The sequence below is a fragment of the Oryctolagus cuniculus genome, chromosome 18, assembly GCF_964237555.1.
Source record: "Oryctolagus cuniculus chromosome 18, mOryCun1.1, whole genome shotgun sequence".
Taxonomy (NCBI): domain Eukaryota; kingdom Metazoa; phylum Chordata; class Mammalia; order Lagomorpha; family Leporidae; genus Oryctolagus; species Oryctolagus cuniculus.
In genome coordinates this window covers 12,180,887-12,247,576 of record NC_091449.1, presented here as the reverse complement: position 1 = coordinate 12,247,576, position 66,690 = coordinate 12,180,887, and the positions used below count along the sequence as shown (strand labels likewise).

At 62.7% G+C, this 66,690-nt stretch overlaps 4 protein-coding genes and 1 long non-coding RNA gene across 9 annotated transcripts; 2 read left to right on the top strand and 3 right to left on the bottom strand.

The window, feature by feature from the left end:
- The first annotated feature begins 9,526 nt into the window (after positions 1-9,526).
- On the top strand, positions 9,527-13,216 carry IRGC (immunity related GTPase cinema). Its single transcript, XM_070062135.1, has 2 exons — positions 9,527-9,656; positions 11,654-13,216. Exon 2 carries the CDS (start codon positions 11,744-11,746, stop codon positions 13,136-13,138), a length of 1,395 nt encoding a protein of 464 aa, XP_069918236.1. The 5' UTR covers positions 9,527-9,656; positions 11,654-11,743; the 3' UTR covers positions 13,139-13,216.
- Positions 13,217-18,231: 5,015 nt separating this feature from the next.
- Positions 18,232-33,001, bottom strand: SMG9 (SMG9 nonsense mediated mRNA decay factor). Of its 2 annotated transcripts, none has more exons than XM_002723100.5 (14): positions 32,689-33,001; positions 29,890-30,045; positions 27,994-28,068; positions 27,650-27,914; positions 27,463-27,560; positions 26,122-26,234; positions 23,704-23,815; positions 22,486-22,581; positions 22,213-22,298; positions 20,564-20,670; positions 20,019-20,126; positions 19,819-19,947; positions 19,448-19,592; positions 18,232-18,711 (listed from the first exon to the last, which is right to left on the bottom strand). In XM_002723100.5, the coding sequence occupies exons 2-14, from the start codon at positions 30,037-30,039 to the stop codon at positions 18,633-18,635; spliced, it is 1,563 nt and encodes a 520-aa protein (XP_002723146.1). In that variant the 5' UTR covers positions 30,040-30,045; positions 32,689-33,001; the 3' UTR covers positions 18,232-18,632. The 2 variants fall into 2 exon arrangements, with proteins under 2 accessions (XP_002723146.1, XP_051695056.1); XM_051839096.2 differs by lacking the exon at positions 32,689-33,001 and adding an exon at positions 30,731-31,109.
- On the top strand, positions 32,691-39,541 carry LOC127488740 (uncharacterized). Its single transcript, XR_007916526.2, has 2 exons — positions 32,691-32,924; positions 39,284-39,541. It is a non-coding gene; the product is annotated as an uncharacterized lncRNA (long non-coding RNA).
- Positions 39,542-39,903: 362 nt separating this feature from the next.
- Positions 39,904-50,596, bottom strand: KCNN4 (potassium calcium-activated channel subfamily N member 4). Of its 4 annotated transcripts, none has more exons than XM_051839097.2 (9): positions 50,124-50,582; positions 47,343-47,438; positions 46,088-46,500; positions 43,748-43,883; positions 42,340-42,450; positions 42,141-42,259; positions 41,831-41,900; positions 40,698-40,865; positions 39,904-40,365 (listed from the first exon to the last, which is right to left on the bottom strand). In XM_051839097.2, exons 1-8 carry the CDS (start codon positions 50,280-50,282, stop codon positions 40,701-40,703), a joined length of 1,269 nt encoding a protein of 422 aa, XP_051695057.1. In that variant the 5' UTR covers positions 50,283-50,582; the 3' UTR covers positions 39,904-40,365; positions 40,698-40,700. The 4 variants fall into 4 exon arrangements, 3 of the variants coding, with proteins under 3 accessions (XP_051695057.1, XP_069918238.1, XP_069918237.1); XM_070062137.1 differs by lacking the exon at positions 50,124-50,582 and adding an exon at positions 48,499-48,520; XM_070062136.1 differs by lacking the exon at positions 47,343-47,438 and having other exon boundaries at positions 50,124-50,584.
- An 8,866-nt stretch (positions 50,597-59,462) lies between these two features.
- LYPD5 (LY6/PLAUR domain containing 5) lies at positions 59,463-63,515 on the bottom strand. Its single transcript, XM_070063547.1, has 5 exons — positions 63,329-63,515; positions 61,345-61,473; positions 60,936-61,112; positions 60,678-60,824; positions 59,463-60,129 (listed from the first exon to the last, which is right to left on the bottom strand). The coding sequence occupies exons 1-5, from the start codon at positions 63,501-63,503 to the stop codon at positions 59,870-59,872; spliced, it is 888 nt and encodes a 295-aa protein (XP_069919648.1). The 5' UTR covers positions 63,504-63,515; the 3' UTR covers positions 59,463-59,869.
- Between the last annotated feature and the right edge of the window lie 3,175 nt (positions 63,516-66,690).

Here is a 66,690-nt window from a genome sequence, read left to right as displayed (position 1 = left end):
TGGATGGGAGAGATCTCTCCCCGCCCCCTGCTTTGTAAATAAATATTTTTAAAAGATAAATAAAAAGCAACCAGTTTAATAAAGCCTTTAGCCTACTCTGATAATGTCCACTCCTGCCTAGCCTTTGTTTTGAAGCAAATTCAGATACTGTATCACTTCATTAGTATTTCCATGTACTAGCAGTGCATACACACACACACAGCTGGGCCTGTTCAACACAACCAAAAGTCTGGAGAAAGGGGGTCTCCAGGGGTCGTGGGGGAGGTGGGATTCGAAGCAGGGCAAGGAAGCTGCAGCATCACTGGTTCGATGTTGGAGGGAGGGCAGCCTGTGCAGAGGACCGAGAGTGCCCTCTAGGGGCCAAGAGTGACCCAGCAGGACGGCGGGGACTCAGTCGCTGATGGTGCTGCAACCTGGGTGAGCCTGGAGTGGGATCCCTGCCCCGCCCCCGCGGAAGCACCCAGTCTGCCCGACACCTTGCTCTTGGCCTTGAGAGATCCTTAGCAGAGTGAGCGCAGTGGGCTTTTTTCTTCTTCTATGATTTATTTATTTGAAAGGCAGAGTTACAGAGAGGCAGAGAGAGAGAGAGAGAGAGAGAGAGAGAGAGAGAGAAAACGCCGGCGCCGCGGCTCACTAGGTTAATCCTCCACCTTGCAGCGCTGGCACCCCGGGTTCTAGTCCCGGTCGGGGCGCCGGATTCTGTCCCGGTTGCCCCTCTTCCAGGCCAGCCCTCTGCTGTGGCCAGGGAGTGCAGTGGAGGATGGCCCAGGTGCTTGGGTCCTGCACCCCATGGGAGACCAGGATAAGTACCTGGCTCCTGGTTTCGGATCAGCGTGGTGCGCCGGCCGCAGTGCGCCGGCCGCGGTGGCCATTGGAGGGTGAACCAACAGCAAAGGAAGACCTTTCTGTCTGTCTGTCTCTCTCACTGTCCACTCTGCCTGTCAAAAAAAAAAAAAAAAAAAAAAAAGGGAGGGGGGTGGAGATCTTCCATCCGCTGGTTCACTCCCCAGATGGCCACAATGGCCGGACTGAGCCAATCCGAAGCCAGGAGCCAGGAGGTTCTTCCGGGTCTCCCACGTGGGTGCAGGGGCCCAAGGACTTGGGCCATCTTCCATCGCCTTCCCAGGCCACAGCAGGGAGCCCCTCAGTGGGCTTTTGCAAGACAAAACAATGCCATAATAAATGCACAGCTTTTAAAAAAATTATTAAAGTTTTCAATTGTAAAATACAGATAACATAAAATTTGGCATCTTAACCATTCCTCACTGGCCAGGGGGTCGAAGTTGGGTGCAGGAGTTCACCCCAGGCCTCCCAGGTGAGTGGCAGGAACCTCACCGCTGGGGCCAGCGCCTCCCAGGGTCCGCATTGGCAGTTAGCCGGAGCCGGAATCAAACCCGGAGGTGCCCCGGTCTGCTACGCAGGCATCCTAACCAGCGGCTTACCCGTCTGGCCAAAAACCAGCCCCTCCCTCCTTTGTGGAGCTGCGTGAGGTCCCGCGGAGTGGCTGACGCACACCCTGTGGGCTGTCCATCTGGTGGACACGTGGGCACCTCTCGGCGAGAGTGCATAGCGCTGGAGGACGGGGGTCCGTCCATCCTCACCTCTCTGCTGCTACACATTTCTGATTTGAGGGCAGACGTCTGAGCACGTTATTCAGGGGTTAGAAATGTTTTGTAAATGCTTCAAACCACACATTGTGTGGTGCACTGTGGCACCGTGCGTTAAGATCCCAAATCAGGGTGCCTGCTTTGAGGACTTGGAGCCAGGCACTCTGATGAGGGGTGCAGACAAAAATCCTCCTGATTTTTCAGATCAAAAATAATCCCATATAGGGGCCAGTGTTGTGGCATCGTGGGCCAAGCCTCCACCTATGATGCCGGTATGCCATATGACCGCTAGTTCGAGTCCCGGCTGCTCCACTTCCAATCCGGCTCCCTGCTAATGAACCTGGAAAAGCAGTGGAACATGGTCCAAGCGCTTGGGCCCCTGCCACCTACATGGGAGACTCGGATGAAGCTCCTGGCTCCTGGCTCCAGCCTGGTCCAACCCCAGCCATTTGTGGCCATTTGGGGAATGAACCAGTGAATGGAAGATTTCTCTCCGTCCCTGTCTTGTCCTGTCTCTCTGTAACTCTGCCTTTCAAACAAACAAAATAAATAAACATTTCCTGTCTATTCATTTGGTACCGGTATAGATAAACACAGAGAGTGGGAGATGCATGGATATTAACGCCCCAGCGCTCTGCATTGGCTTGGCCACGCTCCTGGGAATCTTCTGGCCGCGTGCCTGCCTTGTAGCGCTGCACAGCCTGGTTCCCAGGGCCGCGGCTGGCCGGGCCGGTGCTGCCCGCCCCCCGACCTCCTGCCCCCCCCCCCCACCGCCCACGGGGAGCGCGGGGCGGAAACGCCCTGCGGAGGATGGCAGCGCGTCCTGCCTTGCGTTCTCCACGCCCTCAGTGATCTCTGATAGATGTCAGCAGCTCGCCTGGCGTCTCCCTTCCGCGCGTTTACAGAAAACCCCACAGTGTGTAGCGGAACGGCTCGCAGAGGCCGTGCAGAGCGAAAGGCGCGACCTCGTGACGTCAGGAAGGGCCGCAGGCATCAGCTTCGCGGCTCAAACCCCGCGCATTTCGTGACTTTTCGGGTGCACTTGAGCGTCTCCTCAGTTGACCCCTGCCTGTCACCCTTGCCCGTCTGCCTGCTCAGGGGTGGTCCTTTTGCTTCGTATTTTTTATTTAGTGGGCATTAGGCTTTTGACCATAATGTAAATTAAAAATACATCATCTCCGGCCCGACACCGGGACACAGTGGGTAAAACCACTGCCTGCAAAGCTGGAATCCCCTGTGGGTGCTGGTTCAAGTCCCAGCTGCTCTATTTCCCATCAGCTCCCTGCTAATGCTCCTGGGAAGGCAGTGGAAGATGGCCCAAATGCTTGGGCCCCTGCACCTGCGTGGGAGACCTGGAAGAAGCTCCTGGCTCCTGACTTCGGCCTGGTCCAACCCTGGCCTTTCAACCATTTGGGAAGTGAACCAGCAGATGGAAGACCTCTCTCTCTGTCTCTCCCTCTCTGTCTCTGTAACTCTGTCTTGCTTAAAATCATCTCAAAATAGCAAATAAAATGGTAAGTTGAAAATATAAATAAAAATTGAAAAAAAAAACCTGATGACAGGGCCCCCACCTCCCCAGGTGCCCCCCCCCCCAAGCCGAGGGCCCCTGGACATTCTTTCCTCCCTGCAGACCCGGGGGCGGGGGGGCAGCCGACGGCATCACCTGAGACCAGCGAGAGGGTCTCGGGCAGGCGGCCCGAGGGCGGGGCGGAGAATGGTGCACCTGATTCGTGGATTGGGGGGGGTTTCCTCGGGAGCCCCTCTTCCTGGGATTGAAGTGACACCTTGATGGCAGGGACTCCATTTTGGAGCACCTGCGACTCCATTCTGGGAAGGTGCCCCCCCTCCCCCACACACCGTGAGACTGGTCTGAAACTGTGATCCAAAACAGTCGGACGATAGCAGTCCACTCCATCACTCTTGGCAGAGCACAGAAACCCCCAGCATGATCGCTCTAGCCTGGAAGTGGATAGGCTGCACCTGGGTTAAAGATACAAATGTAATTTGTCTATGTCCTACACATGATTAAAACCAACACCTGGATTAACGTCAGGATTATAATTAGGATTGTTACGATTGTAACTGGTATTGTCAAGATTGTAACTGATACTAGTTTCACAAAGGTTTGATTTTGCGGTTTTGCCTTTACAAACCCTGTTGCTTTGGGCTTCAGGGTGGAGAGTTCTTTTGGGCGTGAGCCCACTCTCCACCACTGGCAATAAAGGACCATCAGCTTTTTTTTTTTTTTTTTTTTTTTTTTTTTTTTTTTTTTGACAGGCAGAGTGGACAGAGAGAGAGAGAGAGAAACTGAGAGAAAGGTCTTCCTTTGCCGTTGGTTCACCCTCCAATGGCGGCCGCGGCCAGCGCACCACGCTGATCCAAAGCCAGGAGCCAGGTGCTTCTCCTGGTCTCCCATGGGGTGCAGGGCCCAAGCACTTGGGCCATCCTCCACTGCACTCCCTGGCCACAGCAGAGAGCTGGCCTGGAAGAGGGGCAACCGGGACAGAATCCGGCGCCCCGACCGGGACTAGAACCCGGTGTGCCGGCGCTGCAAGGTGGAGGATTGGCCTAGTGAGCTGCGGCGCCGGCCAGGACCATCAGCTTTTATCACCGTGTGGTGCTCCTTTGTTCACACTCGCTCAGGTACAACAGGACCACCTGTTTCTCTCTGTCAGGCACAGCCCGACCTCCCAGAACCTCTCCAGTGCCTACACCCCACCCTGCTGCCCTGAAACTTTGGGCACAGCAGCGTGGGGTTCTGACCACAGCAACATTCAGCCCGATGCACAAGGCCCAGAGGAAGATGCTTCAGAAAGTTCCTGGGAGAGGAAACTGAAAGATGGGTCAGGAGCAGCCTTTGGCCCAGCAGTCAAACATGGACTGGGTGCAAGTGCCGGCTCTGCTCCCGCCTCGGGCTTCCGGCCAGTGTGCACCCTGGGGGGCGGCAGGCGATGGCTGCCACCCACGCGGGAGACCCGGTTGGAGTTCCCAGCTGCCCAGGTCGATCTGCTGCAGCCATGGCTGTTGTGGGCATTTGGGGCATGAAATACTATATGGAAGATCTCTGTCTGTCTCTGCCTTTCAAACAAATAAGAATGAATCAAGTTTAAAAATATGAGTTTATTTTGTTGCAAAATTCCATGCAGTTTTCATAATTATGATGCATTTTGCATTTGCATTTTCTTCTTAAAAAACATTTATTTAGGCTGGCACCATGGCTCACTTGGCTGATCCTCCGCCTGCAGTGCTGGCACCCCAGGTTCTAGTCCCAGTTGGGGCGCCAGATTCTGTCCTGGTTGCTCCTTTTCCAGTCCATCTCTCTGCTGTGGCCCGGGAGTGCAGTGGAGGATGGCCCAGGTCCTTGGGCCCTGCACCTGCATGGGAGACCAGGAGGAAGCACCTGGCTCCTGGCTTTGGATCAGCGCGGTGCGCCGGCTGCACCCACTTGTGGGGTGAACCAACAGAAGAACATCCTTTCTCTCTGTCTCTGTCTCTCACTGTCTAACTCTGCCTGTCAAAAAAAAAAAAGACATTTATTTATTATTTATTTGAAAGGCTGAGTTACAGAGAGAGCGGGAAAGACAGACAGAGAGACACATCTCTTATCTTCTGGTTCACTCCCCAAATGGCTGCAATGGCTGGGGCTGGACTAAGCTGAAGCCAGGAGCCTGGAGCTTCTTCCAGATCTCTCACATGTGTGTCAGGGGCCCAGGTACTTGGGCCATCTTCTGCTGCTGTCCCAGGCTCATTAACAGGGAGCTGGTTTGGAAGTGGAGCAGCCACAACTCCAACCAGTGCCCATATGGGATTCCATCTCTCAGGTGGCCTAACTCACTGCATCCCAATACCAGCCCCTTTGTATTTCTTTAATGGCTAATTTTCCCCCCAGAACATTAGTTGACAACATGCTGAACACTTATAAAGCGGGTGTATCCAAAGACATTATTTCGAGTCAAAACAATGAGTCGGTTTAAGTAGAAACTATTGAACACCCACAGTTGGTTGGGAGAAGCTGTGGAGCACGGGGATACTCTCCACTGAGATAAGCCAGGGAGTTGACTCTGGAGACATCCCCAGCGAGCTATGTCCCTCAAAGCTGTGTGCCTCCCAAGGCCAGTGCCTCCCTCACTAACCCCAGTTCTGACTAAACCATGTCACTGAGCGCAGGAGGGTCGTCAGCTCACTCCTGCCTTCTCGCTCAGAGTCTGTGGGCTGGCTGGGCTCAGCAGGGCGGTTCTTCTACTCCCACGTGGCGCGGCCTTGGCTGGGGACACTCCTGCAGATGCGTTCAGCTTGAGCCCAGCTGTGGTTGGAATGTTCCAGAGGGCTTCAGCTCACCTCCACGTGGCCACTGTCCCTACCCAGGGTCTCTCCAGCAGTGCAGCAAGACCCCTTGACGTGGCCACTTGGAGCCCTAAGAAGGAGGAAGCTGAAGCCGTTGCCTCTTAAAGCCTGGGCTTTCAAGTCCCTGCCTGTCACTTCTGCTGTGGGTCCCAAGGCTGACTCGGAGACTCCACCTCCTGCTGGGAAGAGCAGCACTGTTGGGGGATGGAGGAGCCGCTGCGGGGGCCCCCAAGCATTCCCAGGCCTTCTCCACTTCCCCAGCCTCCTTCCCCTCCCCCTGAGGTCTCTTTCTTCTTTTTTTCTGATTGCTACTTGTCACCATCTTGATAATGTCATTCAAGAAATACAAGTTCCCGAGAGCAAGGGCCATGTAGGTCTAGCTCACCGCTCCATCCGTGCCTGCAACTGCGCCCGGCACCCGGAATCAGGCGCTGACTTAAAGCAGCGAGTGAGCCCTGGGAACCGACTTCAGGTTTCCCTGGGGTCGCAGGGAGTGGAGAGAAGCGAAGGCCTCGGTGTGCAGCCATCCCTGGGGAGGCACAGAGAACATGGACAGGGCAGGAAGGAGACAGACGAGGAGCGGGCGGTTGGCACGGCAAGAAGAAGAAAGGCAGAGGGTGGGGCGCTTTCTGAGCAGTGGTCCCCGGACTGTCCTGGTCACTGTCCCATCTCCAGGCCCAAGCAGCCGGGGCCTGGCACACAGCAGATGTCCAGGAAGCATGGGCAAGAATGCTTGGAAACCACTGCCTGCCGTTGAATTTGCTTCCCTCCGAGCCAGGGTGCGCATTTTTCTTTTAGCGGCAGACGCCACATGGCTTGGCACCGCACTGGTCTTTATTTAAAATTTGGATATTTTGCTCATCAAAATATTATGGAATTTTTTTGCATTAATTTTGATTTTTTTTTCAAATAAGATATTAACATCTTTTTCTTATTACTGCGTTTTCTGGCACTTTCTTCAATTTTACACCAAGGCCGGAGCCTTCCTCATTCCCGGGCCCTGATTCTGACCAAACCGTGTCATTGATCGCGGGCGGGTCCCACCGCATTCCTGGCTTGTTTCTCACAAGCATGTGGGTTGGCTGGGCTCCGCAGGATGAGCGAACTTTCTCCAAGGCTTTCACTGACCGCCCCCCACCCTGCCTCCGCCCGCCGTGCTCACCCCCCAGGCTCCCCCACCCTCCTCACCGCCGTGAGTCATCACGGGCTGGGCTGGGGACTCTGAGTCCCATGGGGCCAGGCTTGGGGCTACCGCCACGTGGCCTGCTAAGTGCAGGTTGCATCAGCTTCCTCCCCCCCGCCCCACTCTGCCGCGACCCACCCTGGCCGCCCGGCCGGATGCACAGCGGACACTCAGGAAGTACCTGCCCGGAGTCTATGACATGCTTCGTTGTCCTTTCTTCCCCCACGTTTTGACAATCTGAGAGCAGGAAGGGCCGCAGTCGATGGCACCCACAATCGCTGCGACTCAGCTGTCACGGCCTGGAAGTGGCCCTGGGAGCGTCCCCCTGGGAGGGGGAGGAGGCCGGGGACGGAAGAAGCCGGCGTTCTGGGGCCAGCTGGGTCGACAGATTTCCCTGGTGGTTTCCACTGATAACATGAGCGCCAGAGTGACGGAGGAGAAAAACCTATGCTTTTTTTTTTCTTAAGGGTTTTTATTTATTTATTTGAGAGGTAGAGCTACAGACAGAGAGAGGGAGAGACAGAGAGAGAGAGAGAGATCTTCCATCTCCTGGTTCACTCCCCAAATGGCTGCAACGGCCAGAGCCAGGCCCATCCAAAGCCAGGAGCTTGTTCCGGGTCTCCCACGCGGGTGCAGGGGCCCAAGCACTTGGACTACCTTCTGCAGCTTTTCCCGGGCCACAGCAGGGAGCAGGATCGGAAGTGGCGCAGCCGGGACTCGAACCTGAGCCCATATGGGATGCTGGCACTGCAAGTGGAGGTTTAAGCCCACTACGCCACCTCTCTAGCTCCCAAAACCTGTGCTTTTTAATACGTTTACAAAGAGCTCTTCCAGCAATTAGAAAATAAACTCCAGGTGTGGGTGTTTGCTGACGCAGCTCCGGCGCTGCCTGGGACGCCCGCACCGCCCCCATCCGAGTCCCTGGGCTTCAGGCTGGCTCCACGTCTGATTCCGGCTTCCGGCTCCCTGCTCATGTGCACCCTGGGAGGCAGCAGGCGACGCTCTAGCCCCTGGCTGGAGTTCCCAGGTCCTGGACTCAGCCTGGCCCAGCCCTGGCTGTCGCAGGCATTTGGGAAGTGAACCAGCAGATGGAAGCACGCACTCTCTCTGTCTTTGTCTCTCTCTCTGCCTTTTAAATAAGACGGAGCTGGGACCGGCACTGTGGCACAGGAGGTTAACGCCCTGGTCTGCAATGTCAGCTTCCCATATGGGCACCGGTTCGAGCCCTGGCTGCTCCACTTCCAATCCAGCTCTCTGCTGTGGCTGGGAAAGCAGTGGAGGATGGCCCAAGTGCTTGGGCCCTGCACCCGCATGGGAGACCAGGAGAAGCACCTGGCTCCTGGCTTTGGATTGGCGCAGCTCCAGCCATTGCAGCCATCTGGGGAGTGAACCAGCGGATGACAGACCTCTCTCTCTCTCTCTCTCTCTCTCTCTCTCTCTGCCTCTCATCTCTCTGTGTAACTCTGCCTATCAGATAAATAAATGAATCTTTAAAAAATAATAAAAAAAGAGAGGGAGCTGCCAGAGTCTGGGTGTCCCCGGGGCCGGGCTTCGGGCGTCCTGGGCTCTGGACCTCCTGCTGCCCGCCTGCGCCTGCGCGAGTCTCAGCTTCCCTCTTTCTGGCTCTGGACCTGCTGGTCCCATGGGCTGCACCCCGGGCTCTCTGCCTCCTGCCTGCCTTTCCCTTCTCTACCCTACCCCGCCCTCCTCAGGGCCTCTCCCTGCCTCCCTCTCCTTCAGGGCTCTCCATTTCCATTTCCCTCTTTGTCATCAACACTTTTTTTTTTTCTTTTTAGTGTTATTATTTTTTAATTTGAGAGAACTTCCAGCACCTGCTTCACTCTCCAAATGTCTCCCAGGTGTGTGCAGGAGCCCAGTTCTCCGAGCCACCGGTGCTGGGGATGGCAGGAAGGTCACGTTCCCCGGAGGGAAGAGGTCAGAGCACAGGGCATCTGGACAGCGCTTCAGGCTCGGGGCTGTCACCGTGGGCCTCGAGCCCTGGCCAGGGCCAAACAAGGGAGTGTGAGGGTGGCTTCGAAGCCAGTCTCTCCTTCCGTGTCCTCTCGCCCCCGCCAGCGGGGGCCAGCCCACACGCGACCCTCCAAGCAAGTGCAATGTCGTGGGAGGTGGGTCAGGAGGGGACAGGGCAGGGAACTGAGGGTCCCCCGGCGGGGGTGGAGTGGCGAGCAGGGCAGGCCCTCGGGTGCCAGGCTGTGGAAGCCTGGGCTTGGTCCTGGGGTGAAGGTCATGGAGGGTTTTGCACTCAGACGTATTCAGGGCCTCCTAGGGGCCCAGGGAGAGCCAACCGTGGCCCCAGGAGCAGCTGGGGGGGAGGTCCCCGCCCCCTGGGGGCCCCACCCCCTGACATCACCGTCCCATTGTTGCACCAGGCCCGGCTGACCAATAAGCTGCTGCTTGCTACGATAATGGGTCCTAGCAACAGGGTCTGAGCTTGGGCTATCAGGAACAGAGACCCCACCAGCAGGGAGAGTGTGAGGGGAGAGGAAGAGCCTGCAGGGCAGGTGAGCCCCCTCCCCTTCCCGCACAGCCCTCCCGCGGAACCCTGGGGTGGGGGTGCAGAGGCAGTGGCTTCCAATCCCAATCCGGAGCCCCTCGGCCCTAATCCCACCTTCAAGGTCATGGACTTGTCTGCCCCTTGCTCCCAACCGCCCCAGGCTCCCACCCTCTGTTCCTGAGGATATCTTGTAAGATGGGTGGGGGAGGGGGACTGGGAAGGAGCAGGGCTCGCATGGGACTGGTGGGGGATGAGGGCAAAGGTCAGCAGAGAGTGGGTAGGAGGGGAGGAGGAGGGGCAGGGCGGCCCAGGGAGGCGGGGACGTTTGGCACGGCTCTTCAGTACGGTGAAGGAGCCCAGGGCCGTGGGTCTGAGATGTCGCCTGTCTCTTATGAGCTTGGGGGAGGGGGGGTTTGGGCAGAGATTCCAGCCATGCATGCCTCTCTCCCAGGGCTGTCTGCAGGGTCTGGAGAATTCTTGAAGCAGCGGGCCAGGCCTGAGAGGAGGGAGGGCCAGGGAGCTCTGGGGTGGGGTGAGGAGGGAGGGAGGGATCTGTGCCAAGGCCATCAGGACTGGGGCTCCAGGAGATAGGAGGGGAAACTGAGGCTGGGGGTGGGGCCAGGGCAAGGGCCTGGCAAATGCTCCATGCCCCGGTGAACCTGACAAAGTCTTCCCATTGACCTTGGGTTCTATGGGCTGGGGGCAGGTTCTTCCCAGTGACCCAGGGGCTTGGGGCAGGGGGCGGGGCGGGAAGGGGTGATCCTGCTCCCCCAGCAGCCCTGCCAGGTGCACAGGTTATCCAGCAGGTAGGAGGAGGCCGCGGGGCTCAGAGAGGGCAGGGAGGTGCTCAGAGGCGCCCAGCTTGGGCTACTGGGGACGCTCGGGGCCGGGCACTGTGCCAAGCACGCTCTCAGGGCTGAGCATCCCGGGTGGTTCGCTGCTGTTAGGAGTGAGTTTCTTTCTTTCTTTCTTTCTTTCTTTCTTTCTTTCTTTCTTTCTTTCTTTCTTTCTTTCTTTCTTTCTCTCTCTCTCTCTCTCTCTCTCTCTCTCTCTCTCTCTCTTTCTTTCTCTCTCTCTCTCTCTCTCTCTCTCTCTTTCTTTCCTCCTCTCCTCCCCTCCCCTCCCCTCCCCTCCCCTCCCCTCCCCTCCCCTCCCCTCCCCTCCCCTCTCCTCTCCTCTCCTTTCCTTTCCTATTTACTTGAAACACAGCTACAGAGAGACAGAGAGAGAGGTCTTCCATCCGCTGGTTCACTCCCGAAATGCCTGCAACTTCTGGGGTGGGCCAGGCCAAAGCCAGCAGCTTCTTCTGGGTCTCCCACGCGGGTGCAGGGCCCCAGCACTTGGGCCATCCTCCACTGCTTTCCCAGGCGCATTAGCAGCGAGCTGGACGGGAAGCGGAGCAGCCGGGACTTGAACCGGCGCTCACATGGGTGGCAACTTCACTCGCTACGCCACAGCCACAGCGCCGGCCCCTGCTGCTGTTAGAGCCCCTGTCCTTTGTCCACTGTCCTCGCTGTAGAGAGTGGGAAGTCGAGGCAGAGATAAGGGACTCAGCGAGTGCGGAGGAGCCGGGGTGTGACCCCAGGCCCCCTTCCCTGCCCCTTGGCATAACCTACATAACAGCACCCCGGTCCTGCGCAGGCTTGCGTCTGTCATGGGCAGGGCCCCTGCTCCAGACACTGCAGAGTTTCAGGGTCAGCACGAAGGGCGTGCAGCCCACACGATGAGCCCCCCCCCAATTCACCCCCAGGACCCTAACAGCGCCTCCCCTGGGGGGGTGCAGCTCCCTCATCATACCCACTGCCCAGAGAGGTGCTTTATTTGGCTTGGGTCACACAGCGCGTTGGTGGCAGAGATGGGATGCGAATGAGACCCCTGCCTGGTACCCAAAATGCACCCCGGGGTCCTTGAGGAAGAGAGAGCTGCCGGGGTGGCAAGGGCCTGGCCTCACCCCGTTCTCTCTCTCTCCCCCACCCCACCCCCCTGCCCCTGCCCCGCGCCAAGGCCCAGGAGCTGTGAACGGCTCCCCGTCTCCTCTGCAGACGCCCAGGACACGGGTCCCCCCTGCTGCCACGCTCTGAACCAGCCGGCACCATGGCCGCTTCCAAGTTGCCCGCGGTGGCTGGGGAGGAGGAGACCACCATCCTCATGGCCAAGGAAGAGCTGGAGGCCCTGAGGACAGCCTTCGAGTCGGGCGACATCCCGCAGGCCGCCTCGCGCCTCCGGGAGCTGCTGGCCTCCTCGGAGAGCACGCGCCTGGAGGTGGGCGTCACGGGCGAGTCCGGGGCCGGCAAGTCCTCCCTCATCAACGCCCTGCGCGGCCTGGGGGCCGAGGACCCCGGCGCGGCGCTCACGGGCGTCGTGGAGACCACGATGCAGCCGTCCCCTTACCCGCACCCACAGTTTCCCGACGTGACCCTGTGGGACCTGCCGGGGGCCGGCTCTCCGGGCTGCCCGGCCGACAAGTACCTGAAGCAGGTGGACTTCGGCCGCTACGACTTCTTCCTGCTGGTCTCGCCCCGCCGCTGCGGGGCCGTGGAGACCCGCCTGGCCGCCGAGATCCTGCGCCAGGGCAAGAAGTTCTACTTCGTGCGCACCAAGGTGGACGAGGACCTGGCGGCCACGCGCACGCAGCGGCCCTCGGGCTTCAGCGAGGTGGCCGTCCTGCAGGAGATCCGAGAGCACTGCGCCGAGCGGCTGCGCGCCTCCGGCATCAGCGACCCGCGCATCTTCCTCGTGTCCAACCTGTCGCCCACGCGCTACGACTTCCCGATGCTCGTGTCCACCTGGGAGCACGACCTGCCCGCCCACCGGCGCCATGCGGGGCTGCTGTCGCTGCCGGACATCTCGCTGGAGGCCCTGCAGAAGAAGAAGGACATGCTGCAGGAGCAGGTGCTCAAGACGGCGCTGGTGTCCGGCGTCATCCAGGCCCTGCCCGTGCCCGGGCTGGCGGCCGCCTACGACGACGCCCTGCTCGTGCGCTCGCTGCGTGGCTACCACCGCAGCTTCGGCCTGGACGACGACTCGCTGGCCAAGCTGGCCGAGCAGGTGGGCAAGCAGGCGGGCGACCTGCGCTCGGTCATCCGCTCCCCGCTGGCCAACGAGGTCTCGCCCGAGACGGTGCTGCGGCTCTACTCGCAGTCGTCGGACGGCGCCATGCGCGTGGCCCGCGCCTTTGAGAAGGGCATCCCGGTGTTCGGCACGCTGGTGGCCGGCGGCATCAGCTTCGGCACCGTCTACACCATGCTGCAGGGCTGTCTCAACGAGATGGCCGAGGACGCGCAGCGCGTGCGCATCAAGGCCCTGGAGGAGGACGAGCCGCAGGCCGAGGTCAGCCTGGAGGCGGCGGGCGACAGCGGCGTGGAGAAGAGGGGCTCCGGGGAGGGGGGCTGCGAGGAAGCCCCGCTCTCCACCCGCCGCAAGCTGGGCCTCCTGCTCAAGTACATCCTGGACAGCTGGAAGAAGCGCGATTTGTCAGAGGAGAAGTAGAAGTGCGGCCCCGCCCCCACTCACCCACAAACCGAGCCTTAGCGCAAGCGGCAAACAAAAAAGGCCGATGTGGTTAAACCAGAGCTGCAGTTGCTGGGGCCCCAGGGTGCGTCCGGTGTGGAGGGAGGCAGGTGGGCCCGCAGGGAGGGGCCATCCCGAGAGGGGAGGGGAGTTGGCCCCCCGGGGAAAGGGGCCCAGGGCTCCTTGGGGGGGTGTCCCTTGTCCCAGTGGCCGAGGGGGCACAGCCTGGACATGACAGGAGCCACCGGTCAGGCTCCGTGGGTGGCAGACGCAGCTTCAGTCTCACGTCCCTTCCTGAGAACCCAGTGTCCCCAAAGGTCACCTCTGGAGAGGCAGTTAGCCGGCACCTGCGATTGGCACAGTGGCACCCCGGCAATGAGTTAGGTGGGGGAGAGCAGGCCACCCAGGCCAGCCCCACTGCCTGGGAGGGGCGGCAGGGAGTGGGGGGATCGGCCGGCTCTGGGGAGGGTGGGGAAGCAGAGTGGGAGTGGCGTGGGGAGAGGGCAAACGGAGGGGGTTCACAGTGTCGGGAGGGGAGGGGCTGGGGGTTCCACTCCCTGGCCTAGAGCGAGTCTCGGGGCAGAAGCCGGGGGTGTCTGCTGAGTAGGGACGTGTGCAGCGGAGAGATTTCTGGGGTGCCCACGATTGCGATGCCGGTGCCTAAGCCCGAGAGCTGTTGGCTGAGTCTGTGTGTGGCCAGTCAGGTGCACCTGTGTGAGTGCTAGGACTATGTGGGACACACAGCCGGGGGTGGAGTGTCTGAGGGAGGGCAACCGTGTGTCAGGGTCGCCGAGTGTCGCTGGTGGCTGTGGGTGACAGGCTGCATGTGGGCACCCCGAAGGGCGAGGGTTCTGTCCAGGGCAGAACACAGAACATGTGCTTGGCTCTGGAGGCAGGAGGTGGCCAAAGCCATTCTGATGCCCTCATGCCTGTCCCAAAGCAAACTCCCACCTGTGGAGTCAAGGGTCACCAGTGGTTTGAAGATTAAAGGACCCCCAGGCTGGGGTGGGGGCACAGGGGCCGTCCGAGGGCTCGAGTGGACTTGGATCGGGGCGGGCGGGCTGCATCTTGGTGCAGGGAAGTGGGTGCAGGTTGGAGCGCAGTCTGCGCCATAGGATTGGGCACAGGGTGCAGAATGGGGCTGGGGGTGCCGGGAGCCAGGGCACCGCCTGGGTGGTGGATGCAGAAGCTGCCACGAGACCCAGATCTGGGGGCCCGGAGACTGGAGCTTCCCTGACGCTTGGAGGCCACAGGAAGGAAGCCGATTCCCTGACGGGCCGGGCAGACGGCCGAGAGAGAGTGGAGAAGGCCAGGCGTGGTGGCACAGCGAGTTGAACCACCGCCTGGGACACCCGCATGCCCCATCGGAGCGCCCGTTCCAGTCCCGACTGCCCTGCTGTGGATCCAGCTCCCTGCTCAAGCACCTGGGGAGGCAGCGGGTGAGGGTTCCAGTGCTTGGGCTCACGGGAGAGCCGGATGGAGTTCCAGTCTGGCAGCAATCCAGCGGATGGAAGATCTCTTTTTGTCTGTTGCTCTGCCTCTCAAATAAACATTTAAAAAATAAGAGTGGGGACCTTCCTCCGAGTACGGGTTCTGGGGCAGCCTGAACTTGGCAGTGTGAGGTGGACGGGGTCGGAGCTACTGGCCAGAGATGGGGACGGGGTGCAGAGCGCTCACCTTCCAGCTCCGGCAGCCAGGGGGCAGTCACTGGACCTGGGCCTCCCTTTGGAGGCTCCCTGCTGGTGGACTGCAGGTCTGGGACGAGGGCAGAATGCCCTGCTGACCTTGCTGTGTCTCCTGGGGGGGGGGGGGGCTGGGGTCCCTATGCTGGAGAAAATTTCCAAGGCTCATGAAGGCGGCAGGTGGGTGGCAGAGGGGGACGCTGGGGCAAGGAGCTGATCTCCCACCCCCCACTCGGGCCGCAACCACCCTGCCTCTAGAAAACAGCTCCCAACAGAAGGGGCCTGCGTGACCTGGAGGGCTGAGAGGAGCTGGGCCCCTTTGCTGAGGGTTCTGCTGTGCTGGGGGTCCCCCCAGGCTCTGCCAGGACCCCTCGGGTTCACTGTGCCCCTCTGCACAAAGTGGGGGTGGCATCAGCCCGCCCACTGCCAGGAGACCCCTCCCAGGGCTCAAACCTGTGGCTGCTCAGAGTAGCTGTCCAGCCTGAGGCCCAGGCCCGCCCTGCGCTGGCCTCCGCCTGCCACCCGGCCAGCAATCAAACCCCGAGACCTCCTAACACAGAACCCAGGGGAGCCGCCTGAGCATCTCAGGGTCAGAACTCACCGCCCTGTCCTGCCCCTCCCTTCCAGAGGGGGACTCAGACTGTGGCAGGGACACAGCTGCCTGTGTCACCAGGCAAGCCTCGGGGGCAGCGGGGACCAGGTGCCCGCGCACCTCAGAGCCCCGGGGCTGACGCCGCCACGGCAGAGGCGGACTGGGGCTTGCCCTGGTGTGCGCCGTGAGCGAGCGAGCACACTGAGAAGCCAGGCAGCGAGGGTGGGCACCACAGCCACAGACGCGCGACCTGCTGGGCCTCTCCCTCCAGGTGCGGGACCGCAGCACCCAGAGGCAGCAGGGCACGGGGGGTGCCCCGCTGGGCAGGGCTCGGGGGGGTCTGTGTGGCCGAGGATCAGAGGAGCTGGCCCCTCGCCTGGCTCTGGACAGGCTGGTAGTGGCTGACTTCTACCTCCCTTCCTGCTCCGTAAAATGGAGACCCGGGGGCTGCACGGGGTTAGAACCGTGGCTGGACCAGTCAATGTTAACTGTTAGGTCCCAGCTCTTAATCACATCCTGATCCTGCTGCTCACAGGGCCCGATGCATGCTAAATACTAAAAAATCAACTCCAGGACAGAAGACCCCAGTCCCATTCCCCAAGTGCAGTGTACGAGCAGGGGGCCTTGGGCGTTACCTACCACCCCTCCCCAGTGTGCAGAGTGAGCTTCTCCCGTTCTAGGCTGGTAGGGGCCAGGGGCTCCCAGCAAAGAACTCATCAGCTACCCCCCTCCCCCCAAAACACCCGAGACGAAGCTACTTGGGCAGGAGGAGGTGATGGGAGGACGCAGGCTTTGGCAAAGGTTCCTTGGCAGGTGGCGGGCCCGCGTGGAGCCAGGAGGCAGAGCGTGGCTGGGTCCGCGCCCGCGCTGTCCTCACATCCGCCTTCTGGGGGCCCCTCCCCAGGGCCCCCCTCCTGGAAGTGCCACGGTGCCCCAGCAGCACCTCTGGGGACCTCGCTCCCACCGGCCTGCACCGGTACGTGAGGACGACGCCCCCACCTGGGGCCTCAGGCGGACTCCGTGGGCGCGGTCTGTGCGCTTCGACTCAGCCATCCTCACGGCAGAGCCAGGGTCTGCGGCAGGCAGCGTGGACCCCGCTGCTGCCCGGCACCCCCCCAGGGCTGGGTGAGCCTGTCTCCCAGCTCAGGCCCCGCAGCCTAACGAGGTTCCAGCTGCCACGTCCAACACTCACTGCCGGCTTGGGTGAAGGGAACCCGGTTCCCGAATGCACCCGCGGGTGGGAGGCTACAGCTGGCATCCCAAGGGTTTGCCACACGATGGCGCCACTTGGTGACCAGCACAACCCCCAGGCGCTGGGCACCGCCGGCAGACAGAAGCCGGCAGAAGCATAGGGGGCCTGGGGCTACGCGGGCGGCTGACTCCAGGGCCACCATCCTCAGGCTCGGAGCGGCGCTGGGGCAGGGGGTGCAGCTGCCAGGACCCCATGGCTGCTGCAGTGTGGAAATGGACCACGGGGCGCCCTGCTTCCTGGAGTCGGGGCGTGGAGAGGCCACGTTCTCCGTGCTCGCGGGGGGTAAGGGTGGAGATGGAGAGCTGCAGGCAAAGCCGGCAGCCACACCCAGCCCCTCGCACAGCGGCCGGCGGCCTCAGTGCCACGCCAGGTGCACAGGGGGCGCTGGGCACCCTGTACACACTCACTCTCTCCCTGGAGGGCTGGCTGAGCTGACAGGGCAGCTTCTACACCCTGCCAAGCCTCTGCACCAAGGTCACCGCAGAAACGCCAGGCCAGGGCCCCAGAGGCGCCTCTGCTGTCACCCACCTGGGCACCCTGGGCACCACACCACCTCCTAACCCCCTAGGCCAACAGCAGACTCAGCCCTGGGCAGGGGGGAGGGCCATGGCCATGCTGCAGGGGCAGGCGGGCCGCGGGCACATCTGGAGGCACTTCTGCAGGAGCCGGGGGGCCAGAGGGAGGGAACAAGTGGCAGCGCCACGGCCCGCCCCAGGTCCTGTGCCTCCCAGACCTCGGCTGCGCTCTGCCTGGACGCACTCTGGCCCGCCCTCCTCTGCGCCCAGAGCTCTCTTCAACGCTCCCTCACTGCCAGCCGAACCTTTTCTCAAAGGCCCAGGACCCCCTGAGGAGGACAGTAGGGCCCTACGGGGGGGGGGCCAAGAGCAGAAGTGGGCGGGGGCAGAGCAGACAGCCGGCAGCAGGCGGCTTCACAGAGCAGTGGACGGCCACATCACCTGCACGGACTGACCTGGGTGACCCCGCGCACCGGGGGACACGTAACTGCGATGCAGCGCAGACAGGGCGGGCTGTACCAGACTGTACGCTGTGTTTACCCCGGGCCGGTCCTGGCCTTAATTAGAGGTAGCGACGGCTGTGTGCAAGCAGGGGCAGCTGGGGGTCACAGGGAAGGGCGCCAGCACCTTCGCCGGCAGCAGGGGCAGCTGGGGGCGGGGTCTGGTCCCCGACCTGAGGGCGAGGAGGCAGCCGAGCGCAGGACGGGCTCTTTTCCGAACCAGAGGCAGGCGTGGTCTTGAGCCAGGCGGGCACTGTCCTGACGTGGCCTCTCTATTTCGCCCACCAGAGTGTGTTCTGATGCAAACGCGCGCGTGGAGGCCCGAGGCCAGCTCTTTCCCGGCATCCTCCTCGGCAGGCGGAGCTATCTGCTCGACGACTCCATGACCCTGCGGCTGTGTCTCTGGGGACTCCCACTCAGGCTTCGTGGGCGGCCAAGGACACCCTCCCAAGGGCAGCTCCTGCATCTGCCCCCCTCCCAGGACAGCCTGCTGGGGGGAGGGGGCTGGGGAGGGCAAGCGGGACACAGGACCAGGCTCCCACGACTGTGTTTATTGGAGCCACCAGCTCGAACCCAGTGATAGCTCTGTGGGCCTGCCTTGCCTCCCAGGAGGGCCGAGGCAGGCCAGAGGGGCCTGCTGCTCCTGTCCCTGCACAGGGAGCTGCGCACGGAGCCTGGGCCCCCACTGCGACCTACCAGACTCCTCCCACTGCCTGTCTCCACAGGGGACTTAGGATGGGCGCCCCATCCCAGGGCGGGGTGGGGCCTCTCAGAGTCACCCCTCAACGGCCCCCAGTGGAGGCTGGGGGCCCGGCCCTGGACACCTCGTGTCTCGTCCGCCAGGCCTGCTGCCGCTCTCCACTCGCCGGGGACGCGCGTGCTCCCTGCTGTGCCTGGGGCCCGGGGGCTCCTCGCATGGACTCCTCCCGGGCTCAGGCCAGCAGGCGGCTGTACTCTGCCAGGGCCGAGGACTTTTTCACCCCGTCCCAGATCCGGGCAGCATAGTGGAACCTGCAGGAGAAGGTCGACATTCAGGGCTGTCCTGTGGGGAAACTGAGGCTCACGTATGACCGGGCACGCGGACGCTGAGCAGGGAGCCACTCCTTGACTGGGACACGGGGAGGACAGCCACACGGACGGGACGTGGCCATTCTGGTGCCCACCAGGCCCTGGCTCAGACCCGCGGAGGAGCAGAGCTGGGACGGACGGCCGTCGGGCCCGAGGAGCTCCTGCTGCCTGCTGTGTATGGTCCTGGCCCTGCGGCCACAGCCAGCTGCAGGCGGACGGCTGGTAACGTGAGAGGCCGCGTGGGCCACTGCTTCCTTCAGACCCGGAGCCCTGGGGAGCGGGGCCGGCAGGCGCAGCAGGGCACGTGCGTGAGCGCCTGTGGCTCCCACCGGCTTGTTTCCCGCCTCCTGTGAGGCTACACCTCCGGGCCTGACACCTCCCGAAGCCTAAGCCAGCTCACTGGTCCTCTTCCTGGCAGCCAGGTGGACCCAGCCCCAGGTGTGCCCTGGCTACGTTGACACTGCTTCCCTCTGGGCCTAAATCTCCCCCCAGTGAACTCAGTGCCAAGGCTGATGCCCCAGGCCTCAGGTCACGGGAACACCTGCCGCGAGCGGCTCCCAGAGCCCCAGGAACGGCGCCGGGGGCTGGGGAGGAGCTTCACGAGGCCACATGGTTCCTTGGGGTCCCTTCTGCCCCGCCCAGTGCACCCCTCACCGGCCCCTCCTGCACACACTCTTACCAGTTCTTCTCGGTGAGGATCGTGTGGGACAGCTGCGGCCGGGCCATGGACATCACCTGGCTCCGGAGCTTGCTCACCAAGGACTGGAAGCTGGGGTGGCCGCGGTACCCGGGCAGCAGGGAGAAGAGTGGGCTGGAACCCGGCCCTGGGGTGTCGGGGAGGGAGGGTGAGGGACAGACGCCTGGAGGGTCCTCCCAGCCTCACAGCATCCCGGCTTCAAGGAGCCTGCAGAGCCCAGCCCCGGCCCCAGCTTCCTGAAACCTGCTCCCAACGGAGGGGCCAGGCTTCGTCTTCTCTCAGACCAGCTGGGCCCGCGTCACCCCCAGGCCTGAGCTCAGACCACACCCCTGTGCGGGGGGGGGGGGGCACACCTGCTCTGGGCGGGGTCTCGCTCTCCGCTTCGCTGTCCATGAAGGGCACCAGGAACAAGTTGACCTCCGAGTCCAGGAAGTCAGGCGGCAGCCCCGGGAAGACGTTGCACTGCAGCATGGACAGGGTCCCTGTGGGGGCGCACACGTCAGCCTGGAGGCGCGCGCCAGGGAGGAGCCTGGCGCGGGGTCGCGGCACTCACCCTTGTAGCGCAGGTGCGAGTGGGCCATGAGCTGGTCGATCACCAGGTGCATCTGCCGCAGCCTGCGGGGACAGAAGTCCTCCCGGCGGGCCTTGTTCTGCAGGAAGACTGCGGCCGGCCCGGTGGTGAGGCAGAGCGCACGGCCGCAGCACGGCCCCTCCCCCCAGCCCGGTCCCGGCCCTCGTCCCAAAGACCGCTGGGAAACAGTCACACTGCTGCACCAGGCCCGGCCCCAGAGGGAGACAGATGAGGAGAGGCCCGCGGGCCAGGGTGGGAGGGGAGGCAGGAGGGGCTCAGGGAGGCCACAGGTCGGAGGCTCTGCCTGCAGAGGGGGTCCGAGACGAGCCCGAGCCCTTGGCTGAGCCGCAGGGGAGGAGGGGCCCCGCGGGCAAGGGCCCGGAACGGTTTCCTGACGGCCCTGCTGAGAGGTGCCAGGGACCCAGCTCCCACAGCCAGGCCTGGGTTTAGGGGCAGCCGGGGTGGGGGGCTACCCCATGTGGCCTCCTCGTGACACCCCCCCTCGCCTCCCACGTCCCGCCTCTCACCCAGGTGGGGGTAGTACTCGGTGCCCTCCTCGGAGCCCGATGAGCTGCTGGACTCGTGGCTGGGGGACGGCGTGGAGGGCTTCACCATCTCCGCGGTCTGCAGGAACCTGGGCGGGGAGGAGGTGGCTGTGACGGCTCTGAGGTGCGCGGACAGGCCCGGCCGCACCGGGGAGGCCAAGCGCCCGTGCTTCTCACACAGCCGGGACGGCGCCCCACGCCCGCGCCGCCTCCTCCACACCCAGCCCCCACTCTGCTCTCGGGAGCAGCGTCCCTCTTCAGAGCGCTTCCGGGGTCGCAGCAACACCAGGAGCTCCAGTGCACCTGCCGCCCCGTCCCGGGCTTGGAGAATCTCTAGGGAGCGGCACCCACTATGGCCACGCACAGCAGGCACCGCCGCTGCCCTCTTGCTCCGTGCCCTGCCACCTTCCCCCCGCGGAGTGTCCGCCGTCTCCGCAGCCTCCCCGGGATGAGCCCCCTGTGTGGCTTCGCTCACTCAGCAGCACGCGCTTCGGGTTGCCCCGCGTCTCGACGCCCTGAGGGAGCCCCAGCGCCCCGCAGCCCCCAGCTGTGTGCTGTCACCCAGCGGGGGCACCTGGGCTGCTGCCAGCTTAGGCAGGTGACTGACGCCCTCGGGCACCTGCGGGAAGCTTTCTGTGTGGACAGCAGCTGTCTCTACAAGGTTTTCCCAAGCACGTAGGTTACTGACGTAAGCGGAGTGGGGCCTGACCCTCCTGGACCTCTGCTCACACAGACCCACCGGCCACAGCTGCAGGGCTCCGTCCCCTGCCCGTCCCTGCCCAAGCCCACGCCCTACAGCGGAAACGCCACAGCCGAGTCCAGTCTGTCCGTTTGCTTCGAGCCTGTAGCCTGGGGCCAGCGCACACAGCTGTCCAATCTACCTGCCGTGTGGACGCAGCCCGGCCCATGGCAGGAGGAGGGGCGTCCCAGGCCATCACTGAGATGGGCCACAGTAACCAGCTCCCCACACCTCTTTTCTGCGGGTGGCCAGGCCCACAGCTCTGCCCACACCCAGGGTGTTCCGCAAACAGCGACTCGGCCTGTCGGCTGCTCTCTGTGCCCAGGGCCTGGCGAAAGCTTCACCCTTCTCCCGGCCGCACTCGCAGCTCCTGACACAGCGTCAGGAATGGCAGCCCCGGCCCCTAGGGCTGCAAGTCATACCCGGGCTACCTGCCGCGGCTTCCCCGCCCTCGCTCCTGCCTGGGCCCTGGGCACTCCCACCCGACAGCTGTTTCCTGAGGCCACGAGGGACCTTCACGCCCCAGGCACGGAGCCAGTCTCGTCCGGGGGCGTTTCTAGAACGCGTAGGCAACTCCTTCCAGCTCTACTCTTCTGGCTGCCAGGGCAGCGACGGGACGGCTGCAGCTCGCGCCACGCTCGGCCCGGCACCCGCCTCCCGGGGGCTCGCGTCCCAACAGGCAGAGCCGGCCCTGAGGTCTGGGGAGCGAGGGCGGAGGCCCCGAGCTGCAGGAGGAGGGCCCTGAGGCCAGCAAGGGGTCGCGCCTGGGACGCCGCAGGTGGAGTCAGCGCAGGGCCCCGCCGGCACCTGTCACAGAAGCGTCCCTCGGGCCGCTGTGAGACCCCGAGAGCCCTGGGCCGGGCTGCCCCTTGTCCCCCCGCCCGCTCCTCACCTGTACAGACTCAGGTCTGTGAACCAGTCCTGGACCACGATCACCACGTGGCAGACCGTGAAGAGGAAGGCGGCAATCTGCAGGGACTGAGGGCCGGGAGAGCAGTGCTGAGGGCCGCGGCCGCAGGGCCCTCCAGCAGCGCCGGGCGTCTCACCCGGGGGGATATGGGCCGGAGCCACACCTGCCTCCCACTGCGGCCCTCTCCCGACAACCCGAGGGGCGCCAGGGCAGCGGCCGGCAGCCAGCCTCCCCGACGCGCCGCGCGGCCCCCACCTGCATCTCCACGTAGGTGTGCGGAAGGTTGTACTCCGGAGGCAGCTTGCGGTCGTTATTGATGAGGTGGTCCAAGATGGAGGGGCTGAGGATGGGCTACGGCGAGAAAGGCGGGGCGTGTCCGGCTGGGCGCACACAGCGCCCGTGGGAGGCCAACACAGGGCAGACACGGCGCGGGGCCGGGGCGTGGGCGGCGGGAAAGCCGCTGCCTGCAACTCCTGCATCGCAGAGCGGAGTGCCCGGTTCTAGTCCCGGCTACTCGGTTTCTAAGCCGGCCCTCTGCTAACGAGTCTGGGAAGCCATCTGGGGGGTGAACCAGTGGACAAAGACCTCCGTCTCTCCCTCCCTTTCAAATAAAAAAATCAACCTTAAATGCAAACAACGATTTCTAATTAGCAGGTGCTAGAACGAGGCGTGCGTGCGGGGGGGGGGGGCTGACGAGGAACATTCCAGAGCCCCTCCTTCCCCCACTGTTATGAATCACCTGCTCTCCAGTGCCCGTGCCCAGAGAGAAGAAACCTGGCGCTGATCAAGGCAACATTTACGTGAATGAGTCACCCCCTTGGGGGTGCTTCCTGTTGTCGGCTGTTTCGTTTGCCTTCAAACCCTGACTAAGATAATTACTTAGGTCAAAAAACAAGGAGTGCTGTGACAGCCGGCGAGGGCGCACACATCACCTCGTGAGCGTGCAAGACCCGTGGGCAGCTCCCCAGCTTCATCCTTGAGGAGCACCGAAGTGCACAGTGCAAGAGCTGTCACCCGGAGCACAGCCCTCTGCCCGCCCTGAGCGCCAGGCGCTTCGGAACGGGTCTCACAGCGGCTCGCCCCGCACCCCGGCCCCTTCACGCAATGCCGGGCAGGCACAGGACCGGCCCCTCCGAAGGGCAGGCCGGGAAGCTGGACTGTGCCTGGGGACGAGCCAGCGGCGACGGCACCCAGCTTGGCCACACGCCCTGCCTGACGCGCCACGGAACGCTCCCACCTCACTCACCTACAGGGTGCCGAGGTCGGCGGAGTCAGAGCTTAAAGCCAGGCAGGGGGTGAGAATGGCACAGGCAGACGCCAGGGCCAGGCTTCTAAACCCCGCCAGGCTGCGGGCAAGGGCACAGCAGGAGCGCAGCGCTCAACAGGCGGCCCAGGGCCCAGGCGTGGCCGCAAGTGCGTGGCCCCCACGCTGCGCTCGGCGGCAGACACTGGGAACGCGGGCGGGGTGGGCACCTGTGTGTCCAGGAACACAATCCGCTCCTGGGTGATGAAGAAGTCGATGCCGCTCGTCTGGTTGCCCCCGCGCTCCTTCATCTCGGCGCTCTGGGCCCGGAACACGTACGCCCTGGAGGGGAGGGGCAGGGCTGTGTGAAGGTCTGGTTCACAGTGGGGCACGCCTCTGGAGCCCGCGGAGCCTCCGTCTCGGCCCGTGTGCTCCGGCGCCCGCCTGCCCGCGGAGCCTCCGTCTCGGCCCACGCCCTTGAGGCCACGCTTTGTGCACAGGGCACTCCTGCCGCTGTTCCATTCATGAAGCCAGGAGCCCACGTGCTTAGCGGCAGAGATCCAAGGACCAGCTCGGCCTCTTCCCGCTGCGTGGCCCTGGGCAAGTTCCTCAGCTTTCCTCCTCCTCATCTGTTGAATGAGGATGACAACCGCACCGAAACGGTGAGATGAGCGTGAGGCTAGCACAGGCAATGCCGCAGAGCAGGGCCCGACGCGCAGCCGCTGTTAACTCAGCTACGACTTACCAAGTGCACCTGCCACACGCCGGGTGCGGGCACACAGCTATGGATGCCTCCACCACCGGCGAGGGGCCCTCTCGGTCCTGGTTCCCAGTTCCCCATGGCCAGGAGGTCGCCCTCGTTCCTACTTGTGCCAGGTGCAGGGGTCTGAGAGCAAACAGGTCGAGGGAACCTCGCCCTCAGCCCATAGAGTGCAACCCAGCGACACCGTGACTTAAAGTGACTTTCTCCGCCCCAACCAGTAAAATCAGGGTGACGACTGCTGCCTCCCAGACACTGGCTAACTCAGAGCAGGCGTCCTCCCACGGGACACCCGCTCTGCGGAGACCGCCTGTCTGCGGAGAGCAGCATGGACTGGGGGGTGCGGCCTCGGCTCCGGGAGCTTCCGCACGGGACTCGCCTCCCGTGGCCTCTGTGACGGCTGGGAAGGGCCGCCCTGGAGGAATGAAGGAGGGGAGTTCCCAGGGAAAATCGGTGGGATTTCACGACAACAGCTGGTGCCAAAGCCCACCACCCCACGGCAGACACGACTCACAAGGACACAGTGTGACGACAGGGTTCTCGTGAGCTCGGGCATCGGAACCGAGAGGCCCGGGGAGGTTCTGCTGGTCGTGGGGTGAGGCAGAAGGAGTGCTGTCCCAAAGAGGAGCCACACTGGGCCAAAGTCCCAAGTGACCACAGAGGCGCTGGGAGGCACGGAGAGAGGCAGAGGGATGGTCCAGCCTGGCTCCAGGGGAGGCAAAGGCTCCCCAACAGTGACGGGTAAGCTTCCCGGGGTCTCCAGCCGTCCCCCGGCATCTGGGGGCTACCACGGCCCCTCTCCCTGGCGCACAGCCCGACTGCGGGTCTGTATGAGACTCTGCATGGGGCAGATGCTGGCTCAGCGGGGGAGACCCCAGTGAGGAGGCACGCATGCCCAGGGCTTCCTGGCTCTGCCCCCACTCCGGCTCCTGCTGGCGTGCACCCTCGGCAGGCAGCAGGGACGGCCGTGGGAGACCCGGTGGAATTCCCGGCCCCCAGCTCTGGCCTGGCCCAAGCCGGGCTGGTGCAGGTATGTGGGGGAGTGGACCAACGGATGGGAGCTCTCTGTCTCTCAAATAAACAACTTTTAGAAAGACTGGAAGGGGAAAAAAAACCCTGCTGCCCACTCATGGAGTCCAGGCTGTGGTCAGCTGCTTCGTAAGACCCAGAGCCTGCTTTTAAAGGTGACCTGAACGAGGCTGCTCCTCACGTCCCAGCCAGCTCCGCTCCCTTCTCTCCCCCACTGCTTTCTTCTCCAGTGACGTGGTGAAGCTGCCCGGCCCCTAACCCCGCCTTCTCCGCTCCTGGTCCCAGCTCCATTTCTTAAGCTCCCACCTGCCGGCAACCTGCTCCCGCCTGGGACCTCACCCTTGACCTTTAGCACACGCGTCACTGTTGCTCAAGAATGTCTGGTCAAGGACTCTTCCACCCGAGTGGCTCTCCCTGGCCCAGAAAGGTAGAGCCACTCTCCCAGGGGAGCACAGCAGGACGGAGGCTGGTGCGGAACCCACTTCCTGCATCCAGACCCCTACTTACTCTCTGCCAGGGGCAGGTTAACTTCTGCGTTCCTGATCTCATTCAGCTTCCAGAAACCCACTAGGCACACCGGGAGGCGACGTGACGAGCCCAGGGCCACCCAGCAGCTAAGCAGCAGGGCTCACCAAGCCTTTGTGACCGTCATCCACTCCCCTCGCAAGGCGGGGGCTGACAGCCCTGGCGCCCGTGACCACCTCGGACGAGGGAGTGAGGCCTGGCGAGGGGACGCGGCTTCCCAGAGCCCTGCAGCAACACCACCTGCGACACCCGAGCCCCCCCTGCCCCCGCCCCTGCCCCAGGGAGGTGCCCCCTCCTTCCCGGCATCCTTCACCCCTACCTGAGGTCTCCTCACCTCTGGTCCTCCTCTGGAGTGTTGGCCGACAGCAACGACATGACCATGGACTTGCCTGTGCCCTGGAGGCCCAAGACACCAACCACCAACACGTCGGTCTGATCCAACAGGTACTGTGGGAAGACGCAGGAACCAGACCCTCACAAGCCCGCCTCAGCCCTCTTGCCCACCCCTCCTCGGCTGTGAGGAGAGCAGGCGCGGCCTCCAAACCCTCTCCTGGGCGAGGGGCCTGTGCTGGCCTCTGCCGCGGTGGGGCTATGGGGGGTGCTCTGGGCACAAGGACAGCAGCTGCGAGAGCTGAGCAGCCAAAGCCTGGCGTGGTGTAGAAGCTGCAGGGGAGGCGGGGGGCAGCAAACCCTGGGAAGGGGTGAGGGGCCGAGAGCAGGGCAGCTGGCGAGGACAGGACCCCGGGCGCCGCTGCAGCTGACTCTCCGGCTCCAGCTGGCCTGAGGAAGCCCAGGACAGAGGAAGGAGTGGCACTGGGAAGGGACAGCAGGCATCCAGGCCTCGTGGGCGGCATCTAAGAGCCTCCCGGGCCCTCCAGTGACCTTCACCTCTGGGCTGCTGCCTCTGCTGTTTGACCACCAGGGGGCGCAAGAGACCGTCCTCAAGGATAGCAGCTCTGGCCTGCACTGGGGCTGGGGCTCCCAGCGACCCCAGCAGAGTTCACCGGGCCCAAGCACAACTCAGTGAGCTGGCACCCCCTGGGCTGCCCTGCGGCCTCCAGCAGGCACCGGGCACAGGTGACCGGCGACAACTACGCGGCACCAACAATTCCGTTCTTTAGTCAACCAACCGCGGGTCAAGTGCTGAACGGCCGCTGTGGGGACAGGGCGCTGCCGCGCCAAGTTCTGCCTGGTCGCGCAGCAGGGGACGGCCTGGACACGGGCTCCCCAGTGACCTCCAGCATCAAGGTGGCCGAGAGGCAGAAGGGCCCGGTTCCAGGTGTGCCTGTCACAGTGAGCCCAGGTGCTGGGGCGGGACAAGGACATTCCGGGAGATGTGCAGTGCGAGCCAGCACGGCCTGCAGAGGGCAAAGCAGCGTGGGAGGGCGTGGGTCCTGGGAGCTGCGGGCAGGGAGGCCGGCCGGGGGACCTGGGGTCGGCCGAGGGCACGGGGGAGGGAGCCAGAGGGACGTGCTGACAGGGGCCACGGGGTCGGCACGGCTTCCGGCTGCTCAGGGAGGACGCGGGAGCAGAAGCCCCCGGCTGCAGAAGGGGGCAGGGGACACCTCTCTACCACACGAGCAGAGCACCCAGCCGCGGCCCTGGCCCGGCGAGAGCTGGCCGCCCGCACCGCGGTCACCGCTGCGGCTGGGGGGGGCGCCGGGGGCCGCGGTACCTCGATGGCGCTGTCGCACCAGTTCATCTGGTCATCCACCAGCTTGATGCTGTGCTTCATGCGCTCCGGGGGCAGCAGCTTGGCCTGGCCCACCACGGCTGGAGAGAAGCGGCAGAGGGCGTGGTGAGGGTCTGCAGGAGGGGCGCCGCCCCCTGCCTGCCCGCCCGCCCGCCCCGCCCCCACTCACGGTCCATGGCTGCCGGGGCGGCGGGGCCCATGCCCCGGTTCTGGATCTGGTACACGGGCTGTGTGGGCCTCTGGCCCTCCTTCTCCCCCTTGGGAGGCGCGGGGGCCGCCGGGGGTGGCGGCGCGGCCCCCTCAGGGGTGGAGGCCCCGGCCCCGGCCGCCGGCCCCTTCCCCTCCTCGCGCGGCTTCATGAGGACGATGGGCTTCTCCAGAGGCGCGGGTGCAGGCGGCGCGGCGGGAGCGGCCGGGGGCGGCGGCTGCTTGGACTGCGGGGGTGGGGGGGCCGGTCAGTGCAGCCCAGCCCTCCCCAGGCGCTCCCCCCCCTCCCGGGCTCTGCCCCCTCACCCGCTCCGCGGGCGGTTTGGACAGGATGATGGGCGTCTTCTGCATGACCGAGCCGCTCGGCTCCTCGCTGCCGTCCTGTGGGGAGGGAGGGCAGTGGCTCGGGGGTCGGCGCCGAGGGCCTTCGTGCCGGGCACTCGCTCCGAGTGCTTCGCTGCGGGAACTCCTCTATCCCCCAGCAGCCCTGTGAGACAGGCGCCGTACCCCGCTCTGCAGCTTAGATAACTGGGCTTGCCCACGGTCACACAGCCAGGACAAGGGCGGTGAGCCGACCAGGGCAGCCAGGTCCCAGCACAGAGTGCACCCTCCGACCAGCTGCCTCCGCAGGCAACACGTCCAGCTGGACAGGAGCCGGGCGCGAGTCGGACCTTCCCGGGCCGATGCTGCTGGCTGTGAGAGCCCAGACAAGGCTGACCCTCCCTTGTCCCTCAGTCTTCTCACCCGCCAAGTGGGGGCAGGAACTCCTTCCTCACAGGACTACCACGAGGTGGACAGAGTCACGGACCGCCCGGCCTGGCTTCGCATGTGACAGGCGCACCTGCCATCCTCACCCCGCCCGGCGCCTCGCCCCTGCTCCGGCCACGCCGGGGACCGATGCCCACGCCACATTCTCCCGTGCCTCTCCTGACTCACCCACACAGGGCGAGGAGACCCGCGTTTGGGCCCTGCGCCTCCTCTGCTCGGCTGAGGCACCGCAGGGGAGCCCAGAGCCCTCGCTGGGTGGCTGCTTCACCCCACCCGGAGGATGCTCGTTTAAACCCTGCTTAGGGCGCTGGCTTACGGTGAAACCCAACGGCAGAGCGGCGTGAGTGAGCGTGGCTTTGCAAACAAGAAAAGCTTCCGGGGCGGGCCACGGAGCAGTGGTGTGGTAGCACGGATGACGCCCGCGAGGGAGGCTGTCGGGTGCGGGAGAGGATGGACAGATCTGCTTCGGGGGCCGGGAGGCCCAGCGCGGGTGCCTGTCAGCACGGACCAGCGGGCGCCCAGCAGGAGGCCCAGGGGCTGCCACTGGCCCGGGGACGGACATGGAGGAGAAGCGGGGCAGGAGGCTGGGCCATGGAGGACGAGAGTTCATGAGCCAGGCGGAAGGCCGGGCTGGGCAGCAGAGTCCGCGACAAAGATGACCTTCGGTGCTGCTTGTTCAGGGACTAAGGCGGGAGGGGGGGGCAGCGGGTGAAGCCGCCCCTGCAGCGCCCGCATCCCACATGGGCGCTGGCTCAAGTCCCCGCTGCCCCACTTCCGACCCAGCTCTCTGCTGTGGCCCGGGACAGCAGTGGAAGATGGGCCAAGTCCTTGGGCCCCTGCACCCGCGTGGGAAACCCAGAAGAAGCTCCTGGCTCCTGGCTTCGGATAGGCTCAGCTCTGGCCATTGTGGCCATTTGGGGAGTGAACCAGTGGATGGAAGACCTCTCTCTCTCCCCCCAACTCTGCCTTTCAAATAAATTAAAAAAAAAAAAAAAAAAAAACAAGCCAAGGCGTAGCGGGCGGGCACCTTCTCCTGCAGGAAGTGTGCGTGGTACATGGTGGCCCTGACGCGGGAGCCCGCACTCTTCACGGCTGCCCACCTCCAGACAGGCTGCGGCAGAGCAGGCCACCGGGCGACGCGAGGCCTCCTGACTCCCGCCCAGGTCCTCCCTGGGGCGGGTGGTGTGGCAGAGCCCGAGACTGGGCAGGCCCTGCCCCGGGTGCGAGCCCTCCTCGGTGAGACGGGGCCCACCACGGGGCCGCGCTCTGCGGCTGCTCTGATCACACACCCAGACCCTCGCGGGCCGAGTTCACAGAGACCCCAGCACGGCGCTCCTTCTGCGGCCTCCCAGGCCCCAGTCACCTCCTTGGCCCCCCTTCCCACCACCCTGCCTCCTTCCTACCCACTCCCGCCGGGGTCAGCACCCCACTCACCCGCCTCTCGCGCTCCCACGGGGCGACGTACTCCCGCTCCCGGCCTCCAGGCCCAGAGAGGCTCTGGGGGCCGCCGGGGCCCGGCTCCTTCCACCGGCGCCGGCGCTCTATGCCGTAGAGCCCGGGCTGACTGTGGCCGGACTCAGACATGGCGGCCTGCGGGGGAAGGGAGAGGAGCTGGGGCCCAGAGGCTCCTGCCGCCCGCCCCGCGCCACAGGAGGCGGCTCCCTCCAGACAGCTCTGCGGCCCCCACGATCCAGGCTTCGCTTCTCCCCCAAGGGCAAACCCCTCAGTTCTCAGGGAGCTCCGGGCTCACCAGCGCGCACTTAACCTGGGCAGCGATCCACTGTAGCCAGTGGCCCGTAAGTTTCACCAAGCACTTCCAAGTCTGAGGCAGGACACCCTAAGTGCGGTTTATCAGCTCTGCCAACACCCCAGTCACAGATCCTACCACACGCCTCTCGCCCCTTCCTCCTCCTGGCTGGATGGAATGTGGGTGCGGAGTTTGGAGCTGAAGCAATTATCTTGGGCTGTGAGGCAACCTATTGGAAGGCATTTTCGGGGGCCGAGGGGAGGCCTCATGTTAGGCTTGAATGCCCACCTCTGCAGGCAGTGAGGAACTCACTGCTCCTGAAATCAAAACTACTCCCAAATACTGAGACGCTCCCACATCAATACAAGTCTTAGGGGCAGATCCACACAGAAACAGAATCATCTCCCCAGACTTAGGAATCAGCGCAGGATCCTGAGCGGGACAGCGGCCAGGAGGGCGCGGCGGGCTGCGGCAGCACTGAGGGGTTCCATTCCCCCGCCCCGGGCCACCCCCCTGCAGCCTGCTCACCTCAGGCCTCCGCACTGCTCAATCTAGCGCCAAGCGCACCACCCCGCCCCCACCACGGACACTCCGCTCCGGGTCTCTGGGGCGAGTACCCCGAGACGCGTCCACGTTCTAGGGGGCCTTGGAGCGCCCCCCTGGTGGCTGGACTCTGCGGGGACACCCGCACTAGCGCAGGGCCGCCTTGCGCTTTGGTGACGACCGAGTCTTCTGGGCCCAGCCACCGCCCCTGTCTTGCACTCCAGCGCTGTCCACAGCTGCCGGCCGGGCAGAGGTGAGGAGTGGAGGTGGGGGCACGGCCCGTCCAGCCGGAAGCGACTTCCCCTAATCAGCCTCCAACCCTGCTGGGCTCTAAGTGCCTGCTCCACGCCCCCAGCCCAGGGCACCGAGACATAAACAGGCCCCTGGGAGAGACACTCCCCAGAACTGTTTACAGGACGCGGGGTCACTCTGCTAGCCGGCCAGGGCCTGGCCAATCCCGCTGGCTGCTCCCTGACCGTGCGGCCAGCCCATGCAGACAGGAGGCAGGGCCCGTCTCCGCCAGCCAGGCGAAGGCCTCCTTTAGCGCTAAATGACTGTTTACAGGCCCCCACGGAGCCGCCCAGAGCCTGGGGCCCCCTCCCCCGCAACTCAACTGCTGCCTGCCCATTACTCTGCACCCCCCCCCCCATGCTCCTGTGTCTCGGCGGGGATTCGGCCCCGGCACCCAAGTCTTTCCTCACATAGCAAGGAGGGCCCCCTTCCCAGGAAACCCAGTGTCCACTGTGTGCCCACTTAACAGTGCCTTGCGGAGCGCCCCAGAATTGAAGAGCCCCACACATGCGGTCAGGGACCCCCTCCCATTGCTGTCGCCCCCTGGGGGTCCTCCAACATTCTCAGGCCAGGTTACTGCAGTGTCTTGACCAACCTCCCTGGAAACCAGCCCAATGCACACACTCGGGGGTGGGGGTGGGGCGGCCACAGAACCCAGCGCCTCACAGCCCCTTGGGCGAGCTCCCAGCCCCTACGCACCCACTGGCAAATCATTTATGGGCTGCATCCCACCTGAGTGCCAGCTGGCGCACCTGGGAGGGAAGACAGCCCGAGGGCCCTGCGCCCACGTGGGAGACCCGGATGCAGCTCCAGGCTCCTCCGGGGGAGTGACCCAGTGCAAGCAAGACCGCTGTTCCTCCCTCTTCCTGTATAACTGCTTTTCAAATTATTTTCAAAAATTTATTTATTTGAAAGGCAGAGTTAGGGAGAGACAGAGATCTTCCAACTGCTGGTTCAGTCGCCAAATGGTTGCAACGGCCGGAGCTGGGTCGATCCGAAGCCAGGAGCCAGGAGCTTCTTCCGGGTCTCCCCTGTGGGTGCAGGGGCCCAAGCACTTGGGCCAGCCTCCACTGCTTTCCCAGGTGCATTAGCAGGGAGCTGGATCGGAAGAGGAGCAGCCGGGACTCGAACTGGCGCCCCTAAGGGATGCCGGTGCCGCAGGCGAGGGCTTAGCCTACTCCGCCACAGCGCCGGCCCCTCAAATAAACGAATCTTAAGTATCTGTGGGAGGCCCAATGCCCCCCAACTCAGTCCATTCACACGTTGGGGTCCTGCGTGGAGCCTCCCACCCCCACGGTCACGAGGGTCGGGTTCACGATGCAGCGGAGGGGACCCCACAACTTGGGCTTTGATTGACACATCCCCTGGTATCCGCGGGCTGGAACGCGGCCACTGCCACGAGGGAACTTTTTCACACATCGCCGCAGGGGACGCCCCTAGGTCATCACGGGGAGCTCACGGGCTCGACCCGAACCGATTTCTATCGGTACTTCCGGGCCCGCAGCCACGCCCGCCCCTCGCCTCGGGACCCGGCTCCCCACCCCTCCGCCCCGACCGCGGAGCTATTTAACTGCAGCCAAGGGGGCGGGGCGCGCCGCAGGCTCCGCCCAGCACCGGCGCGCGCACCTCGCGCAGGCTCGCGGGCCCCTTACCTAACGCAGCTGCTGATTGGCTCCCGCGGCGCGGCGCGCGCTCTCCCGTGAACAGAGTGGGGTGGGGGCGGGGAAGTTCCACCGCACAGCACTCGCCTGTAAATGGCGTCTGGGGGCCCGGAGTGTGGGAGAGAGGAAGAGGACGAGAAAGTAAGACGCCGGCCACTCTGAAGCCGGCCTTTGTGTCCCGGAAGCGGCCCCTGGGGAAGGCTGGCCCGAAGGAGGAAGAGGAGGAGGTATCGCGATGCAAGGCTGAACCCCTGGTCCCGCGGGCGGCCGACACTGCGCGTGCGCAGTGGCTGCACACAGGCGCGCGCGCGAGTGCGCCACAAGCGCGCCGGGCTGAGCATGCGTTGAGGGAGGAGCTTGGCCTCAGCGCGCATGCGGATCACGGAGCGGCGGTGGGAGGGCGCCGCGGGTCTCAGTGCGCGTGCGCGTCCGTGCGCGCCAGTCTATGGGTGGGTGGTTCTGAAGACTGCGGGTTCGAGTCCCGCCTCCTCAGTGATGGGAGCGGGTTGCGGTGGGGTGGGGCAGCGGGGAGGCATTTCAGTATCCTGGGCCGAGTGAGCGCCGAGGCCACAGGAATGAATCAGACCTGTGAGAGTCTGGTCTGTGGCTACGGGATCTGATCGCTTAGGGAGGGGCCTGGGTGGGCCGAGCAAGTGCAGGCTGGCTGAGACTCGGGGTCACCAGCACCCTCAGGACCTGGAGATGGGCTCGCAGGGGTGGGCAGGTGCGGTCTTGAAGGGCCACCCAGGGCGGGCTTGATCGGGAGCGCCCCGAGGAGGGGGGGGCTTGTCTGCAGAGATGCGGGCGGGGGTTTGTGGCCCCAGGGGAGCCCACGCTGGTGGGCCCGTGGTGGCCAAGTGGGAAGGAGGCAGGCTAGGAGTGAGTGGGAAATGCCCGTTTTAATGTGAGATCTGTTTTTTTTTTTTTTAAAGATTTATTTATTTATTTTGAAAGCGTTACACAGAAAGAGGAGAGGCAGAGAAAGAGAGAGAGAGAGAGAGAGGTCTTCCATCCGCTGGTTCACTCCCCAATTGGTTGCAACGGCCAGAGCTTTGTCGATCTGAAGCCAGGAGCCAGGAGCTTCCTTAGGGTCTCCCATGCAGGTACAGGGGCCCAAGGACTTGGGTCATCTTCCACTGTTTTCCCAGGCCACAGCAGAGAGCTGGATCAGAAGAGGAGCAGCTGGGTCTTGAACCGGCGCCCATATGGGATGCTGGTGCTTCAGGCCAGGGCATTAACCCACTACACCACAGCGCCGGCCTCTTACGTGAAATCTTATTTATTTAAAGTGGTGACATGTACATATCAGCAAAAATGCAGGCAGCCAAAGGGATGCACAGAGACAGCTTCTAGGCTGAGTGTTTCCCGGCCCCCCGACCGACAGGTTGTAGGTGTTTAACGGACACCACAGCTGCGCCAGGCCTGTGTTTTTCTTAGTTGAATTTCGCCACCTGGGTTGACAGTTTCACATCTGGGCAACTCCATCCCCCACCCCGCCCTGGCAGAAATGACTTTAAGGGGGTGGGGGGAGAATAGGGCTGACCTTGACCTGGGGCTCACTGTGCCCCTGCCCCCACCCCCACCCCCACCCGATGCAGGAAAATGAGACTGAAAGACTGAAGGGCCGGTAGCTGGGCAGCCGCAGGGCCTGGGTTCAACCCACGCCTGTGTCCCTGCGGGAGGAGCCCACGGCGCCCCGCCCCAGGCAGGCTGCGTGGCGGTGAGTCAGCGCTGGGGTGCAGGGAGCTGCCCTGTCCGTTAGCCCACGGTACACTGCTGTGTAGAGCGAGCACCCCGGGTCTGGATCGGCGTCCCTAGGAGTGCCTGTTCCGGAGCTTGTGTGGCCTCTGCGTGTCTGTCAGGCCTCAGGTGCAGCTGCCGAGTCAGGGTGTGTGCTGGCCTGGGCATCCGAAGATCCTGATTCCCCTTTATTTCACTCAGTCCCCTGTCGAGTGAGTGACGGCTGCAGCCATCTGCCGGGAGGGGCTGTCGGCTGGAGACGCCGCCCGGGCAGGATAGTGGCAGGCGTCCGTGGGCCAGGGGACACCAGACCAGAGATCAGAAGGATACCCGAGCGAGTGTGTGGAGCCGGGGACAGGACAGGGAGATGTGGATCGAAGACAGAAAACCAGAGTGTGGGGCGGGGGGGGGGGAATAAGGTGCCGACGTCCCTCCCTGTCCTGTACTTGGAAGTTGCGAGAATAGATTTGAAGTGCACCCATCCCGAAAAAGCCAGTACGGGAGACGATGCGTGTTAATTGGCTCCACCCAGCCATTCTGCCATGTGTGCAGGGATCACAAGGTCGTGTTGGGAGCTGGAGGCGGGACTCGTGGGTTAAGCTGCAGCCTGTGACCCCGGCACCCCGCTACTCCGCTTCAGAGTCAGCTCACTGCTAACGCGCCGGGGAAAGCAGTGGAGGACGGCCTGCGCACTTGGGCCCCTTCCGCCCACATAGGAGAGCAGGATGGGGTCTTGGCTCCTAGCTTTGGCCTGGCCCAGACCTGGCTCTTGGAGCCATTTGGAGAGTGAACCAGTGGGTGGAAGATCTCTTTGTATTCTCCATGTATCTCACTGTGTCATTCTGCCTTTCAAATAAATAAACAAATAATTCAAATTCCTTCTTTTTTAAAGATGTGTTTATTTATTTGGAAGTCAGAGTTACAGAGAAAGAGAGAGACAGAGAGATCTCCCATCTGCTGGTTCACTCCTCAGGTGGCTGTAAGTCAGGGCTGGGCCAAACTGAAGTCAGGAGCCAGGAGTTTCATCCGGTCTCCCGTGTGGGTAGCCGTGCCCAAACACTTGGGCCATCCTGTACGGCTTTTCCCAGGCCGTCAGCAGGGAGCTGGACCAGAAGTGACGCAGCAGGGACACAAGCTGGTGCCCAGATGGGATGCCGGCATCACGGGCAGCGGCTTCACCTGCTGCGCCACAACACTGGCCCCACATAGGAAAAACTTGTAAAAAAAATAAAATAGCAGATAGGCGTGGGTACTTGAGGCAGCAGCATTCCACATCAGAGAACCGGGTTTGAACCCCGGCTCTGCCGTACAACCCAGCTTCTGGCTCCTGGGCGGCGGCAGGCGATGGCTCAGGTAGGCACGGCCTTCGTGTGGGAGATCCGGATTGAGCTCCCAGCTCAGGGCTTCGGCCTGGCCCAGCCTCGGCCGTCACAGGCATTGGGAATCAGAGGATCGGGGCTCTCTGCCCTCACTGTCTCTCTGCCTTTCAAATAAGGAAAATAAGAAAAACATCAGGGTGAAGGCATTGGGAGAGACAGAGGTCACAGAGGGTGACAGGCGGGCAGGGGAGGCGATGAGGGCACATCTGTGCAGAGGCCTGCAAGACAGGAAGGAAGTGAGCCGCAGGCAGGTGAGAGACAGGTGGGCGTGGGCCTGTGGGGGAAACAGACGGTTTCAGTTGCTGCCTCCGGCCCCTCGCTGTGCTCTGACGGCTCGGGGCGCGGGCTTTCCCCACCCACAGGCACCCGTCAGCTGTGCCGGGGACACCAGCGGGGCGTCCTGGCCCTCAGGTTGCTGGTGACACTACCTTGTGACCGCAACAGCCAGAGCTGGGCCTGGCTGAAGCCGAGAGCCTGGGTGGTGAGGACACAAGCGCTTGAGCTGTGGTCTTGAGAGCTGGGTGGGCAGTGGAGCAGCTGGGACTCGAAGCTTGCGGTGCCACGTGGCCGTGGTGGCCCTGAGGAGTGGGCGTGGCGGGAAATTGACAAGCTTTGACATCTTTACTTCGAGGACGAGCTCTGAAGCTGTTGGAGTTGGGGGTAAGATGGGCTCGGAGATAGAGAATTCTTTCTTACTCTCCCTTGCAGAATTCAAAAAGCGTGCACTAAGGTGCCGTGGGATAAGGAGTTCCGGCACCGCTGTCGCCGTGCCCACAGGCGGCGCCTGTTGTCTCCCTCCAGGTGTGAGCACGCTGTTGCCTGCTTGCTTTAAGCAAAGCACAGCTGTTGTGTCATTTTCTGAACTGTACAGGTCTGCCCGAGTGCACCCAGCCCAGCTCCTGAGAGAGCAGTCGGGCCTCCCTGGGGAGGGGTCAGAGGAAGGAGGGTGTCCTGGGGAGGGGCTGAGTGGGAGCATGGCCTGGAGCCCAGGGAACTGGGGACGTTTGTAAAAGTTCTTTGAGGGGCCGGCGCTGTGGCATGGTGGGCTAAGCCTCTGCCTGTGGCGCCAGCATCCCATATGGGCACTGGTTCAAGTCCCGGCTGCTCCACTTCCGATCCAGCTCTCTGCTGTGGCCTGGGAAAGCAGTGGAAGATGGCCCAAGTCCTTGGGCCCCTGCACCCACGTTGGAGACCCAGAAGAGGCTCCTGGCTCCTGGCTTCGGATTGGCCCAGCTCCAGCCATTGCGGCCAACTGAGGGGTGAACCAGTATGGAAGACCTCTCTCTCTCTCTCTCTCTCTCTCTCTCTCTCTATTCTGCCTTTCAGATAAATAAATAAATCTTTTTTTTTTTTAAAGAAACAAATCAGAAACTGATCATACAGCTTTGTTTTCCTCAAGATTGTTTAAAAAATGTTTTGAGCTCCCATTTAAAATGTGTGTGCTGCTTGGTAATCAAGAAAGAGCTGGCGGCCGGCGCCGCGGCTCAATAGGCTAATCCTCCGCCTAGCGGCGCCGGCACACCGGGTTCTAGTCCCGGTCGGGGCGCCGGATTCTGTCCCGGTTGCCCCTCTTCCAGGCCAGCCCTCTGCTGTGGCCAGGGAGTGCAGTGGAGGATGGCCCAGGTGCTTGGGCCCTGCACCCCATGGGAGACCAGGAAAAGCACCTGGCTCCTGGCTCCTGCCGTCGGATCAGCGCGGTGTGCAGGCCGCAGCGCGCCGGCCGCGGCGGCCATTGGAGGGTGAACCAACGGCAAAGGAAGACCTTTCTCTCTGTCTCTCTCTCTCACTATCCACTCTGCCTGTCAAAAATAAAATAAAAAAAAAAAATTAAAAAAAAAAAAAAAAGAAAGAGCTGGGCCTTGGTGGGAGGCCGGCAGGAGCCGTGGAAGGCCCAGCTGGCATGGGTGTCAGGAAGGGCCTGGGGCAGCGTGGGGGAGCACGAGGAAGCGGCTGGGCCAGCTGCTGGCCCCCGGACCCGGGCCAGCGCTCGCCCAGTTCCCGTATGGGCTGGAGGCAGGACGGAGGCAGGAGAGGGAAGTAGCCGGAGATGGCTATGCGCTGACCCCTGGGGGAGGGAGCCCTGTGACGCACACCTGCAGCCCCGCTCCGGCTGAGGGCTCAGGAAGTGTTGGTCCAGTGAGGGGGTGTCGGGACCTGAGCCCTGCTGGGGAGAACGAGGCACACGGGACAGGGCAGACCCACGATGAGACAGGACACGGAAGCTCTGTCCTGACCTTGTCTTGCCTGGCACCGGCGTAGGAGGTTGGTGTCTGGGAGGGTGAGGGCCTCAGGCCGCCCCGGGGGTCCCGGGCGTGCACTCAGTGACACTGCAGCCCCTGGCGTGAAGACGCGACAGTGAGCCAAGCTGAGCGGCGGTAAGGCTCCGGCATCTGGGTGGGCCGGGGCCTGGGGTCGCTGCCTCCCCACCTCTGCTGTGGCTTTGGGCAGGTTTCTTTTCCGTGACTCAGTTTCCTCATCTGTGGAATGGGACCAACAGGGCCCACTTTTGCTCCCTTTGCGAGCTCATTCACACAAAGGGCTTAGCACGGCGGCTGCTCTCACGTGTTGTCCTGGCTGTCGTTCGCTGCGGGGGCTGTGGGAGCTCCAGAGGGCTTCCTGGTGGAGTGGACATGTAGGCCGAGGCCATCGGAACGCCCCTTGCCAGCGGGAGGGGAGTTGGCGGGAAAGAGTGGTCCCAGGGAATGAGGGAGGCAGGGCTCTGGTGGCTCTGCTGGGAGGGCGCTGGCAGTGACTTTCGGGGTCTCGTTCCTTTCTTGGCCCCCACCGCTGCTCGCTAGGAGGGCCGGCGTCCAGAGGCCCCAGCGTAGCTGCCAAGGCTGAGGGGCCGGCCGACCGTGGGCTTTTAGGGAAATCCAAAGATAGCTCAGCACCGGATGAGTCGCAGTCGGGCTTCCCCCGGGAGCAGGGATGCCAGGATGAATCAGAGAGCCGGCGCTGCGGGGGTCGGCCCCGGCCACTCAGCCCTGACTCAGCTCGGGCAGGGCCGGCCAGGGCCGGGGCTCAGTGTCTGTGTCTGCGCACTGGGGCCTCTGAGTGCCGGCCCCTTCCCTGTCCCTCCCAGATGGCTCGTGACCAGAGGTGGGAGGGGGACTTAGGAAGTCCCCCGAAAAGTCTTAACTGAAAAGGAAGCTTCCCTTGGCGTGAAAGAGTCTGAGGCCCCCGTCGCTTTTTCATCATGCGCGTTTCCAGGAACTTCTCGAACCCCTGCGAGTGTGGGAGGGGTGGGGCCCCGTCCTCCCTGGACGGGCGAGTTGTGCTCCAGTGAGGCTCCAGTCGGGGGCTCGGGGGCAGGGGGCAGCGCAGAAACAGGGCAGCCACACACTGCATGTGAAAACAGCCGTCATAGGGGCCCGCGCTGTGGCCCAGCGGGTTAACGCCCCGGCCTGCAGCGCCGGCATCCCATGTCGGCGCTGGTTCCCGACCCGGCTGCTCCACTTCCGATCCAGCTCTCTGCTGTGGCCTGGGAAAGCAGTAGAAGACGGCCCGAGTGCCTGGGCCCCTGCACCTGCATGGGAGACCCCGAGGAAGCTCCTGGCTTCGGATTGGCACAGCTCCAGCTGTTTCAGCCAACTGGGGAGTGAACCATCTGGTAGAAGACCTCTCTCTCTCTCTCTCTCTCTCTCTGCCTCTCCCCTCTGTGTAACTGACTTTCAAGTAAATAAATAAATAAATAAATGAATTTTTAAACAAAAGAAAAGAGAAAATGGCCGTCACGAGCTGAGTGCTTCTTTGTCGGTTCTTCCTCAGCCCCTGGCCCTCCCTGCTGCTACTGGTCTTCGTCTTCACCGCGGTTCGTGGAGAGGTAGAACGCTCAGAGAGGGAGAGCCACTTGCGCAGGGTCACACAGCAGGGAGACGGCAGAGCCAGCCTCGGACCGCGAGCTCTGTGATGGCCAGGCCCTCGCTCTTGGCCCCAGACCCAGGCGGGCGGTTGTTGAGGACGGCCCAGCCAGAGCCGGGAGCGCGTTGCAGGGAGCAGGGCGGTGGGCGCTGAGTCCCGGACAGGGCAGGGGTCTTCCACTGGCTGCCTCGGCGCTTTGGAGGTGTGGAAAGAAGCAGTCACTTCCTCTGGCTTTGTTTAGGGTTTATTGCAGACCAAGAGCAGACACTGGTGAGCTGCTCTCCCTCCTCCCCACCAGGTCCTCCCTGCAGCTTTGGAAAACGTGTCCGCCTTGCTGTCCCACCAGGGGGCGCCGCGTCCGGCCCCGCCCGGGCCTCAGACCCAGCTCCTGCGGTTCCGCCACCCAGCCGAGGCTGAAGCTGCCCGGCAGCTCCACTTCTAACCGAAGCCGAGGTCCTGTCCAGTGGGAAGCTGGGTGGTGGTGGCCACGTTCCCACCTGGGACCTCGGGTGGGCCCAGGCGTGCCCCCTTCAGCCAGGTCCACTGGGGCAGCCATCACCCAGTCAGCCCACCCTGGGGCGGGGCCCTCGGGGTCTCGCGCTTTTCTCTCTGTGCCGGGGCAGGAGTGGCGGGAGGACGTCCTGACCCCGGTCCTAGGGAAAGTAGCCTGGATCTTCCTCCGTGGGTCCTGGGGAGACAGAGAGGCGGATGGACGGGCAGGCGGGGCCGCGGAGGGAGAGGAGGACAGAAGCCAAGGGTAGGTGGGGGGGGCACCAGGAGGCCAAGGTGCAGACAAACATTTGGACAGAGGCATAGGATGGACAGAAAGAGAACAAGCCCAGAGAGGGAGAGGGCAGTGAGGGTCGGTGAGGGGAGAAGGAACTTCCGGCCCTGCCAGCCTGGCCTGGACCGCCCGGCCCACCCGGGCCTTTCTCCCAGACAGACAGAGCCTCGTCTCCAGGGCGCCGGGCGCACACACCCTTCCCCCGCGCTGTCCCCTGGCCCATCCCAGCCCCTCACCCGCTACGTGGCCTCCTGGCTGGGTGCTGGCCGCTGCTGTGGCCCCAGGGCGGCGCCGAGCAGCTCCGCGAGGGCGTCCAGCTTCCCGGCCAGCGCGTCGATCCTCTTCTCCAGAGCCTGGTGTGAGCTGCTGAGGCCCAGCTGCAGGTCACTCAGGATCATGTGCATCTGCGCGGCAGAGGCGGGCTCAGCCCGGGGTCGTCCCCCGTCACAGCCGTCCGCGTCTGCCGACCACCTGCCACGTCCCAGCCACCGGGCCCGGCGCTTTCCCCGGATGGTTTAAAATCCTACCAGCCAGGGGGTGGCAGTCCTGTTCCCACCTGACGGCTAAGGAAACTGAGGCACAGAGCAGCTCAGCGATGGGCCTGCATGCAGCAGGTGCTCACTAGATGCAGAGCCACTCTGACGGCTCTCCCCAGCGGCTAGGTGACCTTCCCGCTTGGGCAGCTCTGGGCCACCACCTCCACAGAGCCAAGGTGACCCGCCGTGCAGCTCCAGGGCCTGCGTCCGTGACCGTATTTACCATGGCACGGGCACCACGGGCCACTGTTTGAACTGTCGCGGGCTAATGAGAAAAAGCAAAGGCCGCCGGATGAAGGAACGGCACTGTCGCCGGGCCAGCCGGGAGCGGTGGCTGATGGCGCTGACCGTAACCCGGGGGCATCAGCTGGTCCGAGCCGGAGGCAGGGGGCGCGGCAGCAGCCGAGGCCGAGTGACCGCAACGGTGTCCCCTGCTCCGCGCCGGGTCACAGATTTGAGTTTTATTGCTTTGCCCTCTCTGTTTGAACTTGGTTTGTAAATTTGCTTTGGTTTTATTGTATAAGAGTCACAGTTGGAAAGAGTTTTATATCCGTCCACACGTAAGTAACCAGACAATAAAGATAATTCGAAGCCAAACACTGGGCTTCTTTGTACAATCTCTTCTTTTAATTTAAAGGGGACCTGTGCCTTGCGTAAGCGTGAAAAGGCTCTGGATTGCCTCATTCTTTCCCTCCTTCTTCCTGCCTTCAGCCGTAGGCACCTGCCGCGTACCTCCGCGTGCCAGGCCCCAGCCTGGCTCCCTGTTTCAGGGCCAGATTTCCAGCGACCCCAGCTCCGCCCTGCTCCCCCACCTCTGGCCAAGGGCCCGGTACCTTGGAGATGTCCACCATGGAGTTCACCTGTTCCCTGAGCTTCCGGTGTTTTAGCCGCACCTGGCGGAACCTGTGGGGGGAAGTCGCTTGCTTTCCCCTGTAAGCCCCCAGCGGGGGTGGGGGGCGGGGGGGGGTCAGGGCAGGGAGAGACCACCGCAGACGCGAGGAGGGCAGTTCCCTAGGAGACCCCCAGGTGCCCCTAGACCATGCACAGAACACCGCAGGCCGATATCTGGGCATCGGGAGGCGAGGCATACCGAGCGCCACGCGGGGGTCGGCGGGGGGACGGGGACGCACGGGCGGCTCTCACGTGTGGATGGCGGCCAGCAGCCTGCGCTGGTGCCGGCGGGTGGCCCCCGACTCCTTCCTGCGCGTGTGCTTGTAGTACATCCAGGCCTCCTGCAGCACGCGGGCCGCCGACTCCTTCATCTGGGAGGGCGGGCGCAGCGTCAGCAGAGCCCCGCCCCCGCCGGCTCCTGCTCCCGCCCCCCGCCGGCTGCCGGCCTCACCTCCTTGGCATACTGGATGTCCATCATGAAGTTGTGCACGTGCTTCTCGGCCTTGTTGAACTCCAGCTTCCGGGCCACCACGGCCACCAGCAGCGCTGTGCAGCACACGCCCTGTGGGGGCACAGCGGGCTCTCGGTGCCAGCCCCGACCCCGCCGGACGGCCCCAGGGGAGGAGGCCCAGGCTCCCAGGGCTCAGTCGGGATCAAGTCGCAGACATCAGATCCCAAGCCTACGGGGCGGCCTCTAGTTAGGGTCTGATGGGTAAGACGGGGGGAGGGGGCTGCTGGTTCTGGGTGGGGGACAGATCTCAGCCCCTGCGGGGACCCCTCACTCTCCACACCCTGGCTCTGGCTCTGCCCTCCCCCTGACCCTTGACCCCACAAGACCCACCCTTGTTCTGAGCTGCCCCCCTCGCTCCAGCCTCCCACCATCCTGGACCTAGCCTGGCTGCCATCACCGCACCTGTCCCAGTGCCCTTCCTCCTCCCAGGGCTCCTCCAGGCAGGATGAAGCCCCTGAGGGTGTCTCCCTGTGATTCACCTGCCCATCACTCAGGGCGATGGACACAGCCCAACACTGCCCCGAGCCCAGCCCTGAGCAAGCTGATGAGAATCTGTCAGCGTCTCAGCTTCTCATCTGTGAAATGGGCACACTGCTACCCTGTGGATCCCGTAAGTTAACAGCCGGAAAGCATTAGGAGCAGAGCACGGCACAGAGTGTGTGCGAGGTGAAAGTGAGCCGCCATCGCCCCCGGGGGCCATGGGACCCGCTGGCCAGGACTGGGCTGGGGGCTCTGGCTCTGCAGCTCCCGGGCAGCCCCGAGGGTCCGTGACCCTTTGGAAGTTTTCCCGGCCCCTCTTCCACGCCTGTCGGGGCGGGGCCACATCTCCCTGCCACCCTATGCATCACCTGCGGGTGCAGAGCTGAGGGGTTCAACCTGTCCTTCCGGGGACAGCATCAGGGGTGCCAGCTGATGGCTTGGGTCCTAGCGAGGAGGTGAAGGCCAAGGCACTGGGTGCTGGGCCTGGGGGTGGGGCTTGGGTGGGAGGAACTGGGTGCCTGGGCCGTGGAGGGCGGGTGGTGAGGTCTGGATCCAGCATGGAGCTTGGGTCTGGGCGGAGGAGCCCCCGCCTCATCCTCGAGGTGAGAGGGGCTGGGGTGGGGGCAGCTGGAAGCCCCCTGACCAGTTACAATCACTGCACCCCCCACCGTGGGCTGGGTCTAGATTCCTGGGCTTCTGGAAGAAAGCAGGGCCGAGTAGCCAATAGCCCGCGTCCTGGGTTTGAGAGAGGAAGGGCGTAGGGGCAGGACTCCTAGGGCTGAAAGGAAGAGGGGCTGAGCGCAGGGTCCTGCAAGGGGTGAGGCTGGGGGTCCCTGCGAGTCTCCGGCGGCTGCAGGGCTACACTCACCATGACTCCGGTGCACAGACACACGATCTTGCCCCACACGGTGCCCGGCACCACGTCCCCGTAGCCGATGGTCAGGAACGTGATGGGGATGAGCCACAGCGTGTCTGAGAGGTGCCCCGTGGCGTTCACAGCCTGCCTACGGGGAGCGGGGGTTAGTGCCCGGAGCCTACCCTGGGAGCTTGCTCCCCTCCTGCTCCACGCCCACGGTCCCGAGAAGCCAGGGAGCTTGGCTGGCTGTGTGACCTGGCCAGCGTGCTTAGCCGCTCTGGGCTGCAAGACACCGTCCTGGGTCTGGCTCATTCTCAGGACATGTGGATTCAGCCAGGCCACCAGGGCTGCTGCTCGCAGAGGGTTGAGGGGCCACAGCCCAGGCTGGGGCTCCTTTGTCAGGCCCCAGTGCACGGCGGCGCGCACCCAGGGGAACAGGTGCCCTCCGCTAACGCCCACGAAGCTGGTGCTGTCTGGAAGTGGCCCCATCGGGACCGGCAAGGTGGGGTCAGTGCTGTGGCTCCTGCGATGCCAGCATCCCATGTGAGCGCCGGTCCGAGTCCTGGCTGCTCCGCCTCTGACCCAGCTCCGTGCTAATGGCCTGGGAAAGCAGCAGAAGATGGCCCAAGTGCTGGGGCCCCTGCACTCACGTGGGAGACTCAGAGGAAGCTCCTGGCTCCCAGCTTCAGGCCTGGCCCAGCCCCAGCCATGGTGGCCATTTGGGGAGGGAACCAGCAGATGGGAGATTCTCTCTCTCTCTCTCTCTCTCTCTCTCTCTCTCTCTCATTTTAAATGTGCCTTTCAAATAAATAAAAAAAAATCTCTTAAAACATAAGGGCTTCACGGACTCGCATCACCGAACGGGACACCCAGCCAGGGGAGGGGCTGAAGGAGAGATTTTCTTGTCTGGTTTTGGTCACAGGCCCCTGGCGTCCAACCCTGAAGGGAGACCCATTCCTGAGGCCCCACGGAATTAGTTCCTGGCGGGTGGGGACGGCATCGCCATTGCAAGACAAGCCCTGCCCCCGCATGCGCAGGTGCGCTCAAACCTCCAGAAGTCTGCCCTGGGGTGCCCTCGCCATTCTCCCATTTTGCAGCCGGGAACCACGAGGTGGGGGAGTCATCCCTCTGATCCTGACTTCCTGACCGCAGCCTAAGATCCCGGGAGGGGAAGGTTAAGATCTGGGAAGGGGAGAACGGTCAGGGAGACTACACCTGCAGAGTCCACCGTGGGCGCCTGGCCTAGCAGTTAGGGTGCCTGAGTTCAAGTCCCGGCTCTGCTTCCTGCTAACATGGACCCTGGCAGGCGGTGGTAACGGCTCTGGTGGAGTGAATTCTCCACTCCCAGCTTCAGCCTAACCTGGCCTGGGCTGTCGTGGGCGTCCGGGAGGTGAAGCAGCCGATGGGGGTGCCCGCTCATTCTCTGCCTCTCTCTTTATTTATTTTTAAAGATTATTTAGTGAAAGAAAACAGAGAAAGAGAGGGGGAACTCTTCCATCTGCTGGCTCACTCCCCAGATGTCCACAACAGCCAGGAACCAGGAGCTCCAACCGGGTCTCCCACGTGGTGCAGGAACCACCCCTCCCCCCCCCCCCAAGCACTTGGGCCATCTTCCACTGCTTTCCCCGGCGCATTAGCAGGATTAGCTGGATTGGAAGTGGAGCAGCCGGGACACAGACTGGTGCCCGAATGAGATGCCGGTGTTGCAGCCACGGCTTAACCTTCTGTGGCACAGGCCAACCCCTTGATTTATTATTATTATTTTTAAATGGAGGAATCTGACAGCCATTGTACAGATGAGAAAACTGAGGCCGGGCCAAAGTTTCTCCATTTCCACCTCCTCTCAAGAACCTACACCTGATGAGTTAGTTGAACAGAGGTTCCCAAACTCTGTGGACGTCACAACCCTCCCCCCACCCCACCCCACCATGAGCTTTGGGTGCAGTAGGTCAGGATGGGGCCTGAGAATCTGCATTCCCAACAGTTCCCTGCCCTGAGCCCTGTCTCACTGAGACCTCCCAGTTCCCGGCAGGAACTCTGCCAGAGCTGCTGCAGGTCGGCGCTTCCCAGGGCCGCCGCGGCAAGCATCTCCGGCCCCTGCCACTTCGGAAAAGGCGCCCCTGTCCTCCACGCGGGTACAACCCTTGGAGGCGGGACGGACACCCGGGAAGCCGAGGCACCAGTCCCGGGCCCAAGGCAAAGGCCGGCTGAAGGTTGCGGTGGAGGAGTGGCTGGGCGCGCTCCCAGCCAGGAAGAGGGCAAGGGTGAGCGCTTTGTGCACCGCGTGGCCCCAGGGGCCCGGGACCCGCGCCACCGCTCCAAGCGCACCAGGTACCCCGCCGGCCCGCTCACCTCTCAGCCACGGACAGAACCCAGGCGGTGGTGAGCCAGAGGCCAAGCGTGAGGCCCAGCAGCAGGCGGCCCGGGTGCGTGTTCATGTAGAGTTTGGCCACGAACCAGTGGCGGAAGCGGACCTGGTTGAGAGCGCCGATGCTGCGGTAGGACGCGTTGAGCAGCACGCCGCTGCGCAGGAGCACGGCGCGGGGCACCAGGTACAGGCGCAGCAGCATCGCCAGCGACAGCAGCGCCTCGCCCTGGTCCAGGAAGCCCGGCCAGGCCGGCGTCCCGGAGCCCTGCGCGCACGGCGGGCCCCGCACCGGGGCCGGGTGCAGCCCGCACACCGCCAGCTCCAGCAGGATCTGCGCCGCCTGCCGCCCGGTGAGCGCCACGCGCCAGTCGCGGAGCGCGTTGTCCGTCATGAACAGCTGCGGGGAGAGGGCCCAGGGGGCGGGAGTCGGGCGCGGGGCCGGCCACCCGTGTGCGCCCCGAGATAAGGCGGGCGCCCGCCCAGCCCCTGAGCGAGGGAGATAGCGCGCCGGGACCCAGGGGGACAGCTCTTCACTCTCCTTGCCTGCCCAGTTTCAAGCTCCTTTCTAGAACTCCCTGCCCATGCACACTGATATTGAGCGCCTGCTGTATGCAGGGCATTGTCCTACATGCGCGCCGAACTCCCTGGGGGTTACACGCACAACCCTCTCTCTCCCTGTGTTCCGGGGACACTCACGGCGACAAAGCTCGCACTTACGGGGCACTTTGGAAGGGCCAGGCACTGCTCTATCCCCTTGACGTATTGTGACAGCATGGTGACACTGATAGTCTCACAATTGGCCCATTTTATAGAGAGACTGAAGCCTTGGTCCCTGGCCGGGCACACGGGGCCGGGAGCCCAGCCACATCTCTGCAGGTGTTAGCATTGTAACAGCTACGTGTGCTTTGTCCCCAGTGCCACTTACGCGTGGGACTACACTGGGAGTCGCCCCATTTTAGAAGCAAAGGGGGGGGTAAGGAGGGGAGGGGAATGGGGCAACAGGATCGGCAAAGATGGGGATGGGGTGAGGGGGTCCCAGGATGGGTCCTGGGACCGGGCGGGAGGATACAGAGATCTGCAGGGGCAGGGAGGGCTGGGGCGCCCCCACGAGCCTCTGCCTGTGCCTGGGTGGGGGTCTGCGTCAGCGAGGGGAGCTTCCTTCCTGGGATCAGGAGGAGGAGGAGGAAGGCGGGGCTTGGTGAGGTTGGGGAGCCAGGTCCAGGGTGGGGGCTGCCCTACCTGGACCTCTTTGGCGTGGAAGGCCACGATGAGGCACAGGAGCAGGAAGGTGGACCCGCTGATCATGCACTTCACCAGGAAGAGGTAGAGGGCCCACTGTGGGGAGGGGAGAAGACCAGTCAGGCTCCTCTGCTGCCCTACACCGCCCCTCCCCAACTCCCCATCTCCTAGCCCCCCAGACCAGCGCTCCCCCAGTGTCTCATTCTGGGGGAGTCTCCGAGCCATCCGGGGTCCCCAGGAAGAGTGCGCTCCTCTTTCCCAGCAGGACAACCCTGTCGCCTGGGTACGGGTGTTCACCCTCAGCTCTTCCCCCCTGGACTGTACCTCTGAAGGGAGACCTTGAAACTCCCATTGATGGGAGACCTTGAAACTCCCATGCCTCCTTAGTCACCTGCCTCCTTTGCCCATCAAATGATTTCCCAGTTGTGTGTGCGCGCACGCGTGTGTGTGTGTGTCTAGAAAAATACATCTGGCCTTTAGCGAGTGCCTCCCCCACTTCCCTTCCAGCCAGCTGGTTCTGCCCTGGAATTCCAAAAGAGCCAAGGACTGAACCAGAGGCTTCCCCGCTTCCAGGCAGGGGGCTGAGTCCTGAGACCCTCGGCCCAGCCCTGAGGAGACCCCGTCCCGGCCTGCCCCCTGCATCTCCTCCCCCACCTCTGCTCACTCTCCTGGCTCTGAGCCCAGGGCAGATCCGGCCGGAAGCACCCGGCCTCCAGAAACCAGAGTTGTTTTTTTGCCTTCTCTTTGTGTAGTGAGGCTTCGGAAGAATCTAGAATTCTGGAGGGAAGCATTTAGAGGGGACTGGGGTTTCCGGATTGCCTCGAAGGGGTTGGTCCCTGCTCTGGGGGTGCTGTGAGGACCGGGGGGCTGCTGGGGCTCCCACCTCCAGCTGTGCACCTGTTCCTCCTAAGGGCCGTCTGCTCTGCCTGCAGGCCCCGCCTCCCAGCAGGGGAAGAGGGCCAGTTTCCTGCCCTGAGGGGCCTCCCATCCCCTCCCCTGAACAATGGCCCTCTTGTCCCCTGCCCTTCTTCGTGGCTCCCTGGTTCTCCGTCTCTTTCCTGGGTCGGCCCTGCCCCCACCCCACTGGACACGTGCCCCCTCCTCCACTGCTCTGCTCTCCAGGCCCTCCACCCCCAAACCCTGGGCCCATCCGCACCTGCACCCCCCTGTCCCTGGGGAGAGCTGCTCCTGTCCCCGTTTGTGCTTTCGGGGTCTTTGTTCCTGTCGGACTGTCCTGCCTCTCTGTGTGTCTCTCACTGCTGGCTTCTCACTAGCTCTCTGTAGCCCACGGTGCCCGACTGCATTGTGCTCTCTCTGTTCTCGGTCTTGCTGTACCTCTCTCTCTCCCTCCCTCTCCACCCCAGCCCCCACCCACATCTCTGTCGTGTTCCTCTGGTTTTGCACCTGCCTCTCCCCCAGCCCCTCCCTCGGGAGCAGGTGTCTGGGTTCTTGCAAAGTGGGGGTCCTTGAACTGAGCTGGAAGTGGGCGGGGACATGGCTGTTACCAAGGCAGTCATCCAAAGGGGGCCAAAGAGGACCCTTAGGGTCCTGCATTTCGATGGTCACCCCCAGGTTACAGGGCTCAGAGCCGCAGCTTCTCCAGGGTCCCCCTGATGGTGGCCGGGTAGGTGTTGGAGAGAAGGAGGAAAGGAGAGGTGGGTGTGGGGAGGGGAGGGGAGGAGGGACCCCCTTCTCCCATCTCCCAGGGCCAACGGCATCCCCCCTCCAGCCCCTGCTGGGCGGGGTGCTGAAGTGTGGGAGCGGCGGGTAGGGCCTGGCCACGCTTCCTGTTGGCTCGGGATCCTGCGGCCCCACCCCCTCAGCGCTGCTGCCCTCGCTTCAACCAGAGGAAGCTGGCCTGCCCTGACCCTCCATGTGGCTCCTGGTCACTTCGGAGCTGCCCACTTCTCCACCCCCAAGGCCAAGTCCCAGCTGTAGTTCCGCAGGACCCGGTCTCCCAGTCTGTGTGCCCCTCCTGCCATGAGCCCAGTTCTGCAGCCCTTGCCCCAGACAGGTCTCCAGCCCTCTCCTTTCCTGTTGAGCAATCCCGCACCCCCCACCCCGCCCCCCAGCCGCTAACTGACCCTTACCCTCCACCTGCCCCCGTGCAGGACGAGCCGGGCTGGAATGTGCCTGCAGCTGCCGAGACCTGTCCTGGCCCCACCCGGCCCTCCTCCAACTCCCCGCTATCCTCAAAGTGAGCCCCTCGTCCCCCAGAGACCTTCTGACCCCTCATCCTGCGGACCCCCGGGGTGCAGGCCCCCAGCCCCTCCCGCTGCGTCCCCCCAGGAGTCAGGGAGACCATGAAGCTACCTCTGCATCCTCTCCCAGGCTAAAGAGCAGGTGGATTGGGGGGGCTGAGCTTCTGAGTGACGGCAGTGGGAGGGGGGTCAGAGCGGGGCGGGGGTCTTCCGCTTCCCACCCCCACATCCCAGCCACTTTGTTTTGGGCCTGGCCCTGTGCAGCTGAGGCACTGGGTAAACGCTGGAGCTTAGATAAGGACCCAGGGGTCCCCGCCCACTGGAATAACTCGGGCTTTCTCTCCACCCTCCTGCGCCAAACCTGGGGCTACTGGATCAACCTTGCCCTGGCTGCGGGGCCCCTGGCCCTCTGGCCACCACGGACAGAGACACTGGGCTCCCCCGGCCCTTCCTCCTGCAGACGGGACCCCCAGCGCCCCCGCCCTCAGAGCCTGGACCCCCAGCCCCTCCTCCCCGAGATTCCCCCCGCCACAGGCCCTCCCCTCTGCCTCCCACGCCCCAGCCCGCAGGCTCCACTCACCGGGCAGCCCCCAAACCACAGCATCTCGGCGTGTAGCACCATGAGTCCGATGCCAATTCCCGCCAGCGCCAGCGCCCAGCCCGCCAGCCACTTCTCCTGTTCCAGCAGGCGCTTTCGCCGCCGCAGGGCCCCCAGGCCAGGCACCAGCTCCCCGCCCATGGCCCCCAGGGTCTTGGGGCTCAGCCAGCTTCCTGCCCAGGGTCCCCTACCCCGCAGCACGCAAAGGGCAGCCACTGTGGCATGCAGGTCGCCAGCCCCTGGGCTCCGCCGGCTCTGGGGCTGTGCTCGGAGGCTCAGCACAGCTCTGTGCCCTCTGGGGAGTGGTAACGGCTGGGCAGGGCGGGGAGGGCGGGGAGGCCCCTGGGTAAGGGGAGGCTCCCCAGCCCCCCCCTTCCCACACTAAGGAGGGGCTGGGGTGTGTCTTGGGGCAGAGCAGGGAAGAGGCGTCCATCCACGTGGGCAGAGACACACAGTGACACAATGGGCTCTGTCACCTGCAGCCGTTGGTGCCTATGATTGGCGCCCTACGCCCACCACACCCGGACGCCACCCCCACCCTGCCCCGACACCGCACAGCCGGAGCCGGAACCGACACTCTGGGGCACACAACACCACTTGCCCAGGGTGACTCACACCCAGACAGCACACCAGCTACCCAAACGGTGCCCACAAAGGTCACAGCCGCACAACTTTCTCTAACACTAAGAACCAGACACCCCACGTCGGCTGAGGCATGCCTGTGGCCACACAGCCCCTGTGCCCAGGGCTACACAGGCAGACACTGTGCATGGAGACAGATCACCCACCCCTCACACACAGCACACGTGACACGCCTGTGGATCGACACCCAGAGCCTCCAGTCACACAACACGTGCACCCGCGGCAGCCCCCACTCTCCCAGCACATGCAAGAACACAAGGACACACGTCACTCAAACACGAGCCACAACACACCCCCATTCACCCAGACACCCACAGTCAGCTCCCCGGGTCAGTAAGTGGCCGTGTGCAGATGACACAGAGACACCCGGGCAGCACCCACCCAAAGCCAGAGTTCGGGTACCTTTAGACCATGCAGGATGATGTCCCAAGGGACAGGGGACGAGCTTAGACAGACAGGGACCCCTGGCTTGATGTTATATGAGCCATCACGTCTGACCCACAAGCCCTGCCCGATCCTCACCTGAGACCCCCACCCAGCCCACCCTGCGCTATCTGCCACGGTGCACATCCTCAGAGATGCGTGGTGACTCAATGTTCCCCAACACATGCCCACTGACACAGGAGACCTGAGCCCACCTCTGTGTCACACGCCTAGGGGACAACACCAACACGACACACGCGAGTGGGGGCATCAGGCTGGGATCCCGGCAGGCGGGGAATGGTGGAGGCTCGCCATGGGGACACACACCTCAACAGGAGATGCCCGTCACTGCATGGAGGGACACGCCAAGCCACACACACACACTGTGGTACAAGGCAGAGGGACACACAACGCAGCCCACGTGGGTACCCACACAGGGACACCCCGACGTGGTGACACAAGACCCCTGGCTCAGACGCACACACTGGGCTCATGTGGGCCGCGGCAAGGGGCCACTCTGGGAGGCGCACACAGATGCAATCCTGCCCCCATCCTGCCCTGAGCCATGCGGGACCGTGGACTGGCCAGCCACTGGCCACGAGACGGCTGCGGCAAGACAGCAACGCAGCCCACACGGCCACACCCAGAGACACCAAACTATACACACACACACACACACACACACGCCTGGTGACAGCCACAACCCTGGGCGGCTGCCCCGCCCCGTGGCACACACTTGATACCCACTTGGGTGAGACACGGTGGGAGCGGGATGGGGACACACCCGGGCACCCTGAGCACCCGTCAGTGCCCAGGGCTGGCCCTGCCCACTCCACCGCCCTCCCTCGTGGCCCGGCCGGCCCCGTGCCTCTCCCTCCCTCTGCGGTTCTCCCGCTCCACCAGCCTCTGCCTCCGCCTGGGCCTTCCCTCTCCCTCCTCTGTCCTGAGTCTCGCTGCCTCCATCTCTACCTGTGCTCTGTCTCTGCCTTGCTCTCTCTGCCTCTGCCGCTCTGGGTTCCCATCTCCCTTGCTGCACCCATGTTTCTCTCTCTGCCTCAGTTTCCCTGTCTCCCTCCCTTGGACCTCTCCGTGCATGCCCCTGCCTCAGTTTCCCCAATGTCACAGCTGTGCCCAGGCTTGCTCCTGCCGGACCCACACTCATCCCTCATGGAGGCCAAGGGCCAGTGGTGCCAACCTGCTGGCCCCAGCGCCACCCCCCATGGCTTCTGTGCCGCCCCCCCCCCCCAGGTGCAGGTGCTGCTGATAAAGGGACGAAGAGAGGGAGAGAGGGCTGGAGCCGTGCAGCCAGAGAGAGACACACAGATGGGGAGGAGGGAGGCACAGGTGCAGAGAGTGCGAGGCTGGGCCTGGGGGGAGAGGCCAACAGTGGGCACTGGGCATGGTGGCTGGGTGGGCAGCGGGGGGGGGGCGGGCTCAGAGCCGGGGTGGGGCTGGCACCTGCCGCCAAACATGGGTCAGGGAGCTGCGGGGGGGGGGGTAGGAACGCTGCTCCCCCGTCAGCTCCCTCCTGCCCAGGGAGGGGCGGGGGTGACTCAGGGCCCCACAGCTTCCTGTGACTCAGCCCTGCTCTCAGCCCGGGAGGGAGGTGCAGGGAGAGGGGTCTCTGCAAAGAAAAGAGGGGAGGAAATGTGGGGGCCCTCGGTGCCCAGGAGGGCTCGGGGGAGGGGCAGCTAGGACAGGCACTGGGGCCCTGGCTGATGTGAGAGAGGAGGAGGGGCCAGGGGCCTGGCTGACATGAGAGAGGAGGAGGGGCTAGGGACTAGGACCCCTGGGTCTGAGGGAGGAGGGGCTGGGGGCCTGGACCCCTGGGTCTGAGGGAGGAGGGCTGGGGGCCTGGACCCTGGGTCTGAGGGAGGAGGGGCTGGGGGCCTGCACTCCTGGGTCTGAGGAGGAGGGACTGGGTCTACACTTCCGGTCCAGGAAGACTGAAAGCTGATTGCAGGGTCGGCTGGTCTTTTTCTTGGCCTCGTCCCAGCCGCCCCACCTTCATCCCTGCCCCATCTCCGGGCCTGGAAAAGACCCAGGTGCCTCAGGGCCCAGCCGGAAGGGACTAAGGACAAAGGGTTGTTTAACTGGGCAGGCTGGTGCACGGACGTGAAGAAGCGGGTGTCTCAGGCGGAAAGGTCACTCGTCGCCCAGGGCTGGCGCGGGGAAAGGCGGGGCTGGGCCTGGGGCAGCTGGGCCCAGGGTTAGAGGCTTGTGCGGGCAAAGCCTCCGCGTTGTCGTGGGATCTTGGCAGTCGGAGGGTCCAGGGCGTGGGGCTGCTGCCACCTAGTGGTGGCTTGGGGGGCTGCAGGCAGTCCTCTCCGTGCGTGCCCCTGCCTCAGTTTCCCCAATGTCACAGCTGTGGCCAGGCTGAACAAAGCAGACGAAACCCCTGTCTTCATGGAGCTTTTGGCCCTGGAGGGGGGCCTCCTGTTTCCACCGCTCTGCCTCTTTGCTTCTCTAATCCCTCGCCTGTGTATACCTGTCTCCTTCTGTCTCTTTTCACGCACGTCTCTATGTTAACACAGTCACACAGGTGCACAGACAGACGTGGGTGTGTCTCACCGTCTGGGAGTCTACACACTTTCATTCACACCTCGGGAGGACCACCGGCTTTCTTTCTGTGTGGAATGTAACAGACATAAATCTGGCTTAGAGATGGACTTGAGTTCAAGACCAGCTGCCGTCTCCCGCAGGGTGCCCTGGGAGACCCCGGCAGTGCTGCAGTTACGACACCCCCTGGATGCCCCCGTCCCGCACCAGAGTGCCTGGGTTCAAGTCCCCGCTCCTCCACTGCCACCCGACACCCTGCTGATGCACACCAGCTGATGGCTCAAGTACTTGGGTCCCTGTACATGGGGGAGATCTGGATGGAGTTCCAGGCTCCGGGCTTTGGCCTGGCTTATCCCTGGCTGTTGTAGGCATTTGGGGAGTCAAACAGCAGATGGAAGCGCGCGCTCTCTCTCTTTCTCTCTCTCTCTCCCCTTCTCCATCTTTTATTTTTCCAAACAAGAAAAAAGACACTCAATTTTGGAATGATTCGTTACAAACATATTATATGGGGGGGCACTACAAAAAGTTGATGGAAAAATTGAATAAAAGAGAACACGTGAGGCCAGCGATGTGGTGCAGTGAGTAAAACCGCTACCTGCGGTGCTGCCATCTGGAATGCACGCCAGTTCGAGTCCCGGCTGCTCCACTTCTGATGCAGCTCCCTGCTAATGCGCCTGGGAAAAGTGGCAAAGGTGGCCCAAGTGTTTGGGCCCCTGCCACCCAGGTGGGAGACCCAGAAGTAGCGCCTGGCTCCTGGCTTTAGCCTGGCCCAACCCTGGCTGTTGTGGCTATTGGGGGAGTGAACTGGAGGAGGGAAGATCTCTCTATGTCTTTCCCTTTTTCTCTATAACTGACTTTCACCTAAATAAATAATCTTTTTTTAAATTTTTTTATTTTTATTTTTTCAATTTTTTGACAGGCAGAGTGGACAGAGAGAGAGAGAGAGACAGAGAGAAAGGTCTTCCTTTGCTGTTGGTTCACCCTCCAATGGCTGCCGCGGTCGGCGCGCTGTGGCCGGCGCACTGTGCTGATCTGATGGCAGGAGCCAGGTACTTCTCCTGGTCTCCCATGGGGTGCAGGGCCCAAGCACCTGGGCCATCCTCCACTGCACTCCCTGGCCACAGCAGAGAGCTGGCCTGGAAGAGGGGCAACCGGGACAGAATCCGGTGACCCGACTAAATAAATAATCTTAAAACCAGAGAAAACATGAAGCCCCCGCACCCCCCTGCATGTATTCTCGTGAGGGCTCTTCAAAGAGCTCATGGAAATGGAATTAAGAGGGGATTTTTCTCATGGTGCAAAAATTTTTACATCCGTGCATAGTTTTTTTTTTTCATAATACACATTTTCTACGGACTTTCTGACACGCCCACACACGCCCGTGTGAGGAGATAATGGAATAATGGACTGGACAGTGGCAGTGCACTGTGTCCGTAGCAGCCGGAATCCTTTGCTTTTAGCCTTTTACCTCTGAGTCTTCTCGGGTCAACCTGTGCTTGCCTTTCGCATCATCCCGTCTCTCTCCTGTCTTGCTCTCAGCGTGTCCGCCCCATCTCCTCCCCTCGAGCCCCCCCCTCCCCCCGCCCGGCCATGTACCACTGCTTGCCTACCTGGGGTTCCTTTCGCTGATCTTCAGATGCACCAAGCTCCGCCCTGCCCCAGGGCCTTGGAATTTTCCACCGTCTGCCTGGTGCCGTCTGTTGCCCTCCGGTTCCTCGTGGGTCCTTCGCTTACCCCCTTCAGTTCCCGGTTCAATGTCTTTCCTTGAATACCTCTGCGAAAGTGATCTCCCCTCGCCCAGTGGTCATCCTGTCTCCTATTTCACTGCTGTATCTTTTTTTTTTTTTTAAAGATTTATTTATTTATTTGAAAGGCAGAGTTACAGAGAGAGAGGAGGAGAGATGCAGAGAGAGGTCTTCCATCTGCTGGTTCACTCCCCAAATGGCCCCACATGTAGGGCTGGGCAGGTCTGAAGCCAGGAGCCAGGAGGTTTCTCCAGGTCCCCCACTCAGGTACAGAGGCCCAAGCACTTGGGCCATCTTCTGCTGCTTTCCCATTCCATCAGCAGAGAGCTGGATTGGAAGTGGGGCAGCCGGGACTAGAACCGGCACACATACAGGATGCCGGCATTGCAGGCAGAGGCTTAGCCCCCTACACAACAGCGCTAGATCAATCACTGCTTTATCTTTAGTGTAGCGTTATGACTATGCAAAAAGGATCCTGCATTCTTATTGTCTAATTATAAAAGACAGGGCCCTTCCGGCGCTGCGGCTCACTAGGCTAATCCTCCACCTTGCGGCGCCGGCACACCAGGTTCTAGTCCTGGTCAGGGCGCCGGATTCTGTCCCGGTTGCCCCTCTTCCAGGCCAGCTCTCTGCTGTGGCCAGGGAGTGCAGTGGAGGTTGGCCCAGGTGCTTGGACCCTGCACCCCATGGGAGACCAGGAGAAGCACCTGGCTCCTGGCTTTGGATCGGCATAGCTCCAGCCGTAGCAGCCATTTTGGGGGTGAACCAATGTGAAACCTTCTCCCTGTTTGTAACTCTACCTGTCAAATAAATAAATAAATCTTAAAAAAAAAAAAAAAAAGACAGGGCCTTCGGCACCTCGTGCCCAGATGTAGGAGATGCTCAGCGAATGTCGAAGGAACTTTTTTTTTTTTAAAGATTTATTTATTTGAAAGGCAGAGTTACAGAGAGGGAGAGGGAGAGGGAGAGGAAGAGAGAGAGAGAGAGAGAGGTCTTCCATTGGTTGGTTCACTCCCCAAATGGCCGTGACAGCCAGAGCTGGACTGATGCGGAGCCAGGTGCTTCTCCTGGTCTCCCACATGGGTGCAGGGGCCCCAGCACCTGGGCCGTCCTCCACTGCTTTCCCAGGCCACAGCAGAGAGCGGGATCAGAAGTGGAGCAGCCGGGACTCGAACCAGAGCCCATATGAGATGCTGACACTGCAGGCGGCAGCTTTACGTGCTGTGCCCTAGTGCCGGCCCCGTAGGGACAAGATATTGTCCAGTGACACTGATCGGCTCTTCTTCGACTTAGCCTCCCGTCCTGGGGGTGGGCAGGTGGCCTTTCTCCATATCTTTGACAGCTGTGCCCCCAGTAGCTGTCTGTGGTTCTGAGACCCCGGGCTATGGACCTGTCCTTGGTGCTGAGCTGGGTTTCTGCTTCCATTGAGCTGGGGAGGGAGGTGGGGAAACCTTGGGGAGGGGCCATGGGGTGTGGAGACGGAGGCAGGGGGTCATCCGCCTCTCTGAGAGAAGGCCGATCTCTGCGTCCCCATGGGAGAGGGGGTGTGGGCCTCTGACAGCTCAGTGTGCACTTGATCTCTCTGGTCACACGTACATACACATTCTGTGTGTGTGTGTGTGTGTGTGTGTGTGTCATGTAGAAGTTCAAACATACAGACATGAACAGAACAGCACCAAATCCCTTCAGGGGGTCCGTGTTGTGGTGCAGCGGGTTAGGTCATCAGTTGCAACGCCGACATCCCTTATCAGAACACCTGTTGGAGTCCTGGCTGCTCCGCTTCCGGTCCAGCTCCCTGCTGATGTGCCCAGGAGGCAGAGGAAGGTGGTCCAAATACTTAGGACCCAAAGCCCTCACACGGCTTTCTCGGCTCCCCCGTCTCCCTTCAGCTGTGGACGGTAAGTCACTCCCACCCCTGTCGTCGGGTGCAGGGCCACAGAACAGTGCAGGAGTCGGTTCTTGCTGTAATCAAATGCAAGGCAGAACGGTGTCCAGGTTCACTCCCACTGATTCCAGCCCCTCCCAGGGGGCGGAGCATTCTCCAGGCCACTCCTGCAAAGCACCAGGTGATGGCTTGCTTTGCAGCGAAAGTATTGCTTCATGTCCTGGGGATGCTTTTGCCTTCGTCTTTATCTGTTTCTCTTATTTTTTTCTTTCTCTTTTTAAAAAAGAGTTATTATAGAGTTACAGAGGCAGAAGCAGAAAGAGAGAGGAGAGAGAGAGACAGAAAGAGGGAGGGAGAGAGAGAGAGAGAGAGGGGTCTTCTATCCGCTCGTCTACTCCTCAAATGGCCACATGGGCTGGAGCTGCGCTGATCTGAAGCCAGGAGCCAGGAGCTTCTTCCAGGTCTCCCACGTGGGTGCAGGGGCCCAAGGACTTGGGACATCTTCCACTGCTTTCCCAGGCCGTAGCAGAGAGCTGGATTGGAAGTGGAGCAGCCAGGACACAAACTGGTGCCCATATGGGATACTGGCACTGCAAGGGGGTGGCCTTACCCACTACGCCATGGATTGGCCTTAGTTTGGTTTTCCTTGAAAAATTATTTTCTTTACCTGAAAGGCAGACTGACATAGAAAGGAGAGACGAGAGAGAAAGGGATCTCCCATCTGCATGTTCTCCCCACGAATGGCTGCAACAGCCAGGGCTGGGCCAGGCTGAAGCCAGGAGCCCAGAATTCCATCTGGGTCTCCCACGTGGGTGCAGGGGTCCAAACACTTGGGCCATCTTCCACTGCTTTCCCAGGTGTATCAGCAGGGAGCTGGATGGGAAGTGGAGCAGCCAGACTCAAACTACATTTACAATGGTGGTGCCGTAAGAGCATGATGAAGGTGAAGAATTCTTATCGCCTGGTTGCAGGTGGCCACGGTAACACCGCAGCACGACACATTACCCATGGGTCTGTGTGATGCTGGTGGGAAAAAGTACGGCGCTGCCAGTCGTGTGAGCATGTGGCACACTGGGGCCCACGTGATGCCACAGCGGGAAAAAGCCACCGCCTGCAGTGCCAGCATCCCATGTGGGCTGCTCCTCTTCCAATCCAGCTCTCTGCTGTGGCCTGGGAAAGCAATGGAGGACGGCCCAAGTGCTTGGGCCCCTGCACCCACGTGGGAGAGCTGGAGGAAGCTCTTGGCTCCTGGCTTCAGACCTGCCCAGCTCCAGCCCATGTGGCCATTTGGGGAGTGAACCAGCAGAACGAAGATCTCTCTCTCTCTCTCTCTAACTCTGCCTTTCAAGTAAAAAATAAAATATTTTAAAAAAGTGTAACACCTCCAGTTACGTATAGTGCAAAACTTGATCATGATAATAAACAACTATGATCCGGTTTATGTACCAGGAGGCCTCACATGGTCATGGAACATCTGCAATATCATTCAATTCCATTTGAAAGCCAGAGAGAGAGAGAGAGAGAGAGAGAGAGAGAGAGAGAGAGAAATGCCTGCAACAGCCAGGGCTGGGCCGGGCTGAAGCTGCACGCTGGGAACTCCATCTGGGTGTCCCACGTGGGTCCCAGGGAGCCAAGGACTTGAACCGACCCCTCTGCCCCTCGGGGTGTGCATCAGCAGGAAGCTGGATGGCAGACGCAGAACCGGGCGGTTGAACCAGGCACTGCAGTATGGGATGTGGTCATCCTTAACGGACGCACGGGACGCCTGTCCCTGGCTTTATCTTTCGGTTCTGGAAGCAGGCAATGCCACAGCCCACAAAGTGGAGTAAATGCTCCCAGTCTGGAGTCTCCCTCCGGACACCCCCGTGTTTTTCTGGCAGAGGGCAATGGGGCCCCACACGTGTGCGAGGCGGGGTCGCCTCGCGGTGTCACGCTCCTGGCTCCGCCTCACGGGGTGCACCTGTGCAAGTCCTCCCTCCCTCCCTCTGCTCCTCATGACCACGCCCACTCACACGTGCCTACGTGCTCCCTCATCCAACCCTCCCCACAGCCACGGCGAAGCCGGCCTGGTCGTTAGCACAGACTTTATTTGCACGCCCACCTTACAGGCCAGGAAGCAGGGACAGACAGCGCCAACAGCTTGCCCACCGTGCTCGGGCGGGCTGAGCGGCAGAGCCGGGGTCGTGCCCAGGCAGCCCGGTCCCGGGGTCTGGCTTCGCCCGCCTCTCACCCTGATGCTAACAGAGATGACAGCTGACAGCGCAGCTCCCACCTGGAGCCCAGGTGGGTTCTGCGGGGGCGAGCATGGGCCACCGTGGAGCCAGAATTACCCGGCGGGCAGGGCAGGACGTGGCGGTTTCCTGCCCCGGGCTGCCCTGGTGACCGGCGAGGGGCGGAGGGAGGCAGACGGAGGGAGAGGGGGTGGAGGGGCTCGGCTGAAGGGACCTCGTTCTCCAGGGAGCCGCACCTGCCCCCTAGGCAGCGAGCCCCAAGGGCCCTCCCAGCGCGCAGGCCAGCAGGGCAGCCAGCAGGAGCAGGGCCCCGCGGCGGGGCGCCCGGGGCGGGGCGGCGGCGGCTGCGCCCTGGAAGCTCTGAGTCACGGAGTCCCCGTTGCACAGGCGGCCCTCGCAGCAGGAGCCCTGCAGGTCGATGGCCGTCCAGGGGCTGGAGGTGCCCGCGGTGGTGCAGGACGGCCGGTGGCAGGTCCTGATGTACACGGGGACCGAGAAGTTGCCTGGGGGCGGGCAGCGGGGAGGGGTCAGAACCGAGCCAACGCCTCGGAGGTGGCCGCTGTGCCGGGGCCCAGACCCACTGCAGGTGTGCCTCGGGCCAGGCCGCGCCTCTCCTCTCGGGCTGAAGTCTCCTTTCCTCCCGCAGGCCAAAGCCTGGCTTCCTCGCTCGTCCCGAACCACGCCCCTCCCTGAGACTAGAGCCACGCCCCTCAGACGAGAGCCAACACCCTTCTGGTTAGAGCCACGCCCCTCATGTTAGGGCCACGCCCCTCACACTGGATCCCCGCCTCCTCCTTTAGAGACACGCCCCCTCAGGTTGGAGCCACGCCCCCAGGTTAGAGCCACACCCCCTCAGGTTAGTGCCACACTCCCTCAGGTTAGAGTCCCGCCTCTTCAGACTGGAGCCCCTCCTCCTCAGACTGGAGCCACGCCCCTCACATTAGAGCCACACCCCCTCAGATTAGAGTCCCACCTCTTCAGACTGGAGCCACGCCCCCAGGTTAGAGTCCTGCCCCTTCCCCAGCCAAGCCCGGCGGCCCAGCGCGCTCACCGACGGTCATCCGGCCATTGCCCTGGAAGCAGACGCTCTGGTCCTGGTGACACTGGACGCGCCGGGCCTTGTCGAGGGCGCAGTCCTCCGGGTGGATCCCCGCGCAGGCGTAGCACTCGGTGCCGCTGAGCGACGGCGGGTCCGGCACTGGTGGGGGCAGAGGCACGCCGTCAGGCGAGGGCTCCCGCGTCCAGCCCGGCTCCGCGCGCCCCCATTCCGGCTGCGCGCCCCCGCCGCCGCGCCCCCGCCGCCCCGCACCTGGGCTCAGGTTGGGGATGCTTTGGTGGGTGAGGAAGTGGCGGTTGCACCAGTCGGTCTCGCAGCCGCGCACCACCGAGTAGTCGGGCGGCAGCGCGTCTTGCTTGGAGAGCGTCTGCCCGGTGTACGGGCCGGTCCAGCAGCCCTTCTGCACCAGGGTCACCGGGGAGCGGTAGCCTGCGGGCGCGCGCAGGGGGCGGCTGGTCATCCTCTCCCTGCCCCTTCCTCCACCCACTTCCCTCTCCCGCTCCCCTCCTCCGCTTCTTCTTCCCCCACCTGCTCTGCCCACCTCCCCCGCCCCCGCCCCCGCCCCTCTCTTGCCCTGCCCTCTGGCCACCCCCTTCCCCTCCCTCCCTCCCTCCGGAGTCCCCGGCCCCCTGGCTCTCCGGCGCCTCGCCCAGCCCCTCACCAGTGTCCAGGGCCAGCACGGCCTCGGAGCATCCGTAGGCACAGGAGACGTTGGGGAACTGCATGTTGCTGAGGTCAAAGGGGCCGAAGAAGATGTGCCGGAAGCGGTGGCAGTGCAGGGCGTGGGACCCTAGGGTGGGGCGTGGGCGGGGCCACAAGGCCCTGAGCTGAGCGGCCCCCGGATGCCAGGGCCCCACCCTGAACGTGACAGCCATGCCCGGCCGCTGGGACCTGAGGGAATCCCAGCCTGGTGACTTTGAGGGAGCCAGATGGTGGTGGCTGTGTCCATCTGATGGCAGAGGGTTTGCCTCCCTGCTGCCAGGCCAGATTCTTTGTTCCCCTTTAGGCTGTTCCAGATCTCCACCCTCCTCCAGGCAGCCCTCTGAGATTCAGGTTAGGGAGGAGGAAGTGACTCACTCCTGTCCTGTCCATCAACACACCAATCAAGGTGCTGATGGACAACACAGTGCAGTGTGGACACAGTGATGTGCAGCAAACACACACACAAACAGGGGCGGGCGTGTGGCACAGTGGCTAAGACACCGATGCGCTCCCACGTCCCGTATCTGAGTGCCTGGGTTCAGGTCGGTCCTCTGCTCCTGATTCCAGCTTCCTGCTTATGTGTACCCTGGGAGACAGCAGGTGACAGCCCAAGTACCTGGGTTCCTGCCACCCACAGGGGAGACCAGGATGGAGTTCTGGGGTCTGGCCCAGGCCCGGCTGTTGCCGGCATATGGGGAGTGAACCAGTATAAGTGAAAGATCTCTGTTTGCCTGTCTCTGTCTCTCTGCCTTTCAAATAAATAAACAATAAAAATAAGACACACATACACAACTGGCCCCAGCGATGCATGCACAAAACACTTAAACTCTGGCATAAACACGCAAAGACAAATCGACACAGGCAAAGACAAATCGACACAGGCAGGTGCGGGATGTCCCACGTGCAGCCACTGCAGTGATCAACACTGTCACGGGGACAAGGGCTCTCCTGGCCACCCATCTAACCCCCCCCCCCCACCAGCAAGGCACAGAGCCGGGCACACAGAAAACCATGCAGACACCAAGGCCATGTGCAGCAATGACCACACACACAGAGACCCAGAGCGCAGGAGACCATGGGAGACACAATGGCGGACCCGAGAGTCAGACAGCCAAATAAACCAGAAACCACAATTACGCCTAAGTGAAGATGTGCACACCGAGACCGCAAAGACGTGCGGTTTGAGATCACACACAGATACGTGATACATGGAGACATAGACGACACACATACACATGGAGAAAACATCGGAACACCTGAGCACACTCACACAAAGCCCCAGCCTACAAAGCAGAGACACACACACAGAGACGTGGCTGTGCACACGATCCTACACACATCGCTCTTCCAAAGGAAGCGAAGCTTGGGCACTTGTTCAAATGCCTGGACGTGGTACAGGGAAGCACACACGGCACAGAGGCCAAGGTCCCATACAGAAACCAAACTCAGCCATGGATGAACAAATGGAGCCGAGCGTGGGAAGAGCCGCAATCCCGTCTCACTGATTCTGCGCGTGGCCACTTCCACTCTCAAGTCACAGTGTCCCTGTCCTGGCCCCCGTTAGGGGAGGGCTCGCCCGAGGTGAGGCTGAGACCCTGCCCGGTTCTGGAAGGAGCCCTGAGGAGTGCCTTGGAAGGAGGGGAGGGCAGGAGGCCTGGCAGGGAGAGGGGCACCCTCGAGGGGGCAGGGCGCAGGAGGGGACCGGAGAGGAAGTGGACATGATCCCCAGTCTCTGGCCTCGAGGCCCAGGAGTGTGAACCCTCAGCCCTCCTCCCTCAGACCCAGGGTCCAGGCCCCCAGCCCCTCCTCCCTCAGACCCAGGGTCCAGGCCCCCAGCCCCTCCTCCCTCAGACCCAGGGTCCAGGCCCAGCCCCTCCTCCCTCAGACCCAGGGGTTCTGGCCCCAGGTCCTTTCTTCTTATGGGACTTAGAAGTTGGGGGTACCTGTCCAGAAGAGCACAGCCCCAAAGAGGCAGAGCAGAGAGGTTCTGGGGACCCCCATCGCCGGCGCGCGCTGCTGAGCTGAGGCACCTGGGACAGCTCCTCCTGCTTTGATTTGCTGCCCGGCTGGTTCTCCCTGCCGAGCCCCAGGCACCCGGCTGCGCAGCCTGGCCAGCATTCCTCCACCCCGCCCTCCCGCCGTGGGGCTGGTCTCCTCCCCATAATGACAGTGGGGCCAGGGTGAGTCGTGGGGCTGAGGGAGGAGGGGCCCAGGTGGGTACCCCTAATTTTGGGGGGATTTGTATGCTGCTGGCTTTCTCCCCATCTCCTCCCCACTCTTGTCTCGGCTGAGGTTGCTACATATGGCCTCTCCCTGAATTTCTTCCTTCGTCCCCAACACACAAGACCCCCCACCCTCAGACACACAAAGCTTCCATTCCTGGGCCAAGTCTCCAGGACCAGACACACACACATACACACTCACACACACACGCACCTCCTCTCCAAGAAGCTTTCTCTGAACCCCATCTCCCAGCACCCGCCCTGTCCCCCAGCCCTGACCCAGCTGAGCTAAGCTTGTGACTCCTCCATCTGGCTGTCAACTCCTGGGGGGCCTCCAGGGGGGAGTGAAGGAATCCATGAACGAATAAACCAACTGACAGGTGTCAAGAGAGAGAGGAACAGACAGAGTTGTGAAATGCAGAAATAGAGGGGACCCTGATGGGCTTACGTGCCCTCCGATGGCGTTTAATAAGTGTTTCTTACATGAATGAGACAAAAAAAAAATCCCCAGAGATACAGTGGGTGGCCAGGTGGACATCCTGGCCCCCAGGGACACAGGCAGAACTCAGACACCAGGCAGAGACACTTCAGGAGGGGCCGGCGCTGGGCGGAGACCCCAGGTTGGACCTCCGGACCTGGGTCACCTCTCGCTGCTTGGAGACGCTGCTGGCTTGGGTCATACCCACGCAGTGTGCCGTGCAGCAGGTGGGTGCCGGGAGCGTGCACAGACCCAGCATCATGGAACCACAGGTGGCTGGGGCTGAGCCGGCATGATGGCAGTGACGGGGTAGGTCTTCCTAGACCCCTGGGCATTGATGAAACTTGAGTCAGGTTTCCCCCAACCCCGCGCCCTTGACCTCCGTTTTCTCAGAGCACTGCTGTGGTTTGAAAGTGACTCCTGCTCCCCCAATTTTTTTTTTTTTGACAGGCAGAGTGGACAGTGAGAGAGAGAAAGGTCTTCCTTTTGCCGTTGGTTCATCCTCCAATTGCCGCCACGGCTGGCGCGCTGCGGCGGCCGGCGCACCACGCTGATCTGAAGGCAGGAGCCAGGTGCTTATCCTGGTCTCCCATGGGGTGCAGGGCCCAAGCACTGGGGCCATCCTCCACTGCACTCCCGGGCCACAGCAGAGAGCTGGCCTGGAAGAGGGGCAACCGGGAAAGAATCCAGTGCCCTGACCGGGACTAGAACCTGGTGTGCCGGCGCCGCTAGGTGGAGGATTAGCCTAGTGAGCCGCGGCGCCAGCCCCCAAAGTTTATATGTTGGAAGGCACCCCAAATCCATAGGTCGTCGGTCGGTGGTGTTTGGGGAGGGGCTGTGGGAGGTGATTGGGGCCAATGGGCCCCGCCACGGAGGCATCAGCAGCTCTGTAGGAGGAAGAGAGACCCGAGAGGCACCTTCTCTGTCTGCCCCATGATGCTCTCCATCATGGCCTGACACAGCCAGGGGCCCCGATAAATAAAATCTTAAAAGGATAAAAAAGATTGGAAACAAATGACGTTACACATTCCTTAAGGAATAACATTTAAAGCGTCATTGTCATAAGGACATGTTGGATTTTTTTAAAAAAGATTTATTTATTTATTTGAAAATTAGAGTTACACACAGAGAGAAGGAGAGGCAGAGAAAGAGAGAGAGAGAGAGGTCGGTCTTCCATCCGCAACGGCTAGAGCTGGGCTGATCCAAAGCCAGGAGCCAGGAGCCTGGAGCCTCTTCCGGTTCTCCCACATGGGTGCAGAGGCCCAAGCACTTGGGCCATCTTCCACTGCACTGCCTTCCTAGTCCATAGCAAAGAGCTGGATGGGAAGTGGAGTAGCTGGGACTCAAACTGGTGCCCATATGGGATTCTGGCACTGCAGGCGGTGGCTTTACCCGCTATGCCACCGCACTGGCCCCGACATGTTGGATTAGTGGAATTATTTCCAATGAGGCCTGAGAGACCGTTTCTCAACTATTTGACTCACAGAGCCTGTCCATAGTTAGCAGGTGGCAATAGATTTCCAGGTGGCTCCTTCGCCCCTACGTCAATACTTCGGGACATTCTGTCCTAACCAGAAGCAGGTGGTACCCGCCTTTAGTGAGCTGCTTACCAGAACTGAACCTGGAAAAGCAGAGCTTGAGAGGCCAGGGATTTGCCGATGCCCATGGAAGTGGGAAAACGCACGGAGGCTCATGGGATGCAGCAGGAGGCCCCGGAAAACATTCCAAGACATTGGAAACTCTAAGGGGCTCACAGAGCTGTGGGGATCTGGGGCTGGCCAGCACCTGCTCTCCTGTGCACACTCTCTCTTCCTGGAGGGCTAAATCTCTCCTCTACGCATTCTTCCAACTGCACACAAAGACATAACTCTTTTTTTATTATTATTATTTTTGACAGGCAGAGTGGACAGTGAGAGAGAGAGACAGAGAGAAAGGTCTTCCTTTTGCCGTTGGTTCACCCTCCAATGGCTGCCATGGCTGGCACGCTGTGGCCGGCGCACCGTGCTGATCCGATGGCAGGAGCCAGGTACTTCTCCTGGTCTCCCATGGGGTGCAGGGCCCAAGCACTGGGGCCATCCTCCACTGCCTTCCCTGGCCACAGCAGAGAGCTGGCCTGGAAGAGGGGCAACCGGGACAGAATCCGGCGCCCCGACCGGGACCAGAACCCTGTGTGCCGGTGCCGCAAGGCGGAGGATTAGCCTATTGAGCCACGGCGCCGGCCTCAACAAAGCCATAACTCTTAAAGCCAAAGATCTCTGCCAATAAGAGATTCATTGAGCTGTCAGAGACGCTACCCAGAGAGAGAGGGCCAGGGCCTGGGACAAGTTCGCATGACAACCAGCAGCAGGGCCACATGGCTGGCCTGGCCCACTGGACCAGAACTCGGAGAATGTTTGTAAGGGAACCTTGGGGAAGGCGGCCATCCGTTGTTTACATTGAGCCTACCTGGGCTGTAGATAAAAAAGACAGGACTACTCGAGACACAGGAAGGGCGCCCACAGCAGTAATTGGACCTGGCTGGGTTGTGGTTAGGCATCCGGCAGGTGTTTGTGTAACCAGGCGGGGCGCCCTGGTGGTTTCCACATCTGTAAGCAGCCTTTCTGTT

Excerpts from the sequence above, each read along its gene's own strand:
- IRGC (XM_070062135.1), top strand. The coding sequence starts at position 11,744 with ATGGCCGCTTCCAAGTTGCCCGCGGTGGCTGGGGAGGAGGAGACCACC.
- SMG9 (XM_002723100.5), bottom strand. The coding sequence starts at position 30,039 with ATGTCTGAGTCCGGCCACAGTCAGCCCGGGCTCTACGGCATAGAGCGC. Across the intron at positions 27,915-27,993 it reads CCAAACCGCCCGCGGAGCGG|TCCAAGCAGCCGCCGCCCCC; the intron begins GTGAGGGGGCAG and ends CCACCCCCGCAG. Across the intron at positions 23,816-26,121 it reads ACTCCAGAGGAGGACCAGAG|GGCGTACGTGTTCCGGGCCC; the intron begins GTGAGGAGACCT and ends CCTCCCCTCCAG.
- KCNN4 (XM_051839097.2), bottom strand. The coding sequence starts at position 50,282 with ATGGGCGGGGAGCTGGTGCCTGGCCTGGGGGCCCTGCGGCGGCGAAAG. Across the intron at positions 42,260-42,339 it reads ACATCCAGTATGCCAAGGAG|ATGAAGGAGTCGGCGGCCCG; the intron begins GTGAGGCCGGCA and ends CCGCCCTCCCAG. Across the intron at positions 41,901-42,140 it reads CTGCTGGCCGCCATCCACAC|GTTCCGCCAGGTGCGGCTAA; the intron begins GTGAGAGCCGCC and ends TTCCCCCCACAG.
- LYPD5 (XM_070063547.1), bottom strand. The coding sequence starts at position 63,503 with ATGCTGGCCAGGCTGCGCAGCCGGGTGCCTGGGGCTCGGCAGGGAGAA. Across the intron at positions 60,825-60,935 it reads CATCCCCAACCTGAGCCCAG|TGCCGGACCCGCCGTCGCTC; the intron begins GTGCGGGGCGGC and ends TGCCCCCACCAG. Across the intron at positions 60,130-60,677 it reads CAATGGCCGGATGACCGTCG|GCAACTTCTCGGTCCCCGTG; the intron begins GTGAGCGCGCTG and ends GCCCGCCCCCAG.